The sequence below is a fragment of the Convolutriloba macropyga genome, unplaced genomic scaffold (genome assembly GCF_964194025.1).
Source record: "Convolutriloba macropyga unplaced genomic scaffold, txConMacr16.3 SCAFFOLD_1344, whole genome shotgun sequence".
NCBI lineage: Eukaryota > Metazoa > Xenacoelomorpha > Acoela > Convolutidae > Convolutriloba > Convolutriloba macropyga.
The window spans coordinates 1-54809 of record NW_027449330.1 but is presented as its reverse complement, the minus strand read 5'-3'; the positions used below and the strand labels follow the sequence as shown (position 1 = coordinate 54809).

Here is a 54809-nt window from a genome sequence, read left to right as displayed (position 1 = left end):
CACACACACACACATACACACACACACCCGTACGCAAACACACACACACACACACACGCACGCACGCACACACACACACACACACAGCACACACACACACACACACACACCACACACCCGTACGCAAACACACACACGCACACACACACACACACACAGATATACACACACACGTAAACACAAACGCACACACACATAGGCAATAATAATAATAATATTAATAATAATAAAAATAATACTACTAATAATAATAATAATAAAAATAATAATAATATGAACCAAACTTACAACACTGGAGCTGTTTCCCGCATTATTGTTATCAAACTGCTGACCGATATCATCCAATGGTTCCATAGCACGTGTTTGATATATTATAACTTGACGAATTTCATTGTTGTATGCCAATTCTTCGTCGGCCGCCGGGTCTTGAACCATTACAACTTTTCGACTGCTTTGCGACATAATGATAATTGATGGAAGTCAGATGTTCAACTGGCTTTGACTTTGCTTTTGAAATAGAAACGAACAACAAGGCTCTGAAATAGATCAAATATCAACATAGTAATTAAATTTGTTCTGTAATGAATCGACTATACCAGCGAAGGAATAAAACTGGACCCGGGCAATAAAACATGACCGGGCTTTCTGATATTTGATGGCAAATTGCCTTCTAACGTTTAACATCAAGGACCCTCCCCCCTCCCCCCCAAACCAAACCACGTCGCTCCGCGCAAACGTTACCGTAACTCCGTTACCCCCCCCCCCACCCCCCACGTACACCCCACTCTATCAGTTCTAATCAGATTTGAGCAATCAGATACGTTTCGCCTTTGGGGGGGGGGTCTGGTGTGTTGTTGGTCGGAGGTCAGAGGTGCTACTGCTGACGAAGGTGGACGTGGGCCGACCTCGTCTGGCCTGGAATGTCGGGTGGACACACCTGGAACGCTGCTGTCGTGTTCGTCAGCGTGTCCACGTGTAGCAAACGATAATATAACGCGTTGTTTCAATGAATGCGAATGGGGAAAAGAAGCAGCGCGGAAAGTTGAATTAATTAAGCAGCGCGTGACTAGGTCAAACTATAGCAATTAGTGAATGATAGCTCAAACAATTCAGAATTAATGCAGAATTAGATCAATGCAGAATCATCAATGCAGAATTAGATCAATGCAGAATCATCAATGCAGAATTAGATCAATGCAGAATTAGATCAATGCAGAATCATCAATGCAGAATTAGATCAATGCAGAATCATCAATGCAGAATTAGATCGACTACTTGCTAATGATGCTGCAGCAGTTCTGGTGCTCTGGTTAATTTTATCTTCTAGTCTATGCTGCTGCTCATGTTGTGTCATCAGTACTGTTTATGTCATCTTGAAGCATTGGCATCACTGACGAAAAAGTTACTCATTTTCTTCCCCTGCAACAGACGTGGAGCTGTCAGGACATGAAGTCATTCGACTATACGATTCCAACTTAGTAGTTGTGATCCGTCTCTTGGGGGGCTGAGGTGCTGCAGCTACTGCTGTTTCGTTACTTAACTTTCGGTTTCTGTTGCAAAAATTGCCCAGTCCTCCTGATTCGGTTTTTAATGACACCGTTACTTCATTCGCGATGCTATTACGAGACTGTCACTACTGCATAATCACTGTCACTATTACGTAATAGGCTTCCTTCAATGCACGTTTCACCAAATGCGTAGTTCAATAATGCGTAGGATGAATCACTATAATTTTCTCTGCAGAACATGTTGTAAATTGCAAAGTGGGACATGTTCAGAAAAGCTGGCCTGGCTAAAATCCAGGCTGTAAAAATTAATGTTCCAGCTCTGATTTTAACAGACTAACAGATCCGGGATGCCACTTAAAACAAGCTACGCAAGTGACTAGGAAAAACTGAACGAAACAGTTCTCTGTAAACAATGCACATATTTAACTCTGTTATCGAAAGACACACAGTTCAAACGACTAAAGGGAAGTTGAAAAAAAGCAGATAAGCACAAATATATGACGATCAGCCATATTTTTTAGACTCAGTTTCGAAATAACCTTTTGCGCTATATCTGGGCAAGGAATTACCTCAATCAAATTGTAACAGAATAAGACCAAAAACCATGAGATGTTCTCTGCACAAACTTTGCGAATTGCCAAATTTTGTACAAAATTCTGCGAAGAAATAAACCTGAGCTGTAGACGTAATGGTTAAGTGCTGTTGTGATATAAGTTGAACAATAGAGACTTGCAAAATAAAAGACTGCTGTCGAGATGGTTGTTTACCAAGCACTCAAACATTCCAGACCGACTGGAGTAACTTAAGAAGAAAGGATACTTATTGATAACATTCGACGGTTTATTTTCGTAATCAGATATGATCTGTGATAAACTTTGGTCAGTAACTGGCCGGATGTTATTGCTCCAGAGCAATTCGGCAAGATGCGTAGCATCTTGCCGAAAGCATAGTTTAACCTCATCTGAGTTCTCTTCAAACAGTGCAGGGTAACATACAGGGTAACACAAACAGTGCAGGGTAACACATTTATTTTCCGTTCCGTCATCCTTCATAAAGCAGTAGACTAAGTGAGTTAAGTGAGTTGTGTACTGTGAAGTAATCCAAGTAAAGAAAGTAAAAAACAAGTATACATAAACAAATAACTATAACAAGGTAACAGTCAAACTCAAACTCAACTACATCCGCCAAAAACTGTTCACCGACCCTATCTCCAACAGATCAACGTTGTCCCTTTCGCTTGATGTTCCATTGTCACTTGATGTTTCCCGAATAACAGTCCTTCGTGTTCTGGCCATGATACAACTGGATTCAGATGACATTTCAACATTGTGGTGCTGTCTAGCAACGTGCCTTTTGATGCTATACGGGTAAATTGATGTGAAATTACATAACTTACACTTAAGCTTCTCCGCATTCTCATGGATTCGTCTCATGTGGCGGTCAATCAAGTATTTAGCATCCGACTCGTAGTCGCATTGGTCACATAAAAACACCTTCTTTACGTTACTACTTCTGGTCACCCTCTTTCGCTTCCTGATTATTTTTTCTGATGGTACTACCCTTATAATATCAACAGTCCCGTGGCAATCTTTCGTCTTCTGATCTACAATTGCAAGCAACAAATCGACTTCTTCGCACGCCTGTATAACTGTTTCGTGGAAAACAAAATTAAACACAATATCACTGGCCATTTCACGGAAAACAAATTCAGGTAAACAAAGGGATCAAAAACAAAGCAACAATCAAATCTGAAATACACAACATATGAGTCTACCATTGAGTCTACTATTCAGACACTGGAAAAGATAAACGGAAACACACTGATGAACACTGGGACTGACACCCCACGGGCGAAGCCCGATGCTTGCACTACTACTTCTACTTCTACACAACTAATTCTGACTCGCACAACGACCTCCGACCTCCGCCTCCGACCTCCGCTACCGACCTCCGCTACCGACCTCCGCTACCGACCTCCGACCTCCGCTACCGACCTCCACCGACCTCCGCTACCGACCTCCACCGACCTCCGCTACCGACCTCCGCCTCCGACCTCCGCCGACCTCCAACCTCCGCTACCGACCTCCACCGACCTCCGCTACCGACCTCCACCGACCTCCGCTACCGCCAAACGTTTTTTGGTATTACGAGAGCACATAGAGACCATTTTTACATCGCCGACCTCCGACCTCCGTTACCGACCTCCGCTACCGACCTCCGCCTCCGACCTCCGCCGACCTCCGACCTCCGCTACCGACCTCCACCGACCTCCGCTACCGACCTCCACCGACCTCCGCTACCGCCAAACGTTTTTTGGTATTACGAGAGCACATAGAGACCATTTTTACATCGCCGACCTCCGCCGACCTCCGACCTCCGACCTCCGTTACCGACCTCCGCTACCGACCTCCGACCTCCGCTACCGACCTCCGACCTCCGCTACCGACCTCCGCCACCGACCTCCGCCACCGACCTCCGCCACCGATCTCCGACCTCCGCCGATGCACCAATATATGGTTTAGATGAACGCAGCAATATGGTTTAGATGAACGCACCAATATGGTTTAGTTAGAGCTAGAATGGCTGTTCAGAATATCGCCATCTTAAAAATTTTATGCATGACACCAGTTATTCGAAATTTTCAAAATTTGCTATGTTCGTTGTATGTACAGTCTGATGATGTGAAACCTTCTGTGCAGTGTTCACCAATAATGTAAATTAGGCTGCGAAGATAAGAGACAGACTGGGATGTTTCTTAATCGACTCTGGGCAGACTGGGAGAAGTATTTACACTTCTATTTGTCTGGTACAGTAATGGTTACAATTGAGAGTCAATGATACAGCGCTGAAACTCACTGTGAGCAAGGTCCGGGCAATGGGTTGATTTTCAGCTGCTTTTGAAGGACAAAGTAGACGTCTTACTATGCGCGTAGATCAGATTGTCCGTAATATTTTGTTGATGTTGTTCAATACACAATATCCGACTACTTGTGTGAATTATAATTTCGTATCTGAGACTATTGCTATAGAACAATGGATGCTGTTGTCAGGAGCCGAAATCGATACTGTTTCTCCTCTCTGTAAATTCATTCCGTCTAACTTCTCTGAAATAAATTTAAGAATTATTGGCAGCTAAATATGGGCCTATCGCTGCGAATCACAAGTTCAGTGAACTGATATCTACTTTTCCTACTCGCAGGGAAAAATTGGAGTGTCAACAATCCCTTATACGAGGGAAAATTTATTTAATCGTTTAAAATAATTAAAATCTTAAGAATTAAAGCGTCATCTTTTGATCTCACAGGCGCCCATAGTCTGCTTTCTCCTCACAAAAACCGCAATTTTATATGTTGTATGGGCTTTTATGAGAATCTGATGTTCTTCTCCTAAATCAATCTGATTAATCTCATTGAAATTGGTTGAAAGTTTTCTCACCGCAACTCTGTTGCAAACATCAAGGAGGTCATGAGATAATTTTGAATATCGGATCGTCGTTTTGAGAGAACGCGTATTTGCAGTCTTGATTCTAGTCGAATTAATTCAGGCCAAAATTGCGACAAATTTATTACTTAGAAGTGCCAAGTTTTAAAACTAATACAATGTTAGCCTAAGCGCGCGATAAATTGTTCAACAAGTCCTGGTGGTGTTGATAATAAACGCTTTCAAATACATTCGCTCCATGTGTTTGACTATTTATCCGTTCATTTTTAGCGGCGCTTATTCAATTTTACAAAAAAAAATTCAAGGCAAGTATACGAGCGACAGCATACAGACTAAATTTTTTTCTTCAATCAAAAGATTGACGAAAAGGAGTTTAACATTTAAAAAGTTCTTTTTGTCTTTGTTGGCATAAAACGAAAACGAGGAGCGAAGTTATTAGTGAGTATCAGTAACAAACGTTCATATTTTGTGCAAATTTTAGACATGAAAACAAAGGTGATTGGATAATATTGTAAGGTGCAAACACGCATTGAATTTGGATTTTCACAAAAAAAATTTTATGTAATTAGGAAATAGTTTGTTTTCGGGAAAAAAGTGTTATTATCTGTAAGTTACTTGAGCTGAAAAATTGCTGTCAGTCCACTGGCGACCGCAATTAATACAAGATAACTGCTTGTTTCAGAGATTTGAAAGCAATTTGTTTTTCAGTGAAAATCAACTACTGGGCTTTTCTGCGGAAGTTCTTCTGTAGGCGCAAATATCAAGCCTCTATTAAAACAAACGTCAATTGTACAAACAATTTCAAATATTTGAGCAAGTGGTAAATGTCATCCTGCACTTCAAATCAAATGCGTTACCATTAAGCAACCAACTTTTCCATGAAAAATCCACAAGCAGTATTAGCTAAAGAACTGGCCATAGAAATATTAGAAACCTTACAGTTCTTTTAACCAATGAAATCTTATTTAACCGTTTACAATACTTAAAATCTTTTAAACTTAAAACATCACCTGTTGATCTCACAAGCGCCCAAAGTCCGCTTTGCTCTAATGGAAACCACTGCAATTTTTTATTTTGTACGTGCTTATTTTGGAAATCTAGCGTAGTTCCCCATGAATGAACGTGATTATTCTTTGTTAAACTTGCTTGGAGGTTTCTTCATCGCAAATCTCAGTTGCGAATACGAGGAAGATCAAACTATAATTTTTTAAGAGCCCCCTTCTTGTGAGAATGTGCACTTTCCGTTTTGAATCGAGTCGAAGTAATTGAGGCATAAATTGCGGCAAGTGTTAGCACTAAAAACTTGTTAGTCTAAGAGCGCGATAATTTGCTTAAAGCTTTCTGATAGTGTTAGTAGTATTCGTAACGCTTTTAAATTTATTCCTTCTAATTGCCCGATTAATTATCCGTTTGGTGATAGCAGCGCTGAATCTACATTACAAATTACAAGTAATGCATAGAATTATACAAAAGACAGAATATAGGCTTAATCTAGAGCTTTTTCTTACTTCAAAGTATTGACGAAAAGGAGAGTATTGATCCACCACTAATCATTTTATGGAAATTAGAAACTGTTTGTTGTGGGAAAGTGTGTTATTAAATGTTAACAACTAGAGCCGAAAAATTGCCCTTAAACCAGTAGTCTATTATTTGGCCAAAATAATTGCTTGCTTGAGAACAGGGAGCCTATTTTAGCTCTGTAAGGGGCATTGGAATGATTAAAATGGTGTTTTCTTCGAACTCCTACGTTAGACCAATTATCAGGCCTCTAATAGTACAAACATCAGTCTTACCAAAAATCGCAAACAACTGAACAAGTGGTAAATGCCATCCAGCGCATCAATCCAAAAACGTTACTTTTAAGCGTGCAACTGTTCTGTGAAAATATGTTAAAAATGCCACAAGCAGTATCAACGGAGCTGTAGTTTTAAAAAGCCGGACATCGAGATAGGTTATTAGGTTTTGAAAAACTATTTTTAAAGAAATCTCCTCAATTAACTGAGGAAAATAAAACCTGATGTTCAGCACAACATAATTTTGTTTGGCGGCAAAAACAACCAATAAGCTGCCAGTGTCTCTTAGCTTAAAAAAATTAGAGGAAAAAACTTCTCACTTTTTTTAGGATTAATGCGTTTCCGATTGTAATTCACGTTTTGAGTAAAAAAATGTGTGCACCTTGGGATATGGAACTCGATAAAAGTACTTAATACAGTCATCACTATCAAGAACCCCGCGTTAATGTATGTCTTACTGAAATCAGAAAAAAAGCAAAATATGACTGACCTAGCACTATCGCTGCATACTTGGCCGGCCCTATCAGCTGCGTTTGTTGTTATTTTTTTGCTATTGCTCTGCAGCTGGGCTTGAATTGTCAGCTAGTGGATTGTATCTTGCAGAGATGGAAAAATTGCTTCTATTATTAATTAACGGCTACATATTTTGATAGTTTATACTGCTTTACAATGGGCAAAGTTTGATTGGATGATTAACTACGTTGACAAAAACTAAGGCAATAGCGCACAAGGGTTGCATCATGTAAAATTGATATAGCTTTATTTTGTGCATAGAAACGCCACATCGATCCCAATGAATATTTTTGAGTACCATTTTTGAGTCTAACCTATTGAATGTTTTCGTAGTCGTTGTAGACTTGAAACGGCAGTGAGGAGATTTTGAAATGCCCATTACTGCTGAATATTTTTTAATGTTATATAACTGATAATTTTATTAAATTATTTGTGGGTACCCTTAGCAAACGTTCATCTTAAACGTAAGCGTCTTTGAAAACGAAAGCAATAATGATTAGAAAATATTGTTAGGTGCGAATATGCTTAATGTTTCGAATCGTCACAAACAAATCATTTATATAAATTAGAAATTGATTATTGTAGAAAAATTTGTTATTAAAAGTAAACCACTAGAGCTGAAAAATACCCTCGAACTACTAGTAGCTATTTTTTGGCCATGATAATGGCTTGTTTGAGATTGGTTAGCTTATTTTTACTCTGTAAGGAGCACTGAAAAGATTACACTTGTGTTTTCTGGGAGCTCCTAGGTTAGAGCAAATATCACGCCTCTGATATAGCAAACATCAGTCTCATAAAAATTGCAAACATTTGAACAAGTCGTGAACACCATCCAGTGCATCAATCCAATTGCGTTAACTCTAAGCGTGCAACTGTTCTGTGAAAAATGGGAAAAAATGCCACAAGCAGTATCAACTGTAGCCTAGTTTTTAAAGGCAGCCAATCGAGCTAGTTTAATATCTTTAAAAAAATTATCTGCAACAAAAAACCCTCAATGAAGAAAAGAAATTTTGATGTTCTACACAACGAAATCTTTGTTTGACGGCGAAAAAATCCACTAAGCTGACAGTCTCTCTCAGCATAAAAAGAGATTTTTTCTGAGAAAAAATCAGTTTTTATTTTTAAGTGACTATTAGAATGAAAATTAGGGTACAGTTTCAGATATTGAAATCGAGAAAAGTACTTAGTTACAGTCATCACTATCAAACACCGTGCATAATTTTATGTGTTACTGAAATCGGTAAAGATGTTAAATATTAGTTCTGACTGATCCAGCATTATCGCTACATACTTGGTCAACCCGCTCCGCTGAGTTTTTCTGTTATTTTTTGCTGTGGCTCTGCTGCTGGGCTTGAATTGCCAGCTAGTAGATTTTATCGTTGCATAGGTGGAAAAATTGCTTCTATTATTTAATAATTGCTACATATTTTGATGGTTTATACTGCTTGCCAATTGGCATAGTTTGATTGGTTGATTAACTACGTCGACAAGGTAATACCAAGGCAATAGCGCACTAAGGTTGCGTCAGATAAAAATGTTTCAGGTTTTGTTTTGTGTGTACTACTGCCACATCACACCAAATGAACTTTTTAGAGTAGAATTGTTGACTTTAACGTTTTGAAAGTTTTTTTTGTCTTTGTTGACTTGAAACGGCAGCGAGGAGTTAATGAATTGCGCTTAACTGCTGATTATCTTTCTTGTTATTTTACTATTGATTTTATAATATTTTCAGTAGGTATCAATAGCAAATGTACATGTTAAGCGTATGCATTTTTTGTAAAAAAAATAACAATATTGATTAGATAATGTTGTGATGCGCAAACACGCTTAGTGTTTCGATCCGTCACAAACAACTAGTATTATGTAAATAAGAAATTGTTTGGAATGGGAAAAATTTTAAATAAATGTACACCACCAGAGCTGAAAAAATTGACCTCAAACAACTAGTCTTTTATTTGGCCATGATTATTGCTTGTTTGAGATCAGGGAGCCTATTTTTGCTCTGTAAATGGCATTGAAATGGTTACAATGGTGCTTTCTGCGAGCACCTATGTTAGGACAACCATCAGTCATACAGAAAATCGCAAACATTTGAACAAGTAGTAAATACCATTCAGCGCATCAATCCCAATCTGCTAATTTTAAACGTTCAACTTTTTCTGTGAAAAAATGGAAAAAGAGGCAACAAGATTTATCAACTGAAGCCTAGTTACAAAAAGCTAGAAAGCTTACAATCGAGATAGGTTAATATTTGCAAAAAAACTATCTTCGACAAAATATCCTCAAAAAATTGAAAAAGAAAAGTTCGTGTTCTGCACAACATAATTTTTGTTTGAAGACAAAAACATCCATCAAGCTGCCAGTCCCTCTTAGCATAAAAAAGATTAAAGGAAAAAATTTCTGCCCTCTTTTTCTGAGAAGAAATCCGTTTCCGATTGTACATAATTTTTAGAGTGAGAGTTAACGGGCACCTTGAGATATTCAAATGGAAAAAAGTACTTAGTTACAGTCATCACAATCAAACACGGTTCATGAATATATGTGTTAATTAAATCAGCAAACATGCGAAAAATTGGCTCTCTGACTGAATGAGCAATTTTGCTATAAATTTGAGGTTGTTGCTGTTTTCGGCAAGCGCTCTGCTGCTGGGCTTGAATTGCCATCCAGTGGACTGTATCAAAGCGGAGATAGAAAAATTGCTTCTAGTTTTAATTAATTGCTATTTATTTTGATGGTTTATACTGCTTGCCTATTTGCGTAGATTGATTGGTTGATTCAGTACGTCGACATATAATAAGGCAATAGCACACTAGGATTGCATCAAATACAAATGTTTCAGTTTTGTATTTTGTGTAGATTTGCCACATCACTCCAAAAGAAAATTTTTCAGCAATTATCTTAAAACAGATCACTACATATCATTGCATGGGAGATGAAATTGGACAAAAAGAAGCAGCGATTAACTACAAAGTTATATCTTATTCACTGTAGTGTAGGGACTGAAGGGTTTAGTATAAACAGGCTGGTTTTCTCACGATAATTGAATCTTTTTTTTCATACTGCTACAGTCAGAAGAGTTAGTAATAGTTTTTTTTATAGTTTTTCCTTAACAATAAATGAAATTTTTTATACGACGAAAGACTGTTTGGCAGTCAGTAAAAAACAGTTTTAGGAAGTTGTATCTTCTTGAAGCCTGAAAAGATAAGATGAGGTGAATCGTTATAAGTATTGGTTACATCGAACCTTAAAATTTCTCTTTATTGATTCATTCAATTTTTGAGGTCTTTTTAAATGTACACCACTTCTAGATATCTCCGCAAAAGATATCGATATGCTAAATTTGACAAAATAGCCAGGCTAGTTCACGAAAGCAAAAAATTCCTCGTCCTCATTTCATGTTATTATTGTGCGCGTGAACAAGAAATGATACAAATTAAATTTTTTTCACACGTCACACGAAAATTATAGCCAAAAAAAGAGCACCAATGTTTTTCTTATAGCGGGTTCAATTGATTCCTTAAAATCATGCTATCCATTAAGGATTTCTTTTTTATACTTGTAACTATTCACACGAACAGCGCTTCTATATGCTTTGAATGCTGTTCCATTCCATTAGCTTTTCAGCTATTTTTTAGCTGATGTAACATTACACTGTGTGTGTTATAAAAATGCATTCACGTGAACCATTTTACTACCTACCCGTTTTAGTTCAATAGTACTTTTACGTTAAGACTTTACAACATTTTTACAATTTCATTCGCGTTTTTAACACTTTCTACTAATGAAGGAATATTATTGTTCATTGTTTGTGCAAACAAAATGAACAAAAATTTATTGCTCTCAGTCTTGTTGAATAAGTTTTTACCATTTTTGGTTATAACGCTTAAATTCTAACCATAATACACACCCCTTTAAACGGACCAATGAAAAAGCACAGCATATTTTAGTACAACACGCGCACATTAAAATTCATTACAGCGTTTAAACAATGAAAATTTGTTCTTTATTTTATGTAAGAGTTTAAGAGCGAATCATTTTCTGCTTTTTATCTTTTGGTTCACTTTTTTGGAGTGTATGTATTACTATCGTTCGTACGGTCAAAAGATTAGGTATAGAATAACACAGTCACGCGCCGTGCGTTCGGTCTATTACAAAATAGGTATTTCCCTATATGCATAAAACGTGTTATAGCTCCGTAAAAGGCAAAACCGCTATTCTTTCACACTTCAGCGATTCCTTCAATTTATTTCCACAGTATTATTCCATATAGTTTCCTAGGAATTCACTTCTGAATTTCCTTAACTTCTGAAGTTTTACATGAGTTAGAACTTAACGGCGCGTATTAGATAATAACCAAGTTAGCAGACTCATAACTTAATTGGTTTTCTGGTATTTATTTTCTCTTAATTGTTAACCAAAAAAACTGCCGATTGCTTTGAAAAAAAAAATAAATAGGTTTATCGGCGGTTTAGTTGTACGATTTTTTTTATTGAATGGTTTATTTTTCCCATTTACCAAATTTTAAAAAACAATTTATGGTTTGAGAAACAAATAAAATTGTGTAGGTGACGTCAAAGTCATCAATCAACGTCTTTTGTTTCCCACAAAACAATCTGTTCTCTTTTCACGTGACTTGAAATTGCAGGATTGAAATCTTTTTTCCTCTTCTTTATGATATATGTCTTCCCTTTAGTCTCGAAATGAGAATAAAACACCCCATGCATTCAATCTTTCCCAAAAATCAGGAATATAAAAAAAGGTGAGATAAAAGAACGTTTTTTGCTTCCAGAAGTCATATTGTTGTTATTTATTTCATGTCCGCGCTTTTTACGTGTAAACAATAAATATTTTGTTATGTTGCGAAACACTTCATTCAGTCAAGTTATACCAATTATGCATTAAAAGCCTCGAATTAATGCAATTTTTGAAGAAAATTAGCTCTCCGAAATTGTTATCAAAAGTCATGAACAGCAGCACACGAAAAAATGTTGACAGAGACAACAACAACGTAAACAAACCAAACAACATAACTTCATGCCCTATAGGGGTCTCGACAGGAAATAGAAACGGTGATATATCATCATCACCAACAACAACAACAGCAACAACGCCTACGCCAGAAAACAACAATTCAGACAGCATTTTGTTTTATTTACCAACTGAAAATTCAACTGACGAAACTATAAGTTCAGACAATAATTTGTCACCCGAAGATTCCATTTCGTGTCGGAATTCGACAGAACATTGCCAAATTAACGAGGATTTGTTTCACACTGGAACCCCGATGTCTGGAACTGAGGAATTGACGGATACGGTTCAGCCTCTGCCGGACGATGGGGCTGGATTTCGTAGACCACTTATTAGTCAGTCATCAGAGATTGATCGGGTTTCGTCGGAGAGTTTGCTTGAAAAGCTCTCGTTAGTATCATAATCAATGCGGAACATTTTCCTATAGGAATAAAAATAAACTCTTTGACAACATTGAATGAAAACCTAAGAAACAGAGAAGAGATCTTTTCCGTTTGCGCCACCGCTCAAAGCACCTTTTCAAACAACCGCTTTACAAGTATTTTCTAAATGCTCACTCACACGTAATCATACGTAATGATTCAAATGCATGCAAAATGTTTAAACATATACAAATGGGGGGGGGGGGTCCCTAATTTACTGGGGGATCCAAAGATCCAAGAAACGCCAACTTAAGATTTTTTTTCTGGCTGAAAACTAATTATATTCCCCAAGTTTCTCAATCAAATTCTAAACTTAGGTAGAAATAGAGTGATATCAGCCTCGGTCAACGAAAAAGTGATGGGGTGGGGGGGGGGGGTTCTGCGGGAACTCAGAAAAACTCTTTTATTTGCATATAAGCTATGGATAACACTTCGATAAAATTCGATGCTATGGATAACACTTCAATCATAAAATCACCTTGTGAAAGTCCTCTAATTTATCCATCGGAAAATGTTAATGAAGGAAGAAACAGTCGCTACAATTGACGGACGGAGATGACGATCCTGATAAAGGACCCGAAGATGTTCTTTACGATTTGTTCTGTTGCGATTATGGCAAAGAGATTGTCGACATTGACGACTTCATATTCGTAAGTTAAACAGTAGTCATTCGTAACACGTTTTTGCTCACCAAGTCCATTGTTAGTATCTGTGAAATTGCTCCAAAACTGTGTCTCTTTTAGTGAAATTTCTGTGTTTGTCCGTTTCGATTTATTATCTATCATGTTTATATGCTCTCTGTTTTATTTCTCGATGAATTAATCACGCTGTAAAAAAATCTGTCTAACAGAACAACAATATAAATATTAATGCACACATAAGTTTGATCATAATTCTCTGACATTTTTGGTCCACAAACAATCCAAATATGGAAAGATCGCCAGAAAAATCATACAAATTATTCTGCAGTACACACATTACACCCATCCTCCTTAGATTTGGATTTGGATTCCTACTTTTATCTTTGTGTTCTTTTCAAAATTCGTTTGGGATTTTGCCTTTCCGTTTCTTTTCCGGCTTTTTTTCTATAAATGGCAGCCCTCGTTTATTTTCTTCATCCTCCTGTCTGATCGAGTGTTGGTTCACAATCTTTTCAGTTGCTTGTAAATTTGGTTACCAACTTGTTCATTTCTCTAAGTGAAATACTTATGTCCACAATTTGTTCAAACCTATAAATATACCAGTTTCCTTCAAAGCAATTAAACTCAGCTGTTCAGTTGGGCTCTTGTAATCACAGTTTAGAGGCCCAAAGAGGCAATTTAGTTTAGTTGCTAAAATTGAAGTATATAGATTAGGGTTTTCCAGATCAAAAACAATGAAAGTAGTCTATCAACAAGAGCTTGATTTAGCAAAAAAAAATGAGTGTATAAGGACAACGCAGGAACCAAATATTGTATAGGAGGAATTGCGAATCCGAAAATATTAACGAAATGCAAAACTATTAGCGATACTCTCCTTGTTGGCAAACCAAAGAGGTAAGATTGTCAACCGAACCCAAATATGAGGTAAAAATACAGGACATCAATGAACACCTTGAATGTAAACGACAAGCTCGGAATAGTGAACTCAAACTAAAATAGGTACTGAATTGTAGAAAACTTGTAGAAGCCGGAACTCTTATTGGTGAACGAACGTCTATGGGCACTCTTTGACCATAAAACTGTTTCTTTTTTGGTGCTTGAGCATTGGAACGGATTGACGGAATTTTCTGAGAAAAAAATCCTTACGAAGTCATTTATAATTTAAAAAACCCAAAAACTGAGGAAGATCCTGAAAAGTTCTTTTATTCGACACCAGAACATCACGTTTTATCGGTACATTTTCTTCTCAAAAAAAACTTCAGTTGGTTGAACAATTTTATATTACCCTCGAAGAATTGGCAGAAATTTGCATTTCTGCGTTATACGTGACATATTTATTACAAATAAGTCAAAGAATGACATAAAGCGCAAAATACTTTGTGATACTCTCAATCCTGAATGGTCTCTCAACATTGCCCCCTATGTGGAAGTAGGTCAAACCAATCAATGACAAATAACATCGAGCAACACACAGTGCGTAAACGCAATACAAAACAATTGACGATTTCGAGGTGTAAATCAACAGTACAAACAGGGTTCAAACATTGAGAGCAATAGATTCACCCACGCGATGTGCAGAAACGGTGGTCAGAATTGGAATGAATCGAAATTGTCCTGCAGTCGTCAAGAAATGCAACCACGGGTGTCCCACAGTTGACAGGAAATACAGAAGCACTTCGCCAAGATTCGTCACAAAAACTCACAACAATGAAGCAGAGTTATAACACTGAGAGCTATGCTCAGAATGAAACGACTGTGAACATCATCTGAAACTTTGATGCGCTTTGCGAAACGAATTATCAGTACTGAGATGGCAGCTATGTTGCAGTGGTTTCACGGTCCCATAATATCAGTTCCCAAATACACATTTAACAAAATACTTATTCTTGGTTGACTCTGGTAATGTAGGATCTACAAAAAACATCTCATTAGCAAAAGAAATAAAGTATTGTTCTACCAGAAAGTGGTCTCTGAGAAGAAAACAATTGGGTTAAAAAATTTTTCGAAACAAAAATAGACCAGTGGGAAGTTTAAAAACACCTGTGAAATAAATTGAAATTGAAATGGGTGAAGTACGTTGAAATTAATGTATATTTGTTCTGACAAAAATGTCCAGAGAAGAAACTGAGGGTGTTAAGATTTTTTTGTACTAAAAATTAGACACACTTGGAGGTCAGAAACATCTATAAATTCTGCTTTCTTATGATATACTAATTGTTAGTAATTGAAATCTTGTTGATCACCTGAATCTCGTTAAAATTATCTCAAAAAACCAGATGGAGAAGACCTGCGAAAAGATTTGTGGGAATAACCAATTCCAAAAACTGAATTGAATAGATCGAAAACAAATTTACTCAGTCCGGGATGGTGACTTTAACAAATGGAACCAATGCCATACAACTACTGAAAGCACTAATGTCTGAAAAACGCAGATCGTGTATGGGCTCCTTTCACCATTATGCAAACTGTATTCCAAACTTAGCTCAATTGTGTCATCCTTATAGAACACTTTTGAAGAAAAATACAGCATTTGCTGGACTGAGGAGCATGAGAGTTAATTTAGGGCAATTAGAACTAAAAAAACTGAAACAAGCTAAATCCAACGTGTCATTACTAATCTCAAAACTCGAATTGAATGCAAAGCATCATGACAATGACGAGGACCTGAAGCAACTTACACTAGGAGGTTGGCAAACTGTTTTATTTGCATCAAGATTTTAAAAATCGGTAGAGTAAGGATACAGTAAAAAGGGCGTAATTTCTTAGCCGTAGCTTGGTCTATTGAAATTTTTTAACTTTTATCTCTACGGAAAAACATTACAGGTAATTATAGATCAAAGAAGCTTTTTGTCTGTAATATAGAACGTTGATCTGATTGATCTGATAAGTCCTATAATAGCAAACTAACAAGACGAATCGATCGTCTATCACCATTCAATTTAACAGTTGATTAACTCCTAGGCTCAAAGTGTGATTACTTGATTACATTCTCGCGAACCCAATTGTGAATCCGTCAAAGTTTCTCCATATGAAAAACAAATTGTCAATTTCAAAAGTGACTCGATTGAAGAATGCGATAAGAGCTGCCTCTTGAATAAGTAAATTTGGATTCACCTGAATCAAAACTCTGCTGAAAAAAAAAATTGTACAGGACAACAACTGTAGCATATTTGTGGCCCAAAAACACAACTCCACAAAAAAATGCAGATTGCGAAAACGTGACGAAAATTAACACCTTAACAAAAACGCATTTTAACGACGAAACAATAGATAAATATGCGCTTTCTGTCAAATCTTATTCTACTTAATAGTTGTATTAGATCCGATACTTTCAAAAAAATGGCCACAAATTTCAATAAAGTTATCATGATGACAAAACCGGGTCAAGAGGACCTAGATCAGACCCGCGACAAGAACGGTTCCAAAGTATGACTCTGGCTTGTCAATTGCCCAATTCCACCGACCACAACATCAACACCCGCCACCAATAACTCCTACTCAGCAGCGGAGCACAGACCTCTACAGTGATGAATTCAATTTTGCGTTATCCAAGACTTTTGCGCGGACCATTCTTGCTATTCTCATCTTAAAACATGTCATTTTGAGCGAAGTTCGCGATTGCGTAATCACTAACAAGGAGGAGAGGGCCGCCAAACTTCCCCTTTATCCCTAGTTCTTGGAAGGACTTTCATGCGATGGCAGGCTGCCTCTTCTGTTCACAATGAAATTGTGATAGCTAACCGCATTAGGAAGGATTAAGTTGAGGCGAACTACAGAACACATCCCGCGATTTGGGGAACGACTGACCTAGCGTTTTTTCCAAAAGCTGCAAATGGTAACCTCTGCTAAAAAATATATAAAAATTGAAAACCTAATTTTCCGCAATTCAATTGGAAACCACTCAGTTTATTTAATGTGCTCATTGAAGGAATCCGAATTGAATTTGTAGGTCCTATTGGTAACGATGTTTTTTCTTTACTTGCTTTGACAGATACCCAAATTGTCCAACAGCTGACGTCTTTGATAGGGCAAACGTTCATAAATTTCTTCAAAGATACGTTGGTTTGCATGGCATTCCAGATTCTTTAGACTAGACTATGCTATATGTCAAATCGGACAACAAAAAAGCATTCGGTGAGGAAATTAATATAGAATTAGTTGTGGCGCTATTAAACAACCACAAATATCATAAATAGATTGGTTTACTGTAGAGGCTAAATCAAACATTAAAGAGACGCCTTGTATGTATAATTGAATAGGCGAAATCAAAGTTTAGCTTACAAGCGTCAAAAAACTGTGCCATTATATATATTTAGACACAGAACTTTCGATCTGTCAACAGAACTTTCGATCGACACAGAACTTTCGAACTTTCGAGCAGTTAAAGCCGTACTTAAAAAGGTCGTTGTTCGAATACACATTTAAGAATTATAATTACTGTTCCAGATGCAAAAGCTTAGCTTATAAACCTATGATAGATAGATTAAAAGACTTGGAAACAACCTGTTGAAACCAAATGATAAAGGATGAAAATTGAGATAACGGAGTGATAAATGACGGGAGCACGAAATTGTAGAGTGCAGGCAACACAAGAAGTAATAGGAAACCAGACGACCCGGAGGCAGAATCAAGGTTCTTTGATCGGGATGATAAAGCAGACCCTAACCAGAATGCAAGTCCCTAGATGCAAAAGCTTACTACCTTGAAAATCGAGGGAAAAGTGTCGAAGAAAAGCCTAGGTGGCTTATATGAAGTTCTCGCTCAAGGGCCAAACGTGGTCAAAACAGACATCTATTCATCGGTCATTAAAAGGGCGGGAAAATGGACATCTTTAACAGCAATTCAGATCTCGCAAAATTTTTGTCAATCGGAGAGCAGCTCGGCCTCCTAAGGCAACAGAATAGAAGATGAAACGCATACACGGAATGCACGGAAAGATTTGGAAAGAGGAACTACAATCGGAAAGATACAACCCACGAGACCACACCAGCTGTGCGTCATCAGTTCACTCCAAAACAAGTTGAATGCTTGAAGTACGTCTTCCGACAAAACCTTCAATATTGGAACCGACAGCAATGCAAGAAGAGAAAGTTCAGGAAGATAACGCTATAATTGCGGATCAAATACCAATCCAACTGGCAAGCCCAATGCGCAACCAAACGGCGGCGCCAAAACAAACAGAAAAAGTCACGTATTGATTCACAATCTGTTCAGTTGATTGTGAATTTGTTTACCAATCTGTTCTTTTCTCCAAGTGAACTGTTAATTTTCACATTCTGTTCAAACTTATAATTCTACGTTGATTTCACTCTATGTAATTAAATTCATTATCTCAATTGTGTTCTCTTGTAATCTCAATTCAGTGGTTCAAAGCCGCTTTTTTCTTAAAATCCTGAAATCGAAATGATTTGCTCAGGAAATCAAGTCAAAATAGATTTGGTTTTTGCACAGCAAAAATGAGTGTGTATTTGCGTTGCCAAACCACATTATACAATTTCATCTTGTGTTTGCATATTTAATGCATCAGACATTCGGATACATAAAACCGTGAATGACATATTCTATGTGTTTTTCAAAGAACTAAATCTTTAATCTTGATGAAGGTTAGGGATTTAAACTTAAGCATAATTCTCCGGCATTTTCGACCCACACACTATCCACGCAAATGCAAAAATAAAAACCATCTGAATGTTTGAATTTAAACGTGCAATGCAAACCCCAAGTTATCAGCACAATTTGAGCTAAAGAACCATTTGAATTTCTTAAAGAAAATTCTGTTGTCTTAAGAATTCTTTAAAATACCGAGTAACAAGAGCCCCTTAATGTTAGTAACCATTAACAATTTTACATATTCACCAACTATATTGACAATAAAACTTTTTAGCTATCTTTTGAGGCTCTTTTTAGAAAAAATTACCAAAAATTATGCTCTTGTTTTAGCTATGTTTTGAGGCTCTTTTAAAAAAAAAATAAAAAAAATTTATGCTCTTATTTTAAAGAACTACTGAAATTTTTCATAAACACTTCAGCAGTCTCGCAAGAAACAGACAAACTGTAGTAGTGATCAAAATTTTTGCTTTTGCTGTGGTTTTGATAAAAAATATCATCTGATGTCCAAATCGTAACAGGTCAGAATGTTGAAGAATTTAATTAGCTGGAACGCAAAAAGCTTCATATAAACGCTTCTTACCTATGTAGATTCCAAAGATGAACATTTGGTGGTGCACTCTTAAGAGTGCAAAACGTGAATTGAGGAAAATAATATTTAGCAACTTTAAAGCATTTTGCCGTGACAACTACTTAAACAAAAATTTTTGTGTAAAAAAATGTGACTGAATGCTTAAATGAGTTTTCAATCAATGATCTTCAGCCAACCGATATACTTGGCGAAGAAGAGCTTGGGTGGTATCATCAGAAAGACCGTTGAGCGTAGAAAGTTTTCATTTCAAAATTTTTTTCTGATTTATATTGTCATTAAAATTTCAAAATTTTTTGAACATAAGGTTGGTTTTCACTGTTTTTGTTCAGTCGTTGCGTAGTTGTGACACACTTTTTGTTCTTTGGTAGTATACTGTTTAGAGGTTAACCATCACAATGTCAATGGTTTTGCTTTTACAGATAACCAGTTTATTGCTTCAGTTGTTCTTGTTTTCCAAAATTGTATTATTTCTAAATAAAAATCGGGTGCCAAATCAACCTGTTAAGGTCCTTTGGTTATAAAAAAGTAAAAAAAGACAAACAACACAAAACACCGACCAATTTTTTTGAAGTGAAACGACCTCTATTTGTGTTTTCATTCAACAGTAGAACAATCTGGAATTTATTTTCCTCTAATTTATACTTATTTCTATTCGATTTGCACTGAATTTCAAAAGATTATGCCTTTATTGCAAACTGACCTTGGTGACGTTGAACGACTATTTTCTTCATTATTGAAACCTAACCATTTTTTTTCTTATTTTCTGCACTTAGAAGAAAGAATGTAAAAATTTTATAAGTATTTTGAGAGAAATAAAAATTTCAAGTGGTTTGTCGAAATATTCCTGTTTTTGCAATGGAGAGCAAAGTAGACAATATAAAGTCAACAATCAAACTGTAAAAGTTATAGGAGGGTCAGGAGAATATTAAATAAAAAGAGAATGGGAAACATTTAGCACATACAAACTAATTGCAAATTTTTAGGAAAAACTTTATTTCGTTGAGTGTTTTTGTAAATGCTTTTCAAGTAATCGGCCAAATGTTTTAGTCCTTAAACAAAGCGATGGCAGTTAAAAAATTGAATATCGTCCCCGTCGAGTGCCTGGAAGAGCGTACAAAGCCATTTTTTATTATATCGATATCATTGTTCATTTTAAAATCTTATATGTTCATGCCTTCAATCTTCTTTTTGAGCGTTTAATACTTCAACTGGTAGTCTCTTTTTTTGGAAATGGTAAAATTTTCTTTGAAAATTTTCGATTTTAAAGTTTTCTGCTGATTCAATAATGGTTGTCTTTAACGGCAGTTGTGCTGGTCATTTGCGTTTTCACAAAACGGTCTTCAAAACTACCACAATTTTCTAACACTAAATTTACAGCTAAGCGATCTTTAAGATATGAACTAATTGGATATTCAAAAATTAAAACACTCTTTTCTTTTTTCTGTTCTACATGAGAGAAATTGATCTACTTCATTCACCGTTTTTGTAGTTTTTAGCTGTTGGAGTATTTAGCTATTGTTATTGCAGAATTTTTTCTGTGCTTTGTCGTGAAAAGCAATCAGCTGAGGCCAAAATCCTAAGAGGAATCTCAAAAACGTCTGGGTGTTATGTGAGATATTTCAAATATCATTTGTTTGTTTTTTGGTCTTTCTAGTTGAGGAAAATGGTAATTTTTAAGTGTCAATTGTCATTTGAACATTGCTGTCATTAGTTTGCGACCTTTTTTGTGTTGCTCTCATTTTTTTTACAGCAACGTGACCCCTTTTTGTCCAAGTGATTTTCTAATTGAACGGTTACACAATAATCAAATAGCTATAGAAAAGGTTTCGATTCAAATCAATAAATTTTTTTGAAGGCTTATTTAAACTCAAAAATTATGTATAAAAATATTCTCTTTGTTTCACTCTAAAATCCCAAAATCAACAATTTTGGAGGCTGCAGCAACTGTTGAATCAGCCACTCTTCATTTCATTTGATGTTGAAATCGCAAGGTCCATAAGAGACAAAGTTAATATTTAAAGAATTAGGTAATTATTGCTATACGTAAAAAGAGCCTCTAAATTTTCCTTCTCTTATAATGTCTCGAACAGAACACAAGCTTCTAAAAATCAATAGATTACTTAGATACAAAGCTTTAAAATAGTCAGCTGTTTTCCGTTATTTTTGAGAGAAAATGAGCAATTTAAGTACTAGTTTGTAATAAAGTTTTTCTTCATTGTTTTGGTAAATTTTTTAATGATTTTTATCGTCAAAGACAATCGGTTGATCTTATTTATCCTATCAAGGTGTCATGAAAATCCGCAATGCGTGGTTGTCTGTGTCCGCGTTTTGGACATTTTTCAAAGGTTTTGCCAAAAAACAATCAGCGAAACAGTCTTTCCCAATTGGGTTGTATCACAAGATGCAACGGATGGGTTTTAGTTACAAATATCAAATTTTCTTTCGATTACCATTATCGTTTTTGGCATTCGAAATGATTGATTTATTAATCGCTTCTTATAAATTTTGCCATTTTTTCTATAATTCTTTCACTAATAGTTTAAAATCAACTTGTACTGCAATAGAAAATCAATTTTCAAATACCAATGTTAATATAGATATTTTTATGCATTCATGCACAAAACTATTTCAAGCGTACCCCGTCTTTTTAGAGTTGCAATTATAATTTTGCCCTCCATTTGAAAACAAAATCAACAAAAATTGGGAATGAGAGAAGCTGGAGCACTATGTGCGTTCTCACAATAGCGAGCTTCCTTGCTTAAATTTAAGAGCGTTTTAATCAAACTAATAACTTTAAAAAACAATTGTCCGAACAAGTACGACTGGGTGTGTTGAAATTTTCTCTTTTTCATGTTTTGCGATTGAAATCTACACTTCTGTGTTTTAAAACAGCACCCGTTTATATTATTTCAGAAACTTTAAGATCTTTACTGAAGAGAGGGGAAGATCTGCAATTGCGTATCTGTTCCCCTATTTTCTGTGATTGATTTGTAATTATATTGAAAATTTGAGCTAAAAAAACCTGCACTGAATACCTGGACATGAGTCTCGGAGTTTTTTGCCGCTGAACCAGTACGTCTCAATAATAAAACTGAAATTCAATTCTGAAACTCCAGATTGTTTTAAATTTCTTTAAGGTCAGCTTTTCTACATCATGAATATATTGAGGTCACATATCTGGCCCAGGCTAATTTTATCCATATGGTCTGAAATTTAATCATACCCCAAATTAAGTCTGAGAAGAGTATTTTCATACTTTTGTAGCTTATAACCGCTAATTACTATAGTAGTATACATGATACTTATACATAAGCTAGTTTGTAGGCAATTACCTATAAGCCCATTTAGCTTAGTGGTTGCAAGTTGCTGCTGAAAAAAGGTTAAAAGTACCCACGCAGATGTTCGAAATGCATATAAAGCAAATCTTGTTGCAGGGAGTTAAGCACAACATGTTATTATTCATGCAGTAAATTAGACCAAAAAATCAAGACTGGCCAGTGTAAATTGTGCCAAGACCAGAACACTCGCCAACCTAAAAAACAGAATGTCTCATAGACTGATTCAGCGCTAGTCTGTACTGCCACCGAGCTCCGGGTTACCAACTAATTTCACTTAATTGCTAGCAATATTTTGTTAATATTTTGAAATCATTTGCTACATATAGTTAATTTTATTTTGGATCTTTTTTCATTTTGCCCCTGCCAGTAATTTTTACGCACCAGTTTAAGATAAATATCGGAGCAGAGCAGTCCAGAATAGTAATGACTCAGAATCACCTAAAACGTCAATAGTGCTAGAAAAAATTCAAGGAGACGCATATAGTGTCAAAATCGGTCTTTTTTCTCAATTTTTCGACCGTATTCGCTAGTTTTTCTCAGCGGGGGTTGCCTATGTTTACAAAAATACTGTCATGTGTTAATAGGTCATTAAATGTCTCCTAAATTTGACAATGAGTGTGTCGGTTAGACCTCTATATTTTGACAAAATTATTCTTATTTAAACTCTTATTCAATATTATTTGTCCATACAACATGTGGTGCATTGATCAACAGTTCTTCAGCCATTCTTCCTTTCATCGGATAATTTACCACTAACATTCCATTTATGGGGGATATTCATTCCATTTCATTTCCATTTTGAGACCAAGCAATAATAGAATTATACAAAGTCACGCTGCTTTTAGTCTCAGTTCGGTTCTACTTAAAGACCTTATTTCTCAACATTGCCGTTGGGTTCTAATTTACAAATTAACAATTCATGTCAAAAACAGGCCTTTTGGAGAGGATTGAACATATTGCATTGAGTTGGGAAGCATCGATGGAGTTGGGACTTGATAGACGGCACTGTTTTCCAAAAATCATGAGCTCGAGTTCGTTTGCATCAAATTTTAGCTCTTAATCTTCTCATCAGCATCCTGTGTCCATCTCCCCCCCCCCCACCCCAACTTATCGGCCATGCTGATACTTCTGATCATAAATGCTTTGTGTTTTCGAATGCTGAACTTACACGGTGGAGCACCCAGGTTACTGTCGAGTAAAAATCTTTTTCGATTTCATCGAGAACAAAACATCCAATCTGTTATAATGCCTGCAGTACTTTTTGCGTTCGACCTTACAGGGCACGTGCCTCTAAATCTTATATCATTATAAAAATTATGGCACGTCTGCTTGAGAGATGAAAATAATAAGTTCCCGCTAAGCTGGGGGGGGGGGGGGGCGTAACGATGGCTCAAGATTTATTTTTTTTATGATTTTCGGTCTTTGTTAGTTTCATTGGCCTATTTTGGTCTATTCATTAGAGGTGGTCAAACTAGGAGCAGAAATTGGATTTATTGTGCCGTAAAAGTTATTTCGCGCACACTAAGCGAAACAGATTAGATCCCTTAATTTTTACATAACGAGTCGTTCATTTTATCACAATCTCCGATTTTTAATGAAAAAAAGAGCTGTTCAGATATCATAAAATAGGGTTTGAAAGTTTGGAAAAGGAAAACAGTTAGGCTAATCAATACAGTTCAACAAACTCAACAATGATTAACCAATTTTGTGAAAGTGAATGTAGCAGCGTAGATAGCGACAACACCAACTCAACTGGTCGAACGTCATCAAAAGCGAACAGTGCAGAAGGATACGAGTTAGACACTGTGCGATCCAAACCAATTTCATCGCCTGGAAATCAACATGTCCTGGAAATCAGCCAAGATCTTCATGGAAGTGATTCGGAAATCGAATTTGAAGAGTCACTCGCAAAAATGTACAATTAAAAGAGCAGTCCATTGTTTTGATTTGAGTTAAAAGACGGATCGGGGATTAGCTGAGAGAATATGTATAAGATGAGAGCCAAATAACAGTATAATGGCACTAAAAAGCAATCTTCGCAGCTAACGTTTAAAAAAATTTAACAATTTTTGTGGTACACACTTTTGTCGTATCACTGCTGCGATCGTAACAAATTTCACTTCATGAACCGCTCCCTCAAGATTCGGTCTTAATCATAATAGACGTTTCTTTTCCAACTTGGCAACATGACCTAAGTTTTTAAGCGTAAAAGTATTCACAGCTGAATCCAAATTTCTTCAAATTAAACTCAGCAAAAAATTGAGCGCTGAATAATTGTCATTAAAAAGTAGAGAATTTGGCTTCCACCATCTTTACCAGTTTTCGTGCCTAAATTATGTTAAGATGAAATGCGTTCAGCTCAAAAATTTGGTGGAGACTGTATGCAATGACAATTTCTTGAACATGGAGGCTCGTTAATGTGCATTTGCACATGATGTTCCGACCTCACCTCATCTACATTTTTGACTTAATTGTGAACCAAACGAAGAGAATCAAAAATAGATGTTTGAGTTTAAAAAATTCGTTGCACACTAAAACTACTGAGAGAATTTTATAACGCTATGCCTCATTAAAGCGCTCACAAAACGCCATTGAAAGACTACGAGAAAAACAAACGGCAAAAAAATCGTTATCTAAAATTAAAAGCACCTAGTAACAACGACAAAAAGCAATCAGATAAAACCTTAACTACACAAATTTTCTTAACAACACAGCAAATGGAACTTTTGCTAAATGATACTAGGTAAAAAGTCGACAAAAAAATAAATTATGAGGAAAAATTCAAAAATCAATCAGTAATTTTTAGGCCAAATAGTTTCAAACGCCTTATCACTAGCTTCAAAAGTCTTATCAAAAGCCATTAGCTTTTAACAAATTAAATTTTGATAAATGTACTAAAAAGTCATTGCGAAACCAATAGGACCTGTCGTTCGTTAGACCAATTCCTAGAAATTGGATGTATTGTGCCGTAAAAGTTATTTCGCTCACACTAAGCGAAACAGATTAGATCCCTTAATTTTTACATAACGAGTCGTTCATTTTATCACAATCTCCGATTTTTAATGAAAAAAAGGGCTGTTCAGATATCATAAAATAGGGTTTGAAAGTTTGGAAAAGGAAAACAGTTAGGCTAATCAATACAGTTCAACAAACTCAACAATGATTAACCAATTTTGTGAAAGTGAATGTAGCAGCGTAGATAGCGACAACACCAACTCAACTGGTCGAACGTCATCAAAAGCGAACAGTGCAGAAGGATACGAGTTAGACACTGTGCGATCCAAACCAATTTCATCGCCTGGAAATCAACATGTCCTGGAAATCAGCCAAGATCTTCTTGGAAGTGATTCGGAATTCGAATTTGAAGAGTCACTCGCAAAAATGTACAATTAAAAGAGCAGTCCATTGTTTTGATTTGAGTTAAAAGACGGATCGGGGATTAGCTGAGAGAATATGTATAAGATGAGAGCCAAATAACAGTATAATGGCACTAAAAAGCAATCTTCGCAGCTAACGTTTAAAAAAATTTAACAATTTTTGTGGTACACACTTTTGTCGTATCACTGCTGCGATCGTAACAAATTTCACTTCATGAACCGCTCCCTCAAGATTCGGTCTTAATCATAATAGACGTTTCTTTTTCAACTTGGCAACATGACCTAAGTTTTTAAGCGTAAAAGTATTCACAGCTGAATCCAAATTTCTTCAAATTAAACTCAGCAAAAAATTGAGCGCTGAATAATTGTCATTAAAAATTAGAGAATTTGGCTTCCACCATCTTTACCAGTTTTCGTGCCTAAATTATGTTAAGATGAAATGCGTTCAGCTCAAAATTTTGGTGGAGACTGTATGCAATGACAATTTCTTGAACATGGAGGCTCGTTAATGTGCATTTGCACATGATGTTCCGACCTCACATCATCTACATTTTTGACTTAATTGTGAACCAAACGAAGAGAATCAAAAATAGATGTTTGAGTTTAAAAATTCGTTGCACACTAAAACTACTGAGAGAATTTTATAACGCTATGCCTCATTAAAGCGCTCACAAAAACGGCCATTGAAAGACTACGAGAAAAAACAAAGGGCAAAAAATCGATATCTAAAATTAAATGCACCTAGTAACAACGTCAAAAAGCAATCAGATAAAACCTTAACTACACAAATTTTCTTAACAACACAGCAAATGGAACTTTTGCTAAATGAGACTAGGTAAAAAGTCGACAAAAAAATAAATTATGAGGAAAAATTCGAAAATCAATCAGTAATTTTTAGGCCAAATAATTTCAAACGCCTTATCACTAGCATCAAAAGTCTTATCAAAAGCCATTAGCTTTTAACAAATTAAATTTTGATAAATGTACTAAAAAGTCATTGCGAAACCAATAGGACCTGTCGTTCGTTAGACCAATTCCTAGAAACGGACTAATGATGCAGAAAAACTCTAATTATTACAAAGAATTTGCGAAAACACAAAATATTGAAGCCGTTAAATTCATTAGCTATTTTCTGAATGCTTCAGTTATTATACTACTTCGGCTACAATTATACTGAAAGATTACGTAAGTGCAATCGCGCTCATTTGAAATTCGTTGGGGTCTGTTATTCCACGAATTTGTTCAAAGAAGAGAAAAGGAACTACAATTAATGCCTACTCAGAAAACATTTATGAAAAAGAATATTGTCCAGCAAACAAAACGTCAGTTACAACAAAATATCATTATACACGTCAATTTTTGATTACAACGAGCAGGATGGAACCTCAAAATAAAGAGAGTAGAAACAAATTGACGAAAAGAACGACAAACCTGAAAAGTTTTTAAAAATGTTTGAAAACGAACAGTAAAATAAACTTTAGGAGTATTTGCTATAAACTGACTGCATAGAGTAACCTAATTTAATCAATTTTCACATGGAAGCTTATGAAACTTTTCAACACTTTCCGCTACATCAAGAATAAAAAAGTATAACTTCAAAAAAATAACAAATAACAAATATACTAAAAACACAGAACTTTTGAGAAAACGCGTAGTATCAACAGCATTAAACTCAATAGCTTCCAACAGAAAACAGTCAAAACGCTAAGTTTTGCCCTGATGGGATTGCATTTATATTTGTTGTTTAAAAGTCAACAATAAGACATAACAATAAGTCCTTTGATTATGAAAACAACTACAAATAAAAGCAAGAACTAAAAATTCGCTAGAAAAGTGCGGAACAAAAGTCTCAAAGCCATTTAAATCATTTGTTTTTCTCTGAAAATGTTGTCTATGATCCACTGATTGTCTCCTTTGATCCAATGGAAACTATCAATGTAAGAATAATGAAAAAAATTTCAAAAGGAACCAAGATTATGAAAAAAAAGTTTAAAAAATTATACGAAAACACGTGGCATGGAATTCATAAAATCACTAGTTAGATGATAAAAACCCTTAACCTGAATTATTTTGGCGTAATAGAGAGGAAGGGAGTCCTGTTATTACTGAGATTGACTTACAGCTCACAAAAATAATTATAACATCGGTTGAATTTCAAAAAAACTTTCGATTTTTTGTGTGTGTCAACGGCCCTTAGCTGTCCACTCAAAGCACGAAAAATGTTTACTTGAAACTCATTAGGAAACCAATGCGGTTGTATTCAAAGACTCTATGCCAAAGGATTACAAAAATTTATTAAAATCTCAAAAAGAAAATCAAAATTTCGCTAAAAATCACGAAAACTAGGAGTCGAAGTAAAAAAAAATGAGCGATTTCTGGACAACAAGTTTTTTGTTCCTTGGGAATCTTTTGACTGTGAATGAGGTCTGTCATTAACGGAACCTCGATTTGAAGAGTTACTAGTGTCTAAGTGACCTTGAAAAATACGAAAATTTTATCGTTAACTTCCCTATGATTCTAGAACTAGCCATTTTTGTCGTCTCTGGGCTATTAGGAACACAATGTGGAAACCTTTTGCAGCGTTTAACATAATTTTGAATTAATATTTCTGAGGAAATTTCAATTTGAACAAAAATTACGCTAAAACTGATCAAGATCATGCCAAATAACCCATGTTCAAATAAAACTTTAAACATCGAAAACTCCTCGAACAAAAAAAGCGAAAAATGAAAAAATCTTTTTAATTCCTTATTCTACACTGGACTGGCTTTCTAATGATAGCACTCACAATTCTCTACGATGAATATATCGATCGGCCAAAATTGATTGAACAAAAAAATTTGAGCGTATAGTCCGCCGCCACAAGTTGGGACGGAAAATTCATTTTCAATTTTCTCCACCGCATATGTTAATTATTGAATTGGAAAACTTATTCAAAACAACTTGTAGTTTCATAATAGAGTCGATTTTTGTCATTTTTTCCCGCGTAATCGATTGCATTTGGCCTCAACCTTTTGTGAAATTCTTTATCAATTGTTTCAGATATCTTTGAAATAACAAAATTTCTTGCGAGCAGATAAATGACTAGGTGTTAATCATCAATTAGTCTTTTGACCCGCTATTAGTAATCTCAGGGACTTTTATCTTACTAAATACCTATTATATTTTTTCATTTCTTTAATTATTTCGTTACAAATTTATCGCAAAATACAGTGGCAATTGTGTGTATAGAAACTTGCTTTAAAAAATTTCTTTAGTAACTAAGGCTCTTGGTTTTAAACTGCTTTTGAAAATGCTACTAATGCTTCTGCACACAAATCACTCAATGACCATTTATGCCCGTTATGAATTCACCCGCCTAAGTTTATTAATAGTTCATTTCTGTTAAATTGGGATAAAAATGTTTTTTTTTTCGCATGGTATTTTCTTGCGATCTCTACGCTAAATAGTTTTTGCGCAATCTTTTTCGATTAGTTAACCAATTTTTTGGGTTACCCAATTGTTTAGATGAAACAATAAGTGGACTATAGCGCTTAACTTAAGACGAAGCAATTTGTCTACTGGTTAACATCTGGTCAACAAGAAATCTATTCCAATTTTCTTGAATTTGGACAGCTCTCTTTTCTCTGAGACGGTCCTGCTCCAATATGGTGTACAGCTTCGAAGAAGGACCATCTGATATACTGTTTGAACTCTTCTCCAAAGGCAAATCAAAGACAGTTAACATTGACTACGTTCTAGCGGTGTGTTTGCTTTACCAGAAATATTATCTGTTTATTTGATTAGTTTGTTTATACTTAAATTAGTACTTAAACCACAGGAAAGGAGTTATCAGAATCTGACTTTGATGATTTGTAGATTTGCTGGAGTTTGAACTGAAGTTGCGTCAAATTTAAAAAAAAATCTTCATATTGGGCGAAAGGGGCTAATTTGTTGGTAGTTAGACTATCGAGACCTGCTTTTTCCAACAATCTTGATAACGTATCATAAATATTAATAATTCTTGACAAATCTTCATTTTTTTGCTTGAATCACTTGCCATGTCTCGTAGATACTTCTTTCCTTATATACTCTTGCAATGATCTTGCATACATTAGCTTATTTGTTTGTCAATGTAACAGGGTCAAAATGTTGTTGCTGTTGTATTAGTTTTTATACACTATATATTTTATAATACGGCTGTTCTTTCACTTCATCAATTATGTTGATGTTACGTGAATGGTAGAGTGCATATCTAAACCACTTGTAAAAACAGAAAAAACAGCTCACTCACGACAACAGAGTTAGAAGAGTGAATAACAGAAAAAAGAAACTCCAGTCTGACCCACTATTTATAATTCATATCACTTGCAGATGTCACCGACAGTTTTTGGCCGGATCGAAGTAATCCTACGTCGAAGAAGCCATTGACTATATGTGACACTTTGTTCTTCATCTCCCATAGAGTTGAAGAACAAAGTCTATGGAAGTTCTTGAATTCAGACAACCTTGATTAATGTCAAAACTTCTCATTTCAGTTCAGTTTTTTGAAATGAGTTTTTGTTTGAATTTGATTATATCCTAATGAAAAAATGTGCCTCGTAAAACCGCAAATTGATATGGGCATCTAGAAAGTATTTGGTTTAGGAGTTGAGACGGACTGGTCTGCGTGAAGATGATCCACGTTTGAAGGACACTGTGAATGCTTTCCTGGAATTCAAACGGAAGAACTGGTCTGCGTGAAGATGAATGTAGAATTTTGTATTTTTGTCGTTAGAAGGCTTCTAGTTGGGGACTGGCTAGCGCCCAAAACTCTATCAAAATTCCGAAAGATTTGTTTGGTAGTTCCTCTTGTTGTAGGGAGTGTACTGTGTTGTCCCCAAAAATTGTTGCTCTATCGGCTGCTTGAAAACTTCACTCTGGATAATTGAATTAATAATCAAAATATGTAATACCAGCAACAAGTAATGTTATAGCCAGAGACAGTTAATTGAGTAAATTCAACAATCAAAAGGAATTTTTCTATCAAAACTAATTAATGGTCCACACTAAATCAAACCAATTCAATCACTCTCTCCGCAAGTATCCACAAATCCTTCACTCTACTTCTTTTCACCGATAACTGAAATAAGTTCTGCCTCCCAGTAGCTATGTTACTGGCCAAAAACTTATAATCTTCGCAACCAACAATTTTGAAAAACGTTGCAGTTTCTCTCACTGCAACTGCCAAACTATGTTCTTTCGCAAAGAACTCACTAAACAACTACAATTTTCTCACTCTGAGAAACAACTGCTCCACTTGAGCTTTCTCTCTCTCACAGTTTTGACTAACAAACTGCTGTGTCTCAGCCTCGTAAGTCTTTCTCTCAGACTTGCTCTCTCGCGTCTGATGGTTTTTCTTGTTCTTAAGGGTACTCAACCTTATCAGTTTTTTATCAGCAAAACGTAACGTGTCGTTTCTTTTCGAACATTTTGACCTAACGTATCAGCGTATTAGTGGGCGTAGAATTTTGTCTATGCGCTGTAGTTTATCTAAAGTAAATGTTTGCTTAAGATGACCGGAATTTTGTGAACAACTCGCTTTGATAAGTTCAAGATGCAACAAAACTTATGTTTCATGTTCAACAGTTCTTATACAAGTACATACACTCTGTTTTATCCTTTTTCATGTTGCTTAAATTTCCCTGATTTAAACCAAGAATACGTTTGCTCCCCTGTGGTTCTGAGAAAATTGTGTTTTAATGATCTCTCAATTATTTAAAAATCAGGGAAAACATAGTTCTTTCTGCCTTTTTCTTTGTTTACTTTAAAGGCTAAAAAGGCAGTTTCAGGTACCGAAAAAAGCCCGTTGTTTTTCTCAATGTGTAAGGAATTGTCCTGGGAGTGATGAGTTAAAATTTCATGGTGATCGGACTTGAGGAAGTAGGGTTTTCAGGACTTGCGGGGGGGTCGCAAAAATATGGACGCTTGGTTTTGCAAATTTTGAGTTTCTCTCTATCAGAAATTCCTTCAAACAGCCATTGTGCTCTTTTGGACTTATCAATCTATTCTCTAGAACACTTCAGGGCAATAATTAGTCCCATCTCATACATTGAACTCACTTCATAACTCGTTTTTTCCACCAAAAATTCTCTTTTGCAAATGTTTAGACCTTTTCAACCTCTAATACTTTAGTTACCGCTTTTTCTTGACAACAATGATTTCCTACAATGTGTATTTACCAAACCGATAGTAGTGTTACTTTTTCCGAGCTCTGATTTTAACTAGACACTTTGATTTAACCGTAAATCCCCTGATGAATTCAAACTGACTGACAAAATTTGAATATAAGAACTCAAACCAATAAATGCGTTAGTTCCCAAGATCTCTTCCAATTTTCTCCTACAAATACAAAACACTGTTGAAATGATACTCTCACTAATTCTTCTAAAATGGGGTTACCGGGCTTGGATTCAAAACAGTATTGCAATAAAAATCTAACACTTTTCAAATCGTTTTATTTTCCTTTTCATTTCTTCATGCGTGTCCCTTCAACCATCTTTTTATTTTACTTAATTTTAATGTGGATTCCAGCCTGTTTGATTTTTGTGCAGAAAAGCCGAACACTTGCTGAATTACACCATAAAAGTATCAGTTTTTAACGATTAAAAGTCTCTTTTCCACAATTCGAAAAACAAAATATTGGTAAGTTCTTTTTCTTTCACATACAATTTGGTTTGTTTTTTCACACAGTATAGTTTGTGACAACAACTTTACCTCTCTGACTTTAATTGGTCTTCCCCATGCTGTGGGTAACTGTTGGAGGCTAACAAACATGTTTTTCGTGGGAAAAATACAATAAATTTGGCCGACAAATTCTTCAAAGCATTCCTTTTGTTTTTCTCCCTCCTTTAGCAGTAATTTGTCCTTGTTAACATACCTATTATATACTTCCTGAAAACACTAAGCAGTAACCCCAAACTTGTAGTTCCTTATAGGTAATAAATACTCGCGTTTATCATACCAAAATGGCTATTAGAGGATGCATTTTTGGGAATTCGGGGAATTTATTTTTTAAATTATCATTGCTTTTGCCAAGCCGTTCCATTTTTTTTCCTGGTGTTTCCATACTTAGTTTCTTCCGTTTAATGACCTCTGAGTTTGATTCCGACTATTTCTGACAACTTGATCACTTTGCAAAGCTAATTGTGTTTTGTTTACACAAGATTTCACACCGACTTCATGTGTGCTTCTTTTGTTTACTTATCAAATACGCTCAACATAAACTTCGAAACTTTGCGAATTAATTACTATTTCAAACGCCAAGTTTCTCTCTTAACTAGGGGTTAAGGACCCATGATTTATCAATTCCACACTCCTCCCTTCTAGACTATTATTCTCCCGAATAATAAAAAATTCGTTGGTCATTGAGTACTAGCACACTTTTTTTAGCACAGAGCATTTTTTTTCAGAAACTTAGTTAACATCCGTTAGTGTGAACCAATTAAAAAGAGCTCCAACAAATGAAAATTAGAAAATGCCCAGAGCACCATTTACTGATTAAATAATAACTAGAAGATATAAGCATGATCATATATATGAGTCATCAGTCAGCCAATTCTTTATAAGGAAAGAACACTGGCCGAAAAAAAGCTCAAAATCAAAATCAGTCTGATGAAAACAACTCTAACTCTGTCTAATCTTAATCTAATTCTGAGCATTGCAATTAAACTGGCCATCCTTTTCCAATGGTTTTGTCATTTAGAGCATATGCACTTCTTTCTTAATAGCAGATATGTTCATCCAATTATGAGCTTCTATTATAAGGTATGGCGTATTAACTCACAGTCATAAGAGCAGCATCGTGAGATCAGAATAAATAGCTCTCACATAAGACAGTTCAACTTTACCGATTTTGTCAACGCTTCTTTCTTCCTCCGATGCTTGAAGGGATGACCGCCTCCATTCTCATTCTTCGACCTTTTCTTTCGTTTGCACCAGACTCCCCTGGACAACTGATTCTTCAAATTCAATCTGTTCCACTGCTCCTTCCGGCTGACTCTTTGTTTTCCAAAGAACAGCCCGCACAACTTAGGGTACTCTAATTCCAGACCTCTCTGATCGTCCTTCGCCCTCAACAAGTTCGGAGAAGAACTATACGACACCTCCCTCCTATATTGTATTATCTCTTCTTGGCTGGATACGCCTCTCGTCAACCGATTCCGGTTAGCGCCTATTGCTTTCTTGACTTCAAAATCAGAGGACTGCTCCCGTTCATTATCTTGCTTCGAATAAGAACTCTCGAAATTTACTGGCACTACATTCTCTCCAGAATCGAATGCACAATCCTTTTTTCCGTCTTTCTGAAATTTCAGCCCCAGATCATTTTCCCTTGAAAGCGACACTGACTTGTCGTCACCAAACTTTCCCTTCTGGATTTGCAACACTTCACAATCTGATTCGCTAGTTGAATATTTTCGGAATAAGATTTCTTCTGGAGTAGAAATACTGCCTTGCCCCAACATCAGTGACTGCTCAACTGCGCTTCTTTCAAACTGATTGCTCTGAGGAGTCCCATCATTGGCAGCATAGGAGAAACTCAGTTCCAACTTTTTCTCATCCGACTGGAGTAATTGAGTCTCCGAGCTTAACGAACATTTTTTCTTGCGATCTGGCTCTTCCAACTTCATCTGAACTAAACCACAAACCACATCACCCGAGCCATCACCACTTCCATCTTGCTCATTAATGAAGGCGTCAGACTTTACTAATTCTTCAGCAGTTGAATGTTCAAGAACATCACCAAAAACTGATTCATCAGCCACTGCAATTTCTGCATCGAAGCTCCGATTCTCCAACACTTTGAAATTTTCAGGCGCTAGCTGCTGACGCAAAGTTTCAAAAACAAGTTCATCTTCCTGTATAGTATCACCGCTGCCTCCAACAGTTGCGTTTCTTTTTGAGTCCTCGTTTTCAAATTTGTCTTTTTCATCAACTTCGTTTTCTCTACAATTCTCGGAGAAAAAATTTCCGCCTGATTTCGCGGCTGTAGTCGATTTTTCTTCTTTGCTTTCTTCTAGAAATCCATCCGAGTTTGCTTTTGCAGCCTTGCTACCACAACTTTTAGTCGCTTCGCGATCGGCACCGTCTGTTGGGAAAGATACAAAACTCCCATGTAATTTCTCAAAGTTATCCTCAGACGTTCGGGTCAAACTAATGTGGTCAAAGTGCTGCGACCCAGTACTGACTATACCCTGGCGCGAAATATTAGCAATCAAAATTCCACTAAAAATATTTTCTGCTGCTGTGGCCAATTCACCTTTTTGAGCAACACTAAAATGCGGCATAGCTGTTTCTCCAACATCTATCCATTTACCAAAGTACGGCATGCAAGGACCGGACGTGATGTATTCAGAGGCTATCAACCCTTTAGAGCACTGTTTTCCAACTGTCAATCCATTTTTGGTAGTCAACTCAAGCGATTTAGAGTTAATATGCCGCTCACAAATGTTTTGAAAGACCACATCGTCGTCCATGCATTCAAATTTGTTTTCATCGTCGCTATCGAAGAAGCTGTCGTCATCGCTAAAATCGTCTTCACTTAAATGTGCATCAGCCTCCAGCTTACTGTCATTAATTTCCTCGAGTGCTTCGCTTCTCAATTCTACAATATTCATGTTTTTACCAATGTCCCACCGCGCAATACATCGATCCATCATTTCCTTGAACCGTTCATCTTCAGATTTAGTCTTTGTCGTAATCTGCTCCTCCGTTTCTCCGTCAGAACCAAAATTTCGACTGCCCCCAATGACGTTTGAATCAGCAACAGTCTCCACACCGGACGAATTGTCAGTCAACTCTGTAGTCCTGCCTTGATTTCCGACTCTGACAATCGGCTTCTCGTCAAGCACTGCTTTTACTCCGAAACCTACAGCTTTTATGGCAGACCAACGTTTAGTTGAAGAAATCTTTGCTGTCTTTTCGTACATCACTGATTTGACAATAATATCCGTTTTAACTTGAACGTCTTTCATTTTGTCTGATTTTGGAGTCCGCTCTTGGAGCGGTAACTCCTCTCTGTCAACAACGTCACTTGGAAAAACTGGTCTGTCAATTTCATACTTTAAAGCTGCTTTCTCGTATTCCTTTTTCTCTATCAAGTATCTCTCAAACGCGTCCTCATAAAATTGTGGGTTATTGGACAATCTCAGATCAAAGAAGTACAAAGTTTCTTGAAGAGTCCAGGCACGATTTCTTTGATCGGTTTTCCAAATTGCACGCGGCAAATAATTTAAAGCATCAAGAGACCAACCACACAACTTGTCTGGTAGAAACCTCTTCACCTCTCCTTCTGACCACATGAAAACTTCACAAGCATCTAAATAATACTCACGCCAGTCCTCCCAAACTTCATATCCAGGCGAAGGAAACTGTTTTATTAATCCGAAACCTGACATTGTTATCCGAAATGCTTCACTCTGAATGCTCCTCTGAGGCTTCAATTTCTGCTGCTATTCTATTCGGCTCTTCTTCTCGTCTCTGTCTGAGTAAGCTCCTCAATCTATCTGCTCGGGTGCTTCCACCACTACGCTGAGTTAGGATCCTCGTCCCGAGAAAAATCACTGACTGTCTTCCAAAATTACCCTCTCCTGGAAATATCTGTCTCTGTTGCTCAAATTCTCTCGATCTCCTCCGTTCCACAAAACTTGTAATCTCGTTCTGACTATCGTTAACGTGTTCCTTGACTTGCTTTGCGTCGGAAGACGCCAGCTTTGAGCACTTGTTGCAAGTCTATCAGAACTCTCTCTTCACACTCGTATTCAAATCTTCTGAATAACTGACTTTTTAACAAGAGAGCCCACCCAGGAGCGCCACTGTAGAATTTTGTATTTTTGTCGTTAGAAGGCTTCTAGTTGGGGACTGGCTAGCGCCCAAAACTCTATCAAAATTCCGAAAGATTTGTTTGGTAGTTCCTCTTGTTGTAGGGAGTGTACTGTGTTGTCCCCAAAAATTGTTGCTCTATCGGCTGCTTGAAAACTTCACTCTGGATAATTGAATTAATAATCAAAATATGTAATACCAGCAACAAGTAATGTTATAGCCAGAGACAGTTAATTGAGTAAATTCAACAATCAAAAGGAATTTTTCTATCAAAACTAATTAATGGTCCACACTAAATCAAACCAATTCAATCACTCTCTCCGCAAGTATCCACAAATCCTTCACTCTACTTCTTTTCACCGATAACTGAAATAAGTTCTGCCTCCCAGTAGCTATGTTACTGGCCAAAAACTTATAATCTTCGCAACCAACAATTTTGAAAAACGTTGCAGTTTCTCTCACTGCAACTGCCAAACTATGTTCTTTCGCAAAGAACTCACTAAACAACTACAATTTTCTCACTCTGAGAAACAACTGCTCCACTTGAGCTTTCTCTCTCTCACAGTTTTGACTAACAAACTGCTGTGTCTCAGCCTCGTAAGTCTTTCTCTCAGACTTGCTCTCTCGCGTCTGATGGTTTTTCTTGTTCTTAAGGGTACTCAACCTTATCAGTTTTTTATCAGCAAAACGTAACGTGTCGTTTCTTTTCGAACATTTTGACCTAACGTATCAGCGTATTAGTGGGCGTAGAATTTTGTCTATGCGCTGTAGTTTATCTAAAGTAAATGTTTGCTTAAGATGACCGGAATTTTGTGAACAACTCGCTTTGATAAGTTCAAGATGCAACAAAACTTATGTTTCATGTTCAACAGTTCTTATACAAGTACATACACTCTGTTTTATCCTTTTTCATGTTGCTTAAATTTCCCTGATTTAAACCAAGAATACGTTTGCTCCCCTGTGGTTCTGAGAAAATTGTGTTTTAATGATCTCTCAATTATTTAAAAATGAGGGAAAACATAGTTCTTTCTGCCTTTTTCTTTGTTTACTTTAAAGGCTAAAAAGGCAGTTTCAGGTACCGAAAAAAGCCCGTTGTTTTTCTCAATGTGTAAGGAATTGTCCTGGGAGTGATGAGTTAAAATTTCATGGTGATCGGACTTGAGGAAGTAGGGTTTTCAGGACTTGCGGGGGGGTCGCAAAAATATGGACGCTTGGTTTTGCAAATTTTGAGTTTCTCTCTATCAGAAATTCCTTCAAACAGCCATTGTGCTCTTTTGGACTTATCAATCTATTCTCTAGAACACTTCAGGGCAATAATTAGTCCCATCTCATACATTGAACTCACTTCATAACTCGTTTTTTCCACCAAAAATTCTCTTTTGCAAATGTTTAGACCTTTTCAACCTCTAATACTTTAGTTACCGCTTTTTCTTGACAACAATGATTTCCTACAATGTGTATTTACCAAACCGATAGTAGTGTTACTTTTTCCGAGCTCTGATTTTAATTAGACACTTTGATTTAACCGTAAATCCCCTGATGAATTCAAACTGACTGACAAAATTTGAATATAAGAACTCAAACCAATAAATGCGTTAGTTCCCAAGATCTCTTCCAATTTTCTCCTACAAATACAAAACACTGTTGAAATGATACTCTCACTAATTCTTCTAAAATGGGGTTACCGGGCTTGGATTCAAAACAGTATTGCAATAAAAATCTAACACTTTTCAAATCGTTTTATTTTCCTTTTCATTTCTTCATGCGTGTCCCTTCAACCATCTTTTTATTTTACTTAATTTTAATGTGGATTCCAGCCTGTTTGATTTTTGTGCAGAAAAGCCGAACACTTGCTGAATTACACCATAAAAGTATCAGTTTTTAACGATTAAAAGTCTCTTTTCCACAATTCGAAAAACAAAATATTGGTAAGTTCTTTTTCTTTCACATACAATTTGGTTTGTTTTTTCACACAGTATAGTTTGTGACAACAACTTTACCTCTCTGACTTTAATTGGTCTTCCCCATGCTGTGGGTAACTGTTGGAGGCTAACAAACATGTTTTTCGTGGGAAAAATACAATAAATTTGGCCGACAAATTCTTCAAAGCATTCCTTTTGTTTTTCTCCCTCCTTTAGCAGTAATTTGTCCTTGTTAACATACCTAATATATACTTCCTGAAAACACTAAGCAGTAACCCCAAACTTGTAGTTACTTATAGGTAATAAATACTCGCGTTTATCATACCAAAATGGCTATTAGAGGATGCATTTTTGGGAATTCGGGGAATTTATTTTTTAAATTATCATTGCTTTTGCCAAGCCGTTCCATTTTTTTTCCTGGTGTTTCCATACTTAGTTTCTTCCGTTTAATGACCTCTGAGTTTGATTCCGACTATTTCTGACAACTTGATCACTTTGCAAAGCTAATTGTGTTTTGTTTACACAAGATTTCACACCGACTTCATGTGTGCTTCTTTTGTTTACTTATCAAATACGCTCAACATAAACTTCGAAACTTTGCAAATTAATTACTATTTCAAACGCCAAGTTTCTCTCTTAACTAGGGGTTAAGGACCCATGATTTATCAATTCCACACCTACGTCGAAGAAGCCATTGACTATATGTGACACTTTGTTCTTCATCTCCCATAGAGTTGAAGAACAAAGTCTATGGAAGTTCTTGAATTCAGACAACCTTGATTAATGTCAAAACTTCTCATTTCAGTTCAGTTTTTTGAAATGAGTTTTTGTTTGAATTTGATTATATCCTAATGAAAAAATGTGCCTCGTAAAACCGCAAATTGATATGGGCATCTAGAAAGTATTTGGTTTAGGAGTTGAGACGGACTGGTCTGCGTGAAGATGATCCACGTTTGAAGGACACTGTGAATGCTTTCCTGGAATTCAAACGGAAGAACCACACAAGCAACATTCCATCCGAAGAATTCAGAAAGTAAGGAGCCTTTCTTTGACCTCCCAGAACTGTGCCAATTACAATAAAACTTGCTACAGAGAATTGTTAAAATCTTATAATTAATAAAAGTTTATGACTTTAGCCTGGCCCGTTGCAAATAACTGTAAAAAGAGCAGCAGGTAAAAAAAAATTCTTCCCCTCAACCCCCACCCCACCCTACCATCCCCTCCCAATGAAACCCGTTTGTAATACCTTAAATGGAAATAGCTCTGACAACTGAATGCCTAGATGCGTTTCCATGAACATTGTGATGTTGAGTCGGGCATTTGGATCAGAACTGACGATCAAGGACTTTGAGAACTTCTGCTGTGACGTCAGCACTATATTCGAAGGATGTAGCAAGAACACTGAAGGACAGGTAATTGTTGTTCGTTAAATGACATTTTATACAAAGGCCGGAATACCCAATTTAGGTTCAATTGGGCATTCTGTTGGTCATCGTGAGGTTCAATAGTTCGGTTTCCAATTAGCAAATATATAACGCTCCACATTAGGTGACAACTATTAATTATAATTAATTAACTTTTACGTGCAAACAATTTCACTGAGTCTAAAATTACCAGTTTTGTTTTTTTACTTAAGATCGAATTAAGATTCAAAATTTTCTCAAATATCGAGGCATGCATAAATAAACATGTGCAATTTTTTTTTACCGAATTTTGTTTTCTCTAAATGATATCTTTTACGGATATTTAATCAGACCGTGACAATATATATTGTCGCCGTCTGATTTGAGATATAGAGTAACTGAAAACCGCCATGCCATGTTTAAACAGGGAAAATACAAAAGTTTATCGATTTTGGATTACGAGCTCAAATTACTCAATGTGAGAAATTTATGTGACAGTCAATTTGAATTAGCTCTACTTCTGTGGTTTTATTTAATCTTCTAATAAATCTCAGGGAAAGTTGTGCTACACTAACAGAATTGAGAAAGTCAATCAATTAAATAACCTTGAAAAGAGAAGAGCAGAGTTAGTATGAAGCATGTGTCTTGGTAGAGCAATAAAAATTAAATATTCAACAAACCGGGTCACCCATCATACAACTTTCTTTGATTCCGTACTAGGCCATATATGATTTGTATGATTTCTTGATAGTCATGCAAAGATCGCACAAAAATTAAAATTTTCTCTTAAAATACTTTGCTCAATATGTTCTAAGCTACTGATACGTAAAAAATCGCTCAAGGATACCGCTCAATTTTTTTTCTTTGAAATCATACTAGATCATATATGATTTGCATGATTTCTTAGAACTAATACAGGGACCATACAAAAAATTTAAAAAATGCGTCAATTTTGAAAATTAAACCATAATTGGCCTTTGAATTTGGATCACATTTCTTTGATTTTGTACTAGGTCATATATGATTTCTTTGATTTCATACTAGGTTCATACATGATTTCTTTTATTTCGTACAAGGATCATAAATTTTTTTCAGCACGAATCCACGTTTCAAGAAAGGATCATGTATGTATCCTTTGACTTCAAACAAGGCCATATATGAAAACTTGGATTTCAATCACGGATCATATATGATTTCTTTAGTCTCGTAGAATGATCGTACTAAGAAATCAAGTATGGACAGTTGAAACATATGATTCCTTGTATGAAATCAAAGAAACTTCAACCCGGGATGTAAGATGAGTGCATTAAAGAAATTAATCAATATATTGCACATTTTAAAACTCTGTTAACATTTTGGCGTAATGGCTCTCAAATAATTTGCACGAATCTATAAAATCTACATATCTAATTATAAATGTTGCAAACATTAAAAAACAAATTTGATAGCCGAAGGAGAATTTGATGGCTGAAAAGGTGCGCAGATAAAATTCCCAATGTCTTATTGACTTTTTTGGCCATATCAGAAAATTTTGACCGAATGACAATTATTTTAAAAGCCGTGCATTCATGGTCTTGACGCAAATTTTTTTACACCTAATATTTTGGGGGTCTTCTCCATTTTAACAACGACGCAGGTTAATGTTCGTATAAAGCATAGCATCCCATTATCGTCGACATGCCTTAATAGGGGGTTTTCACGGGTAAGACGCAGAAGTTTAAAAACTTTTATCTCCAAAAAATCAAATTGAAAAAGTATTATTCAAATTCTGCTTTGAAGTTCATAGCAGTAATCAATGGGGCAATTTTGGTCTTTACCATATTACAGAAGGTGCAACTATTGGTCCGTTATCAATTTTGATAATTGGCTTCTCTTCAATAACGTACCAATTGAGCTCGCCAGCAAACGGTTATTCTGGAGTGCACTTAGTCAAATGACGTCCAGATTGAGTTCCGGCTTTCACCATTGAAGGCTGCCACTTGAGAGGGTACTCTAGAATGAATGTGCTATAAGTCAATTTCTTATTGTTCAATTAACACAAGATTTGAACTGATCCGGGGCTAATTTTCGAAAAACTGGTTTCTACTAAATTTAATATTGAGAAGAGAAAAGTATTGCATATATGCCATTCTGTTGCTGACACTTTAGGTTTTGCTTTGAACAACCCATATGAATTAGCTTCTTTTGATGCTCCTCAAATTTATGGAATTTCGAAATCTTTTCTGTGTTGCTTCAGAATGCTTCTTACATTCCACAGCTGTCGAAGATGAACAAAAACTACTGGGGTGTCTCTATATGTTCAATTGATGGCCAAAGGTAGATTGTCAAATTCTTAAAAATTAACACCAATTATCTTTTAACTTAAATATTTGAACTTAGATAGGGAAAAAGTTTGTACCAACTATATAACCCTAAAAACATAATTGAAATCATGAAAAAACGTGAAAAGTCAGATAAGTTGTGTTCGAGCAAAATTGATCTTCTACAGAAGATTCTGTGGAAGAATTAGGTTACATGTCTGTGTTTTCAGGTGTTTACAGTTTTCTTAGAATTTAGAAAAGCAAGTCTTTTTTATTGTCTTGGCATAAACTACAATTTATTATAATAAATTGTAGTTTATGCCAAGACAATAAAAAGACTTTCTTTTCTAAATTCTAAGAAAACTAAGCACCTGTAAACACCGACATGTAACCTAATTCTTCCACAGAATCTTCTGTAGAAGATCAATTTTGCTCGGTTGCTCCGTTTTGTCTTGTCGCAAGACCGGCAAAATTAGCACTTTAATTTTTTGAAAGTTTCCAATCTTTCTTAATTTTTTTACTCCTGTTCTTAATTTTTCTTCACGTTTTGACTGTTCAAGTAAAATTCTCCGGAAACGGAAAGCAACTTTCAAAATTTTCAGGGCAAGTTTCGGTGACTGTTCAGTGCCATTCACAATCCAGTCTGTGAGTAAGCCACTAACCTATGCAGTAGTAGCAACTGATCATGGCTCCGATTTAGTTCACAAGTATGTTGGGTTTGAACCCAGTGGCAGGACATTCAACGAAATCACCCTCGATTCCAAAAGTTAGTCTAATGTCATTTTTTCTTCTATATTAGTAATTATTCTAGTTTTCATAATCTAAAATTATCCTTTTAAATATGAGGTTAAGCTCTCGGGTTTGTTGCAATTTTATGCGCATATTCGTCCATTTATGCGCAGAAATTAGACTGACATCTCCACTTGGGCTTTGAGAAAATTTGCGCGTTGGATATTTACTAATTGTTCGTTGTTTAGACCGTCCTCACAACCCAATGATCAACTCTGGTGCCATAATCACTACTTCTCTCATCCAGCCCAACAAATCTTTGTCTGAAAAGTTTGAATATGTAAGTTAATTTCCAGATTGATGTCTCATAACCACAACACCTCTATGCTCACACCATTTGGTTCGCTCATGGGGGTATAGTGCGACCCAAATTGTGGTATTACAACGCTTATACAACAATTATAGCGCGCCCACCGACCCGCCAGTCGGATATTCTTTTGCTTTGTATTCCAATTCGTCTAATTAACATACCATGGCATATTTTATTCCATTCAGTTTAACATAATATGCGCATACGTGGAAAGTTTTTGATTGGTAAATAAACCGCTCTAAATTCTATTCAAGAGTACTCCCACTTTTTGCAAAAGGGGGCATTTGTTGAAGATATCCCCCTTAAATTCAAATATATGTGGGAATAAAATGAGAGGGATTTTTGTTAATAAAGTTCAGGGGCGAAACTTCATTTATCTGCTGTAATGTAGTTTCGTCACACAGTAAGACAATAATTTGACTGGCCCGAAAGCAGAATCGTTTTTATAAAAAATTGTAAATTAATGAAACGAAGCAGAACAGCAACTTTTTCTTATTTCAGCATTGACGACATGACAAAGGTTATTTTACAAATGTTTTTTCTAAGTGTGCGATCTTAAACCCGCAGAAAAACTTGCGGAAAACCGCAGATTTTTTCTTTGGTAGTCAAAACATAATGAAGATTGCTATTCCTCTAATGGTAATTGGAAGACTATTGGCACTTTAATTTTAATTTAGATTAATTTATCGGTAAATGCGAATCAGTAAGGAAAATTTTTATTATCCCAAATAAGATCATTTATAGTTCCAAATTTGCCACAATATTTTCTTGATTATAGTATATCTGCTAAGTCGTTCATAATTTTGTATTATTGTTAAAATCATTTTATGGTTTTCATCCGGGAAGTAGAAAGTGTGTTTGTTTTGCAAGCTTAACTTGTTTCATTGGAATGTCTGTATACGGTTGGACTTATAGCATGTTGAACAGTGTATGGCTTAATTAGTACTTGTAGTAGGTAAAAAGGGCCCAAATAAATAAGCTTACTAGGTTTTTAGACGACTGCGTATATAACATATATAATGGTGTAACTTAGGCAATGTTTTTGGTAATACCTGCATTGCTGTAAAATTCTCTTTCACATTGAGTTTGACAAAAAAGGATTTATTTCCGTTTACTTTTAAACAATTCATTTTGCAAAAAAAAAAATTGTCCACGCAAAGAAATAATAGACCTCTTAGATGCCGTAGCTTAGAAGCTAAAATAATTGAAAATGACGATTCAGCTGCTTTCGTTGAGTACGAAAAAATTTGGACACCTAAGTCCTTGAGAAAAAAATGTTATTTTTTTTACTCTTGCACAAAAAGCGTTATAGCAGTTTCGTGCTGTCGAACTTCCCTAAACCTCATTTACTATGTTGAACTTCATACATCACATGCATTGACCTAAATAATCGTTTGTCTGATACTTTTTACGATCGAACAAGTATCAGCTCTTTCTCAAAGATAAAAGTGAATTCTGATTTTTCTCAAAATTTTTCTGCAAAATTTTGATCCAAAAGCGAATGGAGTTCACAATTTGGTGGAAATTTGCAAAGGTGTTTGATCAATTTCAAATTATTTTTGGCTTTTAATTTGTTTCATAAAGCAAGAAAAGTCTTTTTTTATTGTGCTACAACCCCATGTCTTTTTACGTGATCTTGCCTATTACTTAATTGCTAAGAATTTCATAGGTTCATTTTCTGAAAAATGTCAAATATGTGCTTGGGATTTTTGATTAACTCGTATAATGTTTCTCAATGTAGCGCATCGTTATCATTCTTGCCTCAAAGACTTCAATCGAGAACTTAAATGACCAAAAACATTTTCTCATTTACTTTTTTATCCAACTTTGAAGACATCCTCACTAGAATTTGAAGAATAAGAATAGCTTAATGCTTTTTTTTTCAAAATTGTAAAGTTTTGAGATCTTTTCTAGTCCCACCGTCAGGAGAAACTTACCTCTTCAATAATGATATCCCAACACTTTCATCAGGGTAATTATTATTTGTATAGGCTAATCTACTCCTACCACTGTTTAGAATGAGCAAATAAATAATTGTAAACGCAAGTAAAATATTAGTAAGTTCAACCAGTTTTATGAAGAACATAGTTCCAGTTTCAAGAAGTGGAGCGAAAAAGCGGGTGGTTTTCCTGTGTGAAATTTTTTCGCTCTAATTTTAAAGCGGAATGAGAAAACGGTGTTTGAACAAAAATCCGCTTTCTCGCTAGTGGTTTTTTGTTCACATGCGGCAATTTCATTTTGATTTTTAATGTTTTTTCGATTTTTTGGATCGGATTTTTTTTCTAAATGGTCTTCTCAATCCATTCATAGTCCTTTTTAGGTCTAGTTTTCTGTTTAGTCAATGAAAATTCTCTGAATTGTACGTCAGGACTTGTCCTGCTTTGTTTTTGTTTTTTTTAATTTTTGTAAGATGTTTTCACACTTTTTTTCATGACTTCTGAGCCTTCAAAACGGGATAAACAGGTAAAGCTCAGCGGGCATCAAGTACTTGGAGTGGTGAAGCTACTGGGAAGGCCGTAATTCAAGGTTAAATGGTTACTTTTAGGAGTTTTAGAGCCCAAAATGTTGCAATTTTTCGCATTTTTTTGTCATTTTAAGGATTTTTATTGGACCGGTCTGAAATTGAGGCTTGTAAAAGTAGATAAAGGTCTTTTGCAAGATGTAATTACTTTTTATGGCCATTTTAAGAGTTATATGTTTTGCTACTCCAAACAAAAACACCCAAATTTTTACTAATTTCCATAATTTTTTTCATGTTTTTTGATTTTTTTTTGAGTTTTTTAGCCCTAAGTTTCGGGGAACCTCATCTAGGGTTTGATAATGAAGAACTGCACAGTTTCTAGTGGTAATGGAATGGTTTTCAACTTTTTAACTTTACGAATTCTAACAATTATTTTGATAAAATTTGCATTTTTCTTCCAATTTTCTGACTTTCATTGTCAATATTTGAGTTTTCTAGCCCCAGGGGGCAAGAAACCTCATCTAGGTTTTGCTAATATTTTACAGAAATCTTTTTATTGCCCTTGAAATGGTTTTCAACATTTTATTATCACCATTTTTACCAACATTTTTTAAATAAAACTTGCAATTTTTAAAAATTTTTGTCATTTATTAGGTTTCTCTAACCTGAACGGCCAAGGAATCTCCTCTAGGTTTTGATAATATGTTACTGCATGGTTTCTAGTGGCAATGGAGAATGCGTTTCAAGATTGTAATATTAAAACTTTTAGCGATTTTTAAGTTGCAATTTTTTTTAAGTTTCTGAAAATTTAGTATTTTTCCCCAGTACCTCACGCAAAAAAAAAGACTTCTGAACACACTTATGGAACTTTAAATTTTGTGAAAATTTACTAGTTAAAGATCAATAGTGTGCATCTAAGTAGTGCCAAACTTATATGCCCTAAATCTTGAGTATTAGTCTAGAGTTTTTGATTTCGAATATCAGTTTTGAAAAAGCTCTTTTAGGGCTTTTTCCTTATAGACCGTATGTGTCATAAAAATGACAGTCCGAATCTAACCAAAAAAGTCTAGTGGTCTATTAAAGGAGTGATGGTCAATCTGTCTATCTTATTTCTTTAGTTGTTTCATTTCATGGAAGGCCACAAGCGTCAATCGCGGCTACTTTCCGGCAATCTGCCGTCTATGTTTATATTTTTGTAGATTTTTGACAAGTTTAAAGAGTTGGCTGCGGGTGTTGGTCACGTGGGCTTCAACAATTCAGTATTCCTGAGTGAAAAGAGCACTGCGTGGAGGAACTTCGCCCTTGGTTACTTCATGAAGGAACACGGATGTTACCCACCTGGAACTGACCTTATGGAAACTCTGGATTTGTATTTCCAGGTTGGCTACTCTATCGTTTCGAGTTACATCACGAATTGCGTACGAAAATATTGTAGCTGAGGATCTTTTCCGTTTGTGCCCCCCCCTTTTCTGTTTAGTCAACGAAAATTCTTTGAATTGTACGTCAGGACTTGTCCTGCTTTGTTTTTTTTAATTTTTTTAAGATGTTTTCACACTTTTTTTCATGACTTCTGAGCCTTCAAAACGGGATAAACAGGTAAAGCTCAGCGGGCATCAAGTTTCATTAGAGTCCCTTAGTCTTTTATAGTAGTCCTTCAAGTACTTGGAGTGGTGAAGCTACTGGGAAGGCCGTAATTCAAGGTTAAATGGTTACTTTTAGGAGTTTTTGAGCCCAAAATGTTACAATTTTTCGCATTTTTTTGTCATGTTTAGGATTTTTATTGGATCGGTCTGAAATTGAGGCTTGTAAAAGTAGATAAAGGTCTTTTGCAAGACGTAATCACTTTGTATGGCTATTTTAAGAGTTATATGTTTTGCTACTCCAAACAAAAACACCCAAATTTCTACTAATTTCCATAATTTTTTTCATGTTTTTTGATTTTTATCACTTCCAATTGCTGTTCGATGTATCTCGTCCCAAAAGAAAACAAAGTCTGTGAACTCAAAGTACAAAATGAGGGCAAAACAGATTAGGTGCAATTTTTAGTCTTGAAACCATTAAATTTTTCTAATCAAATAGTTAACTAAAAAAAAGGGTAATCGATGTCATAAATGTCTGCGAAAAATTTTAATTTGTGTTTTCGGTTTTACAACATTTTGTTTCAAGTCTCTCATTTTCTTTTTTCCTCTAGTAGAAACAAAATATGAGATACTTTGAATAGCAAAATTCTAAAATTTCCAAAGCAAGTCCCCATCTGATCCTTGGTCTGCTATTGAACACAAGTTAATAGCACAAGGCTATATCAGAATGTAAGGACGCTTTATGTCAAAAACTTTTTAAGTTTCATTTTGAAACTAAATATTTTTCTTCATTTAATTTGAAGCTGTTCACTTGATTTAAAAATTTTTTTGAGTAGGTCTTATTTCTATCTCCACTAATTCAAACATGTTTAGCATGAGCTTGGCAAGGTTATTATTCATGATTAATTATTTTTCTTATCAAGGCTATCAAGTTTTTTTTCACTCGGCTGTTATATTTTAGTTGCCCTCTATTAAACTTTGGAGCAGTTGCTGTACCCATAAATTATTATGCACACTTAAGCGATTTAAGTTTTCGAGTGAAGTTTACAGAATGGATTTCATAATTCTTGCTTCATATAAAATGCTCGCTTTAAGAATTTCAATCGCTCTTTTGTGGCAGTTTATGGAAAGAAATCTTTGAGCAAAAGTGCGTTGCACTTGATTTTATTTCAAGATGCTAAATCCTAGCAGTGGTCAAAAAAAGCTCTAAATAGAGCATATCAAGCTATTATCAAGTACAAGAAAAGTGAGCATTTTCACCCAAAAATTTTTGAGAATGCACATATTGACTGCTTTTAATTTGCCTTTTGTTTGAAAAACGAAAGTTGATATTGGTACTTAAAGAGTTTCTTTACTTGTTTGTGTTCTGCGATGCAAAGGAGATGACAATCGTTTCCTCATTTCATCACAAAACATTTAATTAACAATCATAGGTAGTAATTTTTGAGTGATGACTCTAGTAACATCAAAACGGGAAAATTTTTGAAGAAGTGCTATACTTTCAGGTTGTCAAATTTTATCACAATGATTTCAAAGTGATCGCAAGAATATTTGTTGATACCATTTGGATCATTATTGGCGTGAAAATAACATTAAAACAATGGAAAAACAGCAATAATTGAAAATAGACCTGAAGTTGAAACAGTACCGGAAAGCAATAAGGCTGTTATAGCATTTGATAGCTGTACGTATTATTAGTTGTCAACGTATTTAATGGTTTTTGCTTTTAAAGTTATCGATTATATGGAGATGTTTGATCATAAAAACAACAAATTTTTTAAGTCATGTCCTTATTTTACTTTTGATGAGAAATGTACTAATTTTATTTCCGCATGTTAACCAAGGGTTCTTTTTGTTCTTTATTTTTCCGTGACGAGTTGATTTATCATCAGTGCATAGTTCTCAAGTTTGGCTTTCTGGACAAAAAACAATATAATATCCGATGAAAACCTTTCCCAAAGCCTGCTCTATAGATTTTCTCCGTACTTTTATTTTTTATGTCGTTGTTTTGCTATCAAGAAGAGCAAACTGTTAACTACTCCAGCTTTGACTGTAGATAAACAAGTTACACATAGACTTGCAACTGAACGAACTCTATTTATCGATTAACCGGGTGAATAGATTATGAAAAATTAAATCAAGATTAATCAGAAGTAGTTATCAAAACTTTGCGACACCGCGACTACTTTCTGTCGAAATTTTTTTTCTTAAAGACAAATGTTCTTTTAGATGCACTGTTGAGTCAAGGGACACAACTTAAAACCCAATTTGTCTCTAGAGGACAAAACTCCAATTTTCTTAGAAAAACAGCAGTCATCTTCGAAAATTTTCAAAAATCAAGGCTGGTATGTATGGTTTAGGTCTCGTCACGCGGAGATTTTTCAAATTGTGTTTAGCTTCGCAGTACTTGAAATCTTGGTCATTGATTTATCACGTTCATAATTTTTGTATAATATTTTTAATGCAATTGTTTGAACGTCCCGTTCCGTTTTTGTTTCTTAAATTATATTGTATACTTGAATGTTGGGTTTTTTATACTGTTCTCAAGATCAAGGATATTAGAAATTTTGAAAACAAAAACAAATATGAGATTCGCACCTGCGTGTAGCACTATCCGCTTTTGAGGATCTTGTTGATATCAGTAATTTTGTCGCTTCTACTAAGTCTGCCCCTGTTTTGTCTATTTTTCCCATTATTGGTATGCAAGGTTTTTGATACCTCGTTTATTTACTCCAAGATGAGATTTTTATCGAAATTTAGAATAAAAATTAGTCTAATTTCGTTTTTAAAGTTTTTTCATGAAATAACATTTCAGTAAATGTTTTTTGTAACATTAAATAAAGTTTTTCTCTTTCAGATAAGACAAAAATTTCAGAAACACGGACTTGTTTTTGTTTTTGGTTTTAACTTATTCAATTCTCTTGATTGAAACACTCTTCATTGACTTTCTGGCAACAGTCGAGCCAATATAAAAAACGTTTAGAAATTTGAAGTTTTTTTCAGTTGGGTTTGATTTTTCTGCTGATTTCTAAAATGTACTATGCGCTATGTTTTGTTTTATTTTGTAGTTCTAAGGCCACATTTCCAAGTAACTTTTTCGCTTAGATAATTCGCTGATAGCGCTCAATTTCAACTGTTTAATGGTTGGATCCCATTAAAAGTTTTGTTTATTTGCTTTGGAACACAGTTTGAAGCAATCATTGAAAACGTGTGTCTTTTCATGCAAAATTTTTGTTTGGCCGTTTTCCTAGTACATGCTTTCTAGTACACTTCTCGATTGACCTTTTACGCAGTGCAGCAGTTTTTTCATATTTAAGCCCCTGAGCGTCTGGATTTGATTCCAAAGTAAGACCCTACAAGAATGTTACATTTGTCATTACAGAACGCTCAATAGGGCAGACACTTGTAGGAATACTTCAATTATAACGGTGTATAATATAGATATCACCGCAGTCAAGGTATTAAGTATACACATGGTGTATACAACTACTACTACAAGACTGACTGAAGTCAGCCGTACAAGAATTACATATAAGAGAATAGAGTCGTCTCAGTCTCTGATTGGTTAGAGGTTTACATTTAGTATTTCATCTGCTACAATAAAATCTCTTCCTCATTATACACCCCCCAAACTTATTGGGATAAGAAACAACTGCAATTAACCTTATTACTTCTACAGGCTATATAGTCATGAGGCTCTTAAACGTAAAGAGAAGGTTTGGTAAGTATTGTTTTCTTTTTTTTCCCGTTCAGATCTGTTCGCTGGAGGTCACTTGTGAGACCCTGTCAATCATAGCTGCCACTCTGGCCAATGGAGGGGTGAATCCCCTGACTGAAAAGAGGATTCTAGATCCAGATGTCGTCAGAGACACTCTATCAATATGCTTCTCCTGTGGAATGTACGATTTCTCCGGCCAGTTCGCTTTCCAGGTCAGAAAAATGCAGCTAAGCTTATTTGTTTCAGTGACTATTTTCTCCCTCCGTAGCATAGTTTAACATCATCTGTAAGACGCATTTAGTTTACATTAAACATAATACTCTATAATAATAAGAGTGTAGACAAGAGTGCAAATACAGTGTAATTTTTAAGAAAAATACTCTCTGAAACTCTTTTCCGCAACTAAGTGGGGTATGGGCATTAAACCCCAGTTCCTGATATTTAGAGGTTGATTGAGGGTGAAAACTCGGAGCAGGTACAATGTTATTTGTAATGTTTTATTTCAGGTGGGAGTCCCAGCAAAGTCCGCTGTGAGTGGTGCGATCATAATCATAATTCCGAATGTCTGTGGCATCGCCTGTTTCTCCCCTCCTCTGGACAAGTGTGGCAACAGTGTCAGAGGAGTCGAATTCTGCACCGTTAGTCACGCTGAAGTGTTAGATTTTTCTCATTACAGCCCACTCCCCCCAGCCTAATGGTTTTATAAAGTAGAGCCATGCCCATTCCTGTAAATACGATCTTTAATTGTTTTATATTGCATTTTTGTTGTTGTTGTTTCAGAAACTGGTGTCTCAATATGGGTTCCACAACTTTGCACCGAAATCAAAGTATGAAGAAAAAGGCTCGAATCAGGTGAGATTCTGAATGCAGTCCTTCATAGTTTTTTCTTTCTCCTGCTCTGCAAGAAGATTCGATTTTTTTCTATTTTTGTCAAAGTTGTCAAAATTTTTGTCAAATTGTCAAAATTTTTTATATTATTTGTAAACTTCGCTCGCGAAATGTTTACACAATAATTTTTAGCTTCAGAAGGCGATGATATTCTGTTAAATTGTGCTTATTTTCACTCGTTTAGAACAATTAGTTTTTTTTGAAAAAAAAATATTGACTGAAAGTTGTTCAAAGATTACAAAAAAACTAAAAACTATTGATATTTCGTCATATGTCCAGAGAGTTAGGGTCTCATTTACAAAGTTCATAAGCGAAATCAAAAAATTTAATCCAGATTTTAGTATTCTGATCTGGTCGACGAATTCTTCCATCCATCATTCAACATTTAGGGGAAGCTAAAAAGAATGAACCTTAAAGCTTCCAAAAAATTGTTTGAAGCCCTCGAACGAGGTATGAATCAGTCCTTGTAGTCAATGTCTCCTTAGAAAGCGAAGAACAGTATCGGTTTTTCATGGTTTTTCTACAAAATAAGCCCCAATTTTTAAAGTTGTTTTCTTAATACCAATCCTCGGATCGCTCACAGGGTCTTTAGGCTATGTTTTTATTTGAGCTGGAACATCATTTTTGTTTACCTGATATTTGACTCTCTTTTCGGTTATCATCTTCTGACTTCTGAGTCGGCATAGTTTTTTGTTTAACAGTAGCTAGTGCTCTCCTACTTATGACGAAATGAAAATTTTACGCATCCCGGTTTCTTTTAGGTGATCCAAATCTGACAAGTAATATGTGTGTTGCGGTTCGTTATGCAACGGTTCATCTGCTTAATTTTTACTGACGGCTTAGAAAATCACTCTATAGTTATTTGCTTAGTTTATCTTTTGAATATCAAATTGGGTTGGAGTTGCTACAGTGTATGCATTACTGGATCTCTCTATGTATAGCAGTTCAATTTGCGAGGAGAACAATCCGAAGGCAAAGTTATATGTCCGAGAATTTTTGATGAGATAACCTTTTAATAAATTTAGTTGTGTTTGATTAATTTTTAAGAAGACCACCAGAAGCTGGGACAACAACGGCTGAAATTCAGCTCAAATAATTTGAAGAAACCAGGCACAGATACAAATCATTTACCGCCGAAGAAAAATTCTCAATGCACGGCACAGTATCATTTTACTGCACAAAACATTTCAAGGAGAAGAAATAGTGACACGGTATTTACTGCTCCAATCGGTATATTTTCGGAATAATTGTGCTGACTATAATTATGTCTGAAACCATATCTATGACAATGAATTTGACGTAAATATCCCAGGTCTAGGTACATACTCAGGAAAAGACAATGCTCGACCAAAATGTACTATGAAAAGACCATAATCGACTCATTTTAGCTATGAAAAGATTTTAGCTGGACTTTAAGACATGTTGGACTTTAGCTCGACTCAAATTTATTGCAAAAGACTTTAGCTGGACCCAAAATGTTACAAAATACTTTGGCTCGACAAAAGATTTGGGCTGGACTTAAGCTCGACACAATGCTTGCAAACAAAGGCGAGTTAAAGTTTTTCATGGGTCCATCATTACTCTTTTCATAAGTCTGCTTTTTTGCCAACACCAGTTTACGTGGAATATTACATATTACGTAGTCAGCATGTATGCTCCTTCACCTTTTACGATTTAAAAGAACCACGAGTCACTCAAAAACCTGCATTATTTTTTTTAAAAGATAACTCATATTTTTGGAAGGGAAAACAAACTGAATAACGCCGAAATTTTGTCATGCTTAATGGAACTAGGAGCAATACACTTAAGCTAGCTGGTTTCATTGAATCAAGTAATTTTGTAATATACTCAAGCTGCAATAACTCTTTATCTTAAGATTTGACAAAGTTTTAAAGGCTTTTGGCAGTTTTCCAAATGATTCTTAAGTTGAACTGCTCGGGTGCAAAGCTATTTAGTCTTGCTCCGGTTCTGCATCTGTATTTACAGAAGCAGAAAAAAAATAAAAAGTTTTGAATTTTGAAAAAAAAACCGTCTGAATTTTGAGTTACGAAATGACTAATGGTGGACCCATGAAAAGACCATAGCTGGACTTCCTTCGTTAGGAAAAGACTTGATCTCGACCCATGAAAAGATACTAGCTCGACTTCAACTAGGAAGCTCGACTGTGTAATTATAGTCAATATTGCCCCCCCCCCCCTACTAGACTTTTAAAGTCTTTTCATAAGTCGAGGCCTAGGCCTGGCATTTGCTATGACAATGACTAGTGTTTCTCACTTAGTGTTCAGTTAAAAAGAGTGTTTCCTCATTTTTGTGTTCAGTTGAAAAGAGACATATAACCG

General features: G+C 35.6%; 1 protein-coding gene across 1 annotated transcript; it reads left to right on the top strand.

The window, feature by feature from the left end:
* Positions 1-26012: 26012 nt before the first annotated feature.
* Positions 26013-52434, top strand: LOC142354960 (putative glutaminase 2; the record flags this gene model as incomplete). The annotated part of the gene is made up of 11 exons (XM_075407292.1): positions 26013-26266; positions 29892-30003; positions 39936-40054; positions 40304-40433; positions 42661-42740; positions 43327-43490; positions 43702-43793; positions 47484-47663; positions 51618-51794; positions 52089-52220; positions 52363-52434. Coding segments are annotated over exons 1-11 (1482 nt in total), but the record flags the coding sequence as incomplete, so codon positions are not given.
* Between the last annotated feature and the right edge of the window lie 2375 nt (positions 52435-54809).